Source organism: Rattus norvegicus, chromosome 4 (assembly GCF_036323735.1).
Source record: "Rattus norvegicus strain BN/NHsdMcwi chromosome 4, GRCr8, whole genome shotgun sequence".
In the NCBI taxonomy this organism is placed as follows: Eukaryota; Metazoa; Chordata; class Mammalia; order Rodentia; family Muridae; genus Rattus; species Rattus norvegicus.
Genome location: NC_086022.1, coordinates 165,040,720 through 165,112,808, shown reverse-complemented (window position 1 = coordinate 165,112,808; position 72,089 = coordinate 165,040,720). Strand labels below are relative to the sequence as shown.

At 38.0% G+C, this 72,089-nt stretch overlaps 1 pseudogene; it reads left to right on the top strand.

Annotated features, from left to right (window-relative positions):
- Positions 1–37,345: 37,345 nt before the first annotated feature.
- Klra5-ps3 (killer cell lectin-like receptor, subfamily A, member 5, pseudogene 3) lies at positions 37,346–58,073 on the top strand (annotated as a pseudogene).
- The last annotated feature ends 14,016 nt before the right edge of the window (positions 58,074–72,089 follow it).

Below are 72,089 nucleotides of genomic sequence, written 5' to 3'. Positions count from 1 at the left end.
TTTTTAGTTTTGTTGCTTGGAATTTCTTTCCATCCTTTCATCGTGTGTGATGTACGTGTGTGTCTGTGTGTGTGTGTGTGTGTGTGTGTGTGTGTGTCTGTGTCTGTGTGTCTGTGTATGTGTGTGTGTATGTGTGTGTTCTCCTTCTGCCTGGGTGTCAGAGAAGAGGCCTGTTTGTTACAAAAGTATTCTCCCTTGAGTAGAGATGGGAGTTTCAATATGGTGTTCACACTGTGTAACTATGTAAGTGATGCAGTGAACAAGACTCAAATGATAAAAATATGAATTATTACAGGGAAACTTTCTTACCATTCATGAGGACTGTTTAACTATAATTGGTATGCTTCTCATTCACTATTATTTATTTACTATAATACCATAGGCTCTTACTTGCTCCTTTATCCTTAGATTCCATCTGTAATATTTAGATAATGGAAGTGAATAGTTTGTAAGAGTTAACCCAAGGTGATCTTCACTGATTTTGTCCATAATATGTACTTCATAATATTCTTATGTTAAATAAAGATATTTATATTTAGAAATGAGTATTCAAAAGAATATAAGTGGCCAAAATTCTGACAATGGCTATTTCCAATTGTTCCTGAAGAAATCTCTCCTAATATGTAGGTTGTGTTTTTTCTACAGAAATGGTTGCAGAATCAGCTTGAACCCTTTTCAATTTAGAACATGATGCAGAGTTTATATGCCAATTTAATACATGTTTGAAATACTACAGCATAAAATAAATTTTAATGTCACACAACGGTATAATTTTCCAGTTTCTACAATAACCAAAGTATAAACCTGTATTTTAAAATATATTCAGTAATTTTAATAGATATCATCCCACACTGACTAGACACATTAAACATTTACAAATATCTTCTCTCTTATATTTAAATTCTGGCACTTCCAGTTTAGAATTATAGAAAAGAGGTCACTTAGGATGAATACTACCCACATGCTTTTGTGATCTTCTGAATTTTGTATTTAAATAATTCCATAAAGTGTTAGAACTATTTAATGCAATTTAAATTTAGGATTCTGGAGCTGTGAAAATGTGAGTTCAAGACTCTCCCTGGATTTATATTAAGACTTAACTAGGAAAAACAGTCACAAATTATTTCATGAATCCAGGAACTCTAGCTCCCTGAAGTTTTCATTAAAATAACTTATGTAATTGACATTGGATTTGACATAAACGAGTTAATACGGGTAAATCATTTAAACATGAACTTGGAAGAAGTGAAGGTCTGGCAGACAGGACAGCAGAAAACAAACACAGGAATATATGAGGCCTGCTATGGTTCTTCGTTTCCCACAAAAACACAGCAATTTGATCATGAGATGCATTATATCCTATACAGAAGTTCCATCAGCTCCAATTTCTCCACACTTACTTGATTGCATTATCCCATATTATCAAAGGGGAACGGTAATGCATTGGCTATGGCCAATTCTAACTGTGAGTTTCCTCAATATTTAACACTAGTGCAGAACTTGGGAGGCTTGTGGACAAAGGCTATTTTCTCATTTTACATGGCCTTCCTCATTTTGTATTTGTTTTCTTATTAAATTATTTTATTTATATTCCAAATGTTGCCTCTGTTCCCAGTCCCCCACTCAAAGTTTTTCACCACACCACTCCTACTTGCCTCCAAGAGCATGCCCCCCCTTTACGAAGTCTCTCATGCCCACCTCACACCCCCTGACATTCCTCTTCCCTGGTGCATCAAGTCTTTACATAATTTGACACATATGCTCCCACTGATACTAGACAAGGCAGTCCTCTTATACATATGTTCCCTGGAGTCTATGAACCAGTCCATGTGTGCTCCTTTGTTGGTGACTCAATCTCTGGAAACTCTAAGAAGTCAAGTTACTGATACTGTTGTTCTTCCTATGGGGATGCCATCCCTTTCAGATCCTTCTATCCTTCCCCTAACTCTTCTATAGGGGTTCCCAATCTCAGTCCAATGCTTGGGTACTAATATCTGCATCTATCTTAGCCAGCTATTGGTTGAGCCTCTGAGGAGAGCTAGGCTAGGCTTCTGTGCAAGCATAACAGATTGTCAGAAATAGTGTCAGGGTTTGGTTCCTGCATATAGAATAGATTCAAAGTTGGCCGGTCACTGGATGGCCTTTCCTTCAGTCTCTACTTCATTTTTGTCCATGCATTTCTTTTAGACAGATACAATTCTGGTTCAGAAATTTTAATGGTAGTTTTGTGGCCCATTTCTGGACTGGAGGCATTGTCTATTGATTGGAAATGGTCTCTTCAGGTTCCCTCTCCATATGGTTGGGCATTTCAGCTAAGGTCATCCACATTGAGTCCTGAGAGCCTCTCACATCCCAGGGCTCTAACTCAACACACAGCCAGGGAGCTTCATATTTCCGTTCAATCTCCTGGCCTCTGGCTTTCTCTTCTGTCTCCAGACTATGTGAACTTGCCATCCTTATCCTCAACTCTTCCCTTGCCATCAGTTCCCCACTCACTCCCTCTGCCTCCTACAATTATTTTGCTTCCCATTCTAAATAGAATTCAAGCATCCTTACTTGGGTCTTCCTTCTTGTTTAACTTCCTATGGTCTGTGAGTTATATCAGAGGATTTTTGCATTATTGGCTAATATCCACTTATCAGTGAATACATACCATGCATGTCATTTTTTGTCTTAGTTACCTCACTCAGATGATATTTCTAATAACATCCATTTGCCTGCAAAATTCAAGATGTCCTCTTTTTAATAGCCGAATAGTTTCTATTGTGTAAATGAACCACATATTTTGTATCTATTTGTCAGTTGAGTGACTTCTGGGTTGTTTCCAGCTTCTGGCTATTACAAATAAAGCTGCTATGAATATATTTGAGCATGTGTCTTTATGGTATGTTGGAGAATATTTTGCATATGTCCAGGAGGGCTATAGGTGTTTCTTCAGGTAAAACTATTTCCAATCCTGAAATACTGTCACACTGTTTTTCAGAGTGGTTGTACCTGTTTGTCATACCACTAGCAATGATGGAGTGCTGAACATCCTAGCCAGTATGTGCCAGTATGTCACTTAAGTTTTTGATCTTAGCCATTCTAGTTGGGATAAGGTTGAATCTCGGAGTTGCTTAAATTTGCATTTCTCTGATGAAAAAGGCTTTAAATATTTCTTTAAGCACTTCTAGGCCATTCAAAATTCTTCTGTTGTGAATTCTATGTTTAGCTCTGCACCCTAATTTCTAATTGAGTTTTTGGTTTTCTGGGGTCTAACTTCTTGTGTTCTTTGTAAACTTTGGATATTAGCCCTCTATCAGAAATAGGTTTGGTGAAGATATTTTCCCAATCTCTAGGTTGCCATTTTGTCTTATTGACAGTGTCCTTTGCCTTATAGAAGTGTTTGGTTTCCTGAGGTACCATTTGGCGGTTGTTAATAATAGAGCCTATGCCATTGGTATTCTCTTCAGGAAATTTTCCTATTTCGAGGTGCTTGAGGTTCTTTCCCATTTTATCTTCTATTAGATTCAGTGTATCTAGTTTTATGAGGTGATCCTGATTCACATGGACTAGAGCTTTGTAGAAGCTGATAAATATGGATCAATTTTCATTCTTTTACATACAAAGTGCCAGTTAAACTATCATCATTTGTTGAAGTGATGTCTACTATATGGTTTAGGTTCTTTGTCTAAGGCCAAGTTTCCATAAGTGTGTATTTATTTCTGTGTCTTCAATTCTGTTTCATTGATCTAACTCTCTGTCTCTGTACCAATGCCATGCAATTTCTTTCTTTCTTGCTTTGTAGTAGAGCTTGAGTCCAGGGATGGATATTCCTCCAGAAGTTCTTTTATTATTGATTATTGTTTTCTCTATCTTGTTTTACCATATGAATTTTCCATATATGTGAAGAATTGTGTTGTAATTCTTGGGAATTGTACTGAATTTGTAGATTCAATTTGGTAAGATAGCCATCTTCACTATGTTAATCCTACTGATCCATTTAAATTCATTTATCTATGAACATGAAAAACTTTTTTTTGCCTTTAGAAAATTATTTACATTTTATTCTACTTATTATATATTGATTTATTTTTATTCAAAATTTACATGCAGTATTTTGATTACAGTATTCTTCTTTTGTAATTATTTATTTTTACAATCCTGATTTTATTCCTGTCCTGGTACACCCTCCAACTCTTCCAAATCTTGTTCCTCCTCCCTGCCCAACCCCTTAGTATCCACCCTTAAGTGTTCCCTTCTAGGAATTTTATAATGTGTGTACCTAATTTGGATTAAATTTACTAGTTTCTCCAATTGTGAGTATCCTGTCACATGTCTCTTATGACCATACTTCACATGTTAAGGGTCTCTTTTAAATCAAAGCAATTTTTTAATCTAGTATAATATTCTTCTATGTTTTTCCCCTTCTAAACACAATGGATTTATTTTTTCCTTCTTTATTCTTGATATTTTCTTTTTCTACATTTCAAATGTTATCCTCCTTCCTAGTTTCCCCTCTGGAAAATCCTCATCCATTATCCCCACACTTGCCTCTGTGAGAATGCTCCCCCACCCAACTATTCACTCCCTCCAGGCTTCCATCACTGGCATTCCCTTAGATTAGGGCATCAAGCTTTCACAGAACAAAGAGCCTTTCCTCCCAATGATGCCTGACGAGTCCATCCTCTCTTACATATGCTGGTGGAACCATGGGTCACTCCATGTGTCCACTTTGATTGAAGTTTAGTAATTGAGTGCTCTGGGTGTAGGTTGGTTGATATTTTCATTCTACCTATGTGGTTACAAACAAGTAGGCTTAATCCCAAGGTTGCAGGGATGGTACAATTTAAGTAAATCAATCAACATAATACACCATATAAACAAATTCAAAAAAAATGCGATCATCTCATTCCTTGCTGAGAAAGCTTTTAACAGAATTCAACAACACTTAATGATAAAAGTCTTTGAAAGATCAGGAGTGCAAGTCCCATATCTAAAGATAGTAAAAGCAATGTACAACGAATTGGTAAAAACCATCAAACTAAATGGTGAAAAACTAAGTAATCCCACTAAATTCAGGGACTAGACAAGACTGCCCACTCTCTCCATATAGATTCATAATAATACGTGCAGTCCTAACCAGAACAATTAGACAACAAAAGGAAGTCAAAGGGATACAAATTGGAAAGAAGTCAAAATATCACATTTGCAGATGATAAGATAGTATACTTAATCAACCCCAAATATTCCACCAGAAAACTCCTAAACCTGATAACCCAGCAAAGGGGCTGGATATAAAATTAACTCGTAAAATCAGCAGACTTACTGTACTCAATGGAATAACTTTTCATCTTCTGAGGTTTTATTCCTTCAGAGACTTGAAATTCTTGTCCTATAGATCTTTCATTGGTTTGCTTACAGTTACAGCAAATTATTTTATATTATTTGTGGATAATGGGAAGTATATTGTGTCCCTAATTTCTTTCTCAGCTCACTTATCATTTGAATAATGGAAGGCTACTAATATTTTTGAGTTAATTTTTTATTGAACTCTTGGCTGAAGTTTTTTCTCAACTCCGGAAAACTCTAGTAGAATTTTTGGGGTTCATTTTTATACTATCATATCATCTGCAAATACTGATATTTTGACTACTTCCTTGAAAATTTGTATCTATTTGATCTTTTGTTGTCAAATTGCTATAGCTAGAACTTCAATTATTGTACTTAATAGGGAGAGAGAGAGGGCGGCTTTGTCTTGTCCCTGACTTTAGTTGGATATCATCAAATTTCTCCCCACTTTATTTGATGTTGGTTATAAGTTTGCTATATATTGTTTTTATTGTGTATAGGTATGGGCAATGAATTCTTCATGTCTCCAAGGCTTTTACCATGAAGAGATTTGGGATTTTGTTGAAGTCTTGTTCTGTGTCTAGTGAGATGATCATTTGACTTTTTCTTTGACTTTGTTAGGAGATTATGCTGACTATAAATTGAACCATGTCTGCATCCCTGAAAATGAAGCCTATTTGGCCTTTGTGAATGATCATGTTGATATGTTCTTAGATTCACTTTGTGAGAAATGTATTAATATTTTGCATAGAAATTTAAAAGTGAAACTACTCTGAAGTTCTCTTTCTTTGTTGGGTCTTTGTGTCATTTGACTATCAATATTTGGGCAATTCAACATTTGGGCTAATAGCCAATTACCAATGAGTGCATACCATGTGTGTTTTTCTGTGATTGGGTTACCTCACTCAGGATGATATTTTTCAGTCCCATCCATTTGCCTAAGAATTTCATAAGGTCATTGTTTTGATAGGTGAGTAATATTCCATTGTGTAGATGTACCACATTTAGTGTATCCATTCCTCTGTTGAAGGGCAGGGTTATTTCCACCTTCTAGAAAGTTCAATGTCCAATTTTCTGAGGAATGTCCAGACTGATTTCCAGAAAGGTTTTACAGTCTGCAATCCTGCCAACAATGGAGGAGTGTTCCTCTTTCTCCACATCCTCGCCAGCATTTGCTATCACCTGAGTTTTTGATCTTAGCCATTCTCACTGGTGTGAGGTGAAATCTCAGCGTTGTTTGATTTGCATTTCACTTATGACTAAAGATGTTGAATATTTCCTTAGGTGTTTCTCAGTCATTCGGCATTCCTCAGCTGTGAATTCTTTGTTTAGCTCTGAACTCCATTTTTTAATAGAGTTATTTGTCTCCTTGCGGTCTAACTTCTTGAGTTCTTTGTATATTTTGGATATAAACCCTCTATCTGTTGTAGGATTGGTAAAGATCTTTTCCCAATCTGTTGGTTGTCATTTTGTCCTAACCACAGTGTCCTTTGCCTTACAGAAGCTTTGCATTTTTATGATCCCATTTGTCAATTCTTGATCTTAGAGCATAAGCCATTGGTGTTTTGTTCAGGAAATTTTCTCAAGTGCCCATGTGTTCGAGAGGCTTCCCCACTTTTTCTTCTATTAGTTTGACTGTATCTGGTTTGATGCAGAGGTCCTTGATCAACTTGGACTTAAGCTTTGTACAGGGTAATAAGCATGGATCGATCTGCATTCTTCTACATGTTGACCTCCAGTTGAACCAGCACCATTTGCTGAAAATGCTATCTTTTTTCCATTGGATGGTTTTGGCTCCTTTGTCAAAAATCAAGTGACCATAGGTATGTGGATTCATTCTGGGTCTTCAATTCTATTCCACTGGTCTATCGGTCTATCTCTGTACTAATACCATGCACTTTTTATCACTATTGCTCTGTAATATTGCTTGAGTTCAGGAATAGTGATTCCCCCAGAAGTCCTTTTATTGTTGAAGATAGTTTTAGCTATCCTGGGTTTTTTGTTATTCCAGATGAATTTGCAAATTATTCTCTCTAACTCTTTGAAAAATTGGGTTGCTATTGGTATTTTGATGGGGATTGCATTGAATCTGTAGATCTCTTTTGTTTAAATGGCCATTTTTACTATATTAATCCTGCCGATCCATGAGCATGGGAGATGTTTCCATCTTCTGAGGTCTTCTTCAATTTCTTTCTTCAGAGTCTTGAAGTTCTTATTGTACAGATCTTTTACTTGCTTTATTAAAGTCACAGTGAGGTATTTTATATTATTTGGGACTATTATGAAGGGTGTTGTTCCCCTAATTTCTTTCTTGACTTGTTTCTCTTTTGTGTACAGTAAGGCTACTGATTTATATGAGTTAATTTTATACCCAGCCTCTTTGCTGAAGTTGTTTATCAGCTTTAGTAGTTCTCTGGTGGAACTTTTGGGATCACTAAAATATACTATCATATCATCTGCAAATAGTGATATTTTGACTTCTTCTTTTCCAATCTGTATCCACTTGATCTCCTTTTGTTGTCTGATTGCTCTGGCTAGAACTTCAAGAACTATATTGAATAAGTAGGGAGAGAGTGGGCAACCTTTTCTAGTCCCTGATTTTAGTGGGATTGCTTCCAGTTTCTCTCCATTTAGTTTAATGGTAGTGACTGGTTTGCTATATGTGGCTTTTACTATGTTTAGGTATGGGCCATGAATTCCTATTCTTTCCAGGACTTTTATCATGAAGGGGTGTTGAATTTTGTCAAATGCTTTCTCAGCATCTAATGAAATGATCATGTGGTTTTGTTCTTTCAGTTTGTTTATTTAATGGATCACGTTAATGGTTTTCCATATATTAAACCATCTCTGGATGCCTGGGATGAAACCTACTTGATCATGGTGGCTGATTGTTTTGATGTGCTCTTGGATTCGGTTTCTCAGAATTTTATTGAATATTTTTCCATCGATATTCCTAGGGGAAGCTGGTCTGAAATTCTCTTTCTTTGTTGTGTCTTTGTGTGGTTTATGTATAAGTGTAATTGTGGCTTCATAGAAGGAATTCGGTAGTGCTCCACCTGTTTATATTTTGTGGAATAGTTTGTATAGAATTGTTATGAGGTCTTCTATGAGGGTCTGATAGAATTCTGCACTAAACCTGTCTGTACCTGGGCTCTTTTTGGTTGGGAGACCTTTAATTACTGCTTCTATTTTGTTAGGAGTTATGGAGTTGTTTAAATGGTTTATCTGTTACTGATTAATTTTTGGTACCTGGTATCTGTCTAGGAAATTGTCCATTTCCTGCAGGTTTTCAAGTTTTGTTGAATATAGGCTTTTGTAGTAGGATCTGATGACTTTTTGAATTTCCTCTGATTCCATAGTTATGTCTCCCTTTTCATTTCATATTTTGATAATTTTTTACATACTTTCTGTGTCCTCTCATTAGTCTGACTTAGGGTTTATCTATCTTGTTCATTTTCTAGAAGAACCAACTTTTGGTTCTGTTGATTCTTTCTATACTCCTTTGTGTTTCTACTTGATTGATTTCAGCTCTGAGTTTGAATATTTCCTGCCTTCTAGTCCTCCTCGTTGTATTTGCTTCTTTTTGTTCTAGAACTTTTAGGTGTGCTGTCAAGCTGCTGACATATGCTCTCTGCTGTTTATTTTTGCAGGCACTCAGAGCTATGAGTTTTCATCTTAGCACAGTTTTTATTGTGTTTCATAAGTTTGAGTGTGTTGTACATTCATTTTCATTAAATTCTAAGAAGTCTTTATTTTCTTTCTTTATTTCTTCCTTGACCAGGTTATCATTGAGTAGAGCATTGTTCAACTTCCATATATATGTGGACGTTCTTCTCTTATTGTTATTGGAGACCAGCTTTAGTCCATGGTGGTCTGATAGGATGGATGGGATTATTTCTATATTTCTGTATCTGTTGAGGCCTGTTTTATGACAAATTATATGGTCAGTTTTGGAGAAAGTACCATGAGGTGCGGAGAAGAATGTATATCCTTTTGATTTAGGATAGAAAATTTTATAAATATCTGTTAAGTCCATTTGGTTCATGACTTCTCTTAGTCTGTCTATGTCTCTGTTTAATTTCTGTTTCCATGACTTGTCCAATGATGAGAGCGGGGTGTTGAAATCTCCTACTATTATTGTGTGAGGCACAATGTGTGTTTTGACCTTTAGTAAGGTTTCTTTTATGTGTGTAGGTGCCCTTGTATTTGGAGCATAGATATTTAGGATTGAGAGTTCATCTTGGTGTATTTTTCCTTTGATGAATATGAAATGTTCTTTCTTATATTTTTTGATGACTTTTAGTTTAAAATTGATTTTATTCGATATTAGAATGGCTACTCCAGTTTTCTTCTTCTGACCACTTGCGTGGGAAGTTGCTTTCCAGACTTTCACTATGAGGTACTGTCTGTGTTTGTCTCTGAGGTGTGTTTTATGTAGGCAACAGAATGCAGGGTCCTCATTGCCTATCCAGTTTCTTTATCTATGTCTATTTTGGGGGGAGTTGAGGCCATTGATGTTTAGAGATATTAAGGAATAGTGATTATTGCTTCCTGTTTATTCATATTTGGATGTGAGGTTATGTTTGTGTGCTTTTCTTCTCTTTGTTTTGTTGCCAAGATGATTAGTTTCTTGCTTTTTCTAGGGTGTAGCTTGCCTCCTTATGTTGGGCTTTACAATTTATTATCCTTTGTAGCACTGGATTTGTAGAAAGATATTGTGTAAATTTGGTTTTTTCATGGAATATCTTCGTTTCTCCATCTATGTTATTTGACAGTTTTGCAGTATATAGTAACCTGGGCTGGCATTTGTGTTCTCTTAGGGTCTGTAAGACATCTGTCCAGGATCTTCTGGCTTTCATAGTCTCTGTTGAGAAGTCTGGTGTGATTCTGATAGGTCTGCCTTTATACGTTACTTGACATTTTTCCCTTACTGTTTTAATGTTCTTTCTTTATTTTGTGCATTTGGTGTTTTGACTATTATGTGATGGGAGGAGTTTCTTTTCTTGTCCAATCTATTTGGAGTGCTGTAGGCTTCTTGTATGTTTATGGGCGTCTCTTTCTTTAGGTTAGGGATGTTTTCTTCTATGATTTTGTTGAAGATATTTACTGGTCCTTTGAGCTGGGAGTCTTCACTCTCTTCTATACCTATTATCCTTAGGTTTGATCTTCTCATTAAATCCTGGATTTCCTGTATGTTTTGGACCAGTAGCTTTTTCCGTTTTACATTATCTTTGACAGTTTTTTCGATGATTTCTTGGAATCTTCTGCTCCTGAGATTCTCTCTTCTATCTCTTTTATTCTGTTGGTAATGCTTGTATCTACGGCTCCTTGTCTCTTCCTTTAGTTTTCTATATCCAGGGTTGTTTCCATGTATTGCTTCTATTTCCATTTTTAATTCCTTCAACTGTTTGATTGTGTTTTCCTGGAATTCTTTGACAGATTTTTGTGATTCCTCTCTGTAGGCTTCTACTTATCTATTTATGTTTTCCTGCCTTTCACTAAGGGAGTTCTTCATGTCTTTCTTGAAGTCCTCCAGCATCATGATCAAATATGATTTTAAATCTAGATCTTGCTTTTCTGGTGTGTTTGGATATTCAGTGTCTGCTTTGGTGGGAGAAATGGGCTCCGATGATTCCATGTAGTCTTGGTTTCTGTTGCTTGGGTTCCTGTGCTTGCCTCTTGCCATCAGATTGTCTCTGGTGTTACTTTGTTCTGCTATTTCTGACAGTGGCTAGATCATCCTATAGGCCTGTATGTCAGGGTGCTGTAGACCTGTTTTCCTGTTTTCTTTCAGCCAGTTATGGGAACAGAGTGTTGTGCTTTAGGGCGTGTAGTCTTCCTGTCTACTGGTCTTCCTTCAGCTGTTCCTGTGGGCCTGTGTCCTGAGTCATCCAGGCAGATCGCTTGGAGCAGAAAAGTTAGTCTTTCGTGTGGTCGCGTGGCTGAAGTTGCTCATGGGGGGCTGCTTTTGAGCTCTCTGTGAGGGTGGCAACAAGGAGTGCCTGCGCTGCCTTTTCTGGGAGCCCCTGTGCACCACGGTCCCAGATGGCATTAAGTGTTTTCCTCTGGAGTCAGAAATGTGGGCAGAGTGTAGTCTCTTCTGGCTTCCCAGGCATGTTTGCCCTCTGAAGGTTTATCTCTCCCTCCCACAGGATTTGGGTGCAGAGAACTGTTGTCCAGGTCCCTTCAGGTCCAGGCGGTGTCTGGAGCATGGGGGACCCTCCAGTTTGTGAGAATTTTATTTAATATTTTTACATAGATATTTAAAAGTGAAACTACTCTAAAGTTCTTTTTGTTTGTTGGGTCTTTGTTTCATTTGATTATCAGTATCAATGTAGCTTCATAGAATGAATTAGAAGTGTTCTTTTTGTTTATACTTTGTGGAATAACTTGAGGAGTTTTGATATTACCTCTTCTTTGAATGTCTAGTAGAATTCTCCATTATCACCTTCTTTCCCTGAGCTTTCTTTTTTATTTTTTTTTGTTTTTATTTTTTATTTTTATTTTTTGATTGGGAGTGTTTTAAAGTCTGATTCTATTTTCTGGCTAGTTTGGGGACTGTTGAGATAGTTTAAGTGATCTTGATTTAACTTTGGTGTATGATATCTGTGGAAGTCAGTGTTAAGAAAAATGTGTATAACATACCCAAGGAAAAGAGTGGTTCAGAAGGTATCTAACTGCTAGTAATGAACACAGGTCAAAACTTTGTGTTCTGAATACAAAGAGTTCATACATTCTTTCTGCTTCATCTGCTGTTTTTCTCTGAGTTCTGTGGGTGGTAGGAGGGGAGGGAATTAGTCAAAATATCCCTATAGACTCAAACATATTTTCTCTTCCCCTCAAGATTTTGACAGTTCTGTAGCTTCATACTGTACACTTACTACTGCAAAGAAAATCTTCCCTGGCCAATGTTGACAGCATAAATATGAATATCAACACAAATTTGGCAGCCTGTTCATTTGGCCTTGTAACTATAGAAGGTTCCTTTTAGGGCTTATGACTTCACTAAATCTGCATGTTTGATTGAGATTACAATACCAAACATAATTTTATCTTTTGCTTTTTAAAAAGATTTATTTATTTATGAGTGCATTGTCACTTTCTTCAGACCTACCAGAAGAGGGCCTCGAATCTTGTTACAGATGGTTTGCACCCACTATTTGGAATCTGGGAATTGAACTGAGGACCACCGGAAGGGCAGTTACTGCTCTTATCCTCTGAGCCATCTCACCAGCACAACTAACACATTTTCCCCTGTTATAAAACCTCAACTCTAAAAAGAGGGCAGCTAGGTAGTATTTAGGGTTCTGTGCCCTCTAGTAGAAATGATATCTTTTCTCTCCCAGTAGGCTGCAAGGCACCTTGGAATCTTTTTTAAGCCAAACTAGGAAAAATATTTCTGATTGGTTTGAGACTGATTTCTCTATGTGGTAATGTTAAAGTCTGTAGTATTTCTAGCAAGAGGTTCTTACTATGTAGTTATGGTGGGAAAGTCAGGGTAATGGCAATATACCTTTGCTGTTGTGTAAACCTCTGTGATCTTTCTGACCAGTAATTCCTCTGGTGATAACCCACCTTACACACTGTTTTTATATAATTGCTCATGTTTTTGTGGTTCTATCTCTTTTTCAATGTTATATTTTAATTTTTCAGCTAATATACCTTTTGAAGAATATATTTTGATCAGATTTCCCCACCCCTAACACCTCCCAGAATCTCCACATCTTCCTATCCACTTAACATCCTCATTTTTCTCTATCTCTCCCGAGAAAGAGAAAATCCAATAAACAACAGCTATAAATAAAATCATAGAGAAATATACTTAAAATTCTCAAATTTACACAAAACCCTAATCCACTAAAGTATCACGGTGTCTGTATTGTCTTTCTAACCTATTAACTTAGTAAGAAGTGAGTGTATATACAAAATTTTATGCATCCTTTCATTTTTTTAAATCACTCTTCATCCTTCAAGCACTCTGGTCCCCCATAGTAAAGTTGGATGCACAATAGTTTCTAGTCCTCCTAATTCCCTCCTCTATTTTTTATCCCATTATATATTTTGCCTCCTGCTTAATGATGTATTTAAATACATTAAAGATTGAAATTTCTTCTCTATATTTATGTATTTCTCTGAAAATAAAATTGGTAGTAACATATATTTTAAATCACCTTTTATATCACTTAAAATCACTTTAATATTCATTGCATTTTGTTCTTTTCAGATAAAGATTTATTTACCCAGGCCTGTGTTGTGGTCCTGATCTTGTGTCTCCTTCTCAAAGGTGCGGGAACACAGGAAGATTTGACTCTGTCCTGTTCTCTTTGTCCATGAAGATATCAACCATTCTATTTTATATGCTTTAGATCATCATCCTAGTGTGTAAAGATTTATGCTTCATGAATAATGATTCTGCTGCCTTTAGCTCCTGATGTCACTTTCTTAGGGGTAATCACTGAGTTCCCTTAAGAGGTAGCAGACAGTATCTGAGGCATGGTAAAGTAGTAGCTTTCTCGGGAATCTTTCAGTGCCTGGGAACATGGGAAGTCTCAGTCCATTCTGTTTCAATGTGGCCCTGCCAGTGAGGATAGCTAGGGTACAAATCTGCAGAAAAACATCTTCCTCTCTGACCTCCTTCCACACTCTCAAGCAAGTTGTTGAAGAACTGGCCAGGGAACAGATATGCTTACAAGATATATTCACATGTTTAAATCATAAAAATTAGAATTATTGTTACCAATTGTGTTCTTTAAAAGAAGGGTAATTTCACATAGGATTGCTTTGTCCCCCTTGCCTCTGTCTTCTAAGGAATAAGCTGGCTGCTGTTTCCACCATGACAGTCCAATGAGTTAATGAATTTGCTTATAACCTGCAGCATCAAACAGAGGCAGAGATGGGACTACCATTTCTATTAATGTGCTAGCAGGGGAGAGAATGCCTGCATTCAGATTAAGAGATCTTTGTGGGCCATGACTATACAAAAGAAGTGTTCCCTGATGTTGGTGTGCTTCTTATGACAAGACATGAGGCTCCAGTAGGGATTCTAGTGGTCAGGAAGTTTTTGCTGTCACTACAAGTATTTTCTAAGGTGAGAAAATATAGAAACTGTCCCCCTGCTCACAATGTCAGGTTGTAACAAAACATTGGAGCAACTTTGAGTCTAAACCCTCCTTGTGTAGAGATATAGGTGAGGATCATTTGGGAGGTTAGAGCTCATGATGCAGACTATGCATGTCAAGTGTATATTCAGTATCTTCTGATCCTCTTCCTCTTTGTCTATGTTCAACATAATCCTTTATTGGTTGTACCCATATTAACACCTCATGTCTGGCTAATGTGTATACTCAGTCCTATTGTACCTTACATGTTCTGGATATAATCCAGAGACCGCTTATTTCATTTCTTTTCCTTTAGTGTTACTATAATGAATTCAAATACTCTATTACTATCTGGCTTCAATCCAGGGCTCAGATGTGATATCTTTGGTAGAAGGTTTATCCCTGTCATATCTCAGCCAATGGAGTTTGGTGGATTTCATTTCCTCTTTCATCTTTTTTACCCAATTTCTTACGATGCCTGCTTACTTGCAACTTTTCCTCAAAACATGAGACCTTATTTTGTTTGCTGCATATATTCATTTTTTCTTGTTTTTCAAATGAATTCAATCCAGAAACCATCATGGTTAATCGCCTTTGTGATAATGAAGATAAATTTTACTTGATGAAAAATGACAGACAGTGTTGAGTAAATAGGGAGTTGTGAATTGTGATCTATAGATCATTCCTTATATTTTTTACATTCATATATCTTTGTGTGTTTGCACATGTGTTTTTATGTCACTGCACACGTGTAGTTAGTGGACAGCTGATGGATTCAGTTCTCTCCTGTTATGGTGTAGTATAAGAGTTCCAAATTCAGGTTGTCAGTTTTGTTGACAGTGTCTTCTATCCAGTGAACAATGTTTTTGGGCCACAACATTTAATTTTGAATTGAGAGACATTGAAAAGAACTTACTGATAAACTTAAGACTAATTGTATACTCTGTACTGTTTAGTACATTAATTTGTTTTTAAAATCATGGCCCACACCAATATAAGCTGCAAATTTAAATTACTACTCATTATATGTTTTGGTTTAGAGTGATTTTGCGGCAATAAAATCATCAGAGACTAGTGGAGGTTGTGCTGCTCTCAACTTTATAGGTTTACATTGTGCTGATGGCAGTAGAACACTGTTGTTGTAAAAATAAAAAAGTTACAGTGTCTTGTACCCGCTAGGTCCGCACCTTGGTGCCCCAAGATATCTGCTAGATATCTTGGCAGAAACATATCTCAGCTGCACACTTTCCTATACTCAAACCCTCAATTAAAAGAACACACAACACAATAATCTTTGGCCCAATTGGTAAGATATAATTGCCCACTTAAACATACAAAGCCTGGTACCATCCATCCCTTAGGAACATTGATAACAACCTGTAAATACACATAGCAGAATCTTAATGTCACCTACCATGGCTTCTCCCCTCTCTCTGTCTGTCTCTTCCTTTCTCCTCCTCTTCCTTCAAGCTTCTCTCCCGCCCATCCTTCCTTCTCATTCAATGATAGGCCTCCTTCTATCTTGTGCCTGCCTCACCTGTGACATCTTCCTACAGAACCTCGTCCTATGTCTGCGTCAAAAGAATGGACTGATTTCCTGAATCAGTGTATAATGCAAAGTAAAAATCTAAATTAACTTTTTTGTTGGATTCTTGTGGTGACTGTGACTGCCTAACTACATGACTTAATCAGCTGTACAGAGTAATGAGTTAGAAAGTGAAAAATGTTCTGAAATCTGATTTAACAGAGCAGAAGATATCTTCCTACCTCCTAAACATTGCAGGTTGTGACAGGAGAATGGACACCCATTGTTCCAAGCACCAAGAAATCACTGTTTCTTTCTTCAGTGAAACACAGCACCTGGATAATAGCAAACATACTTTATCATCCTGAGATGGGACACTAGGATATGCCATTTTGATATACTATTGCTTTGACATCACTAGTTAAAACTAGAATGCTGTAACGGGGCTCTGTTTATTCATTTGTTGGTTGCTTAGGGTTCATTTTTTCTCTCATGTAGAAGAATTTGTTTTTAAAACTAATTTAAATTTATTTAAAATATAGTTTTGTATTTGGTGACTAGGTGCTAGGCCAATTCAAGAAATTCATACAAACATCTATATGTCATACATATTATCCCCTCTCATTTGTTGATAATTTGAAACTACATAGATAAAGTGATATTTTCTGAGACCAGCTTGTTGACATTGCTTAGCCTTTAAATCTTACAGGTACATGAGTTTCCATGCAGCCTAATTTACACAGTAAGTTTGAAGTCGCTAGAGACTACAACATGAGACTCTGTCTCATAAAGCACAAGAATAATAGTAATGTCAAGAGAAATAATAAACTGTCCACAAATATTTTCTTCAATATCTGTAAATTAGCTTCTGTCTCATGATTTCTACTGGGTTTGAGTTCCTGTCCTGACTTCCTTCATTGAGTCTGTTAAATGGAAGTGTTTGTAAAACAATCCCTTTAAGTTTCAGGTGGCTTCACAAATCCCTACACCTTTCACTCTTGCCATTATTATCATTATTGGTTTTTACTAACTCAATCTTTTTTCATAGATCATTTGGGGTTTTCTTTATTACAAAGTACTTTTTTATTACACAACTATTTCATAATACTTGTGTCATTCACATGTGAATACATGATGTGTCTATCAGTTTTGACAATCACGAATAAAATTCTCGTGCCAATTTGTGTGTCAATCCTGTGTGAACATATATTTAATACTTCTTTAGTCAACATCTATAACTCTCATATCACAGTCCCTGTATAAAATGCAGTTTTATTTCACAATGACGTTCTAGCAAGTTCTGAATATTTTATATCACCTTATATTCTCTATAGTATGGGTCAATTCCCTTTGATTCTCATTTTTGCCAATATTTGATATTATTGATGTTTTAATCTTTTCAGATTATAACTAATCAAGGAATTTTCATTTCTCTAAGAACTAATATTATAGACCATTTTTCAAGTACTTATTCATCACTCCCATAGGAAGACCCAGCAATCTGAACTCTTCTGACTCCCAAGATCTCTGAGACAATGAGTCACCAACCAGGCAGTATACAAGAACTGATATATGGCCCCTGACACAGAGACAGCATAAGACTGCCTGATCTTGCCTGAATGAGAGAAGATGCACAAAATCCTCAAGAGATTTGTTGCCTAGGGAGAGGGGAAGTTTTGTCGAGTAGGGGTAGACAGGTGGAGCCTTCTGCTTGGAGACTAGGGGTTGAGAGGTATGGAATGAGAAACATCCATAGGGCATACCAGGAGGAGTATAAAGACTGGACTCTAAAAGCAAGTTTAAGGAATAATAATAATAATAATAATAATAACAACAACAACAATAATAATAATAAACCCAAATGACTCCTGTTTCAAAGAGACAAGAATACACGATCATAGTAGCTTTTATGTATCCATTCACACATCTGTCTTCATTTGCTTACTGCTCCAATTAGATCTATCCCAGCATTCATGCAGAGCATAGATGGAAAACTATTATCAATTGAGTCTGCTGTGGTTACTGACAAGGACTCAAAAGAAAACAATGATGATGTGCATTTATCAATAGACAATAGGTTCCAAGTAGTGGCTAATAACCCATTAAACTTTTCCATGCACAAGACTAAGTGTTGACAGAATTAAACTTGTGCAGTCTCAGTACTGACAGGTGAAGAGAGATACCATTTGATGGTTGGTAATGACTATTCAGAAGCAACAAGACATCAAAACATTTACCACAGCCAGACATTGGTCAAAAACATCCCACAGGTCCCAAACCAACATGGAATATTGCTTTGGCTTTTTGTTCTCACCAGATCAATGTTATAAGAGCCTATTACTGAACACCTTGGTGACTGCACATGGAGAAATCAATTTGGAACACACCTAGAAGCTTTCTTCTGCTGACTAATGTACAGAGAGACAGAAGGTAGCATATAGTGTAATGAGGGAGAAATCTCACAACATTCTTTGGCAAGTATGAACAATGAGGTCTAGAATGGCAGCCTCCCAGTCAAGATGGCTTTTGGGAAAGGTGTGTGTGTGTGTGTGTGTGTGTGTGTGTGTGTGTGTGTGTGTGATTTAATAAACTTAATGCAATTTAGGTATTTCTATCTGTTATTTTGGCTAAAATTTTCCTTTAGTTATCTGTGATTTTTCTTAAATTGGTAGTTTGCTATTTTTTAAATGCATTTTAGTTTCTTATGGGTATTTTAATTAAAATCATACACTTTGTGAAAGAAAGAAAAACAGTGTTTATTTGCTTACTATGTAGACCTTACATTTTGTTTTTTCTTTTTGCTTTTGTGAGATCAGGAGTCCCTAGTCCAACCTAGTTTCAAAACTCACACTGCAGATGAGGAGGGGTTTGACTTGATGATACCCCTTCAATGACTTTCTGAATTCCAAGATTACAGGTATGCATGCAAGTTCCAACTAGAGGTCAGATGTGTAGCATTTAGTTCTGGTTCGGACTTGACCATTGCCATTACTTGAACCAGAGGACCTATGCTCACACACAGACGATTCTCATAACATGTTTCACACTAACTTTCCTTGAGGAGAGAGAGAGAGAGGAAGAATTTCCAAGAACACTTATAAGAATGATGAGCCTTGAAGAAATCTTTTGTAGACTGTACTCCAATAATACGTAACATCAGGGTTTAGATACAACTCTTGAGCAATAGTTACCTATGTGTTGCCAGTGGTACAGCTTTTCTGGACTGCTCATTCAGCTTAAATGTACTTATTTATAACCATTTGTTTGTTGTGGTTTTGGAGACAAGGACTCACTACTTAGAAATGGTTTGCTTATTATTTGCTATGCAGAGAATTGTGAATGCATGGGTCATTTGGATCCAGAAGCTTATGGTTGAGTTTTGGAAGCCAGACACTACTGCAAAGCAATGACTGACTTAACTGCCTTTGGGGTTTACTTACAAATAATTTTCCTAGCTCATGCATTTTCATTACTCAATTAATAATGTGTGCACCATACTTTTTATGAAATAACAGCCACAATCAAGAACTCTGAATTTCTAAAATCTGAAGAGTAATTTTCAACTTCACGTGGACAAATCAAAAAAAACCCCATAGGGTACAGGATATCTAAAATTATCCTGTACAATAAATGAACATCTGGAGGTATCACCTGCCTGCCTTCAAGCTGTACGGTAGAGCAATAAAAATGAAAACTGCATAGTATTGGTATAGAAACAGATAGACTGATCAATGGAATGGAATCAAAGACAAAGGAGTAATCCCATAAACATACATATACTTGATTTTTTTGACAAAGAAGCAAAACCATACAATGAAAATGGGAGAGAATCTTCAACAGATTCTGCTGGGTTAACTGGATGTCCGCATGTAGAAGAAGGCAAATATATCCATGTTTATCACACTGAAAAAAACTCAAACTTAAGTGGATCATCATAAAACCAGACAAACAAATTTTAAAAGAAGAAAAAGTTGAGAATAGCCTTGAATTCACTGGTATAATAGAAAACATGCTGAAGAGAACACCCATAGCTCAGGCCCTAAGATCATCAACTAATAAATGGAACCTCATGAAACAGAGTTGTCAGGCAAAGGACACTGTCAATATCACAAATCAATGGCTTACATGTAGGGTAAAAACTTGACCAACCCAACATCTGTCAGAGGGCTAATGTCTAAAATATATAAACAAATAGAGAAGTTAGACATACATAATCCAAATAACCCAGTAAAATTGGAGTACAGAGATAAACAAAGAATTCTAAACAAGAATCTCAAATGACTGAAAAACATTTAAAGAAATGAACAACGGGTTTAGTCATCTGGAAAATGACTTTTTACACACATCAGAATGTGTAAGATCAAAAAGTACAGTGTGACCACATGCTGTCAAAGATATAGAGCATGAGGAACATTGTTCCATTGCTGGTGGGAATGCAGATCTGTAAAACCAGACTTCTAATCAATTGAGTAATTTCTCAAGAAACTGGGAAAAGTTCTATTATAAGATCAAGCTATACCACTTACAGGCCTATACTTAAAAGATGTTCCACCACATCACATACACATCTGCTCAACTATGTTCATAACAGCTTTATTCATGATAGCCAAAAATGTGAAACAACCTAGATACTCCACAGCTTAAGAATGGATGAAGAGGGCCCTAGACACCACAAGAACCTGAAGGGACTGACCAGATAAACAGTTCTCTGCAGCCAAATCCCGTGGGAGGGAGAGATAAACCTTCAGAGAGGCAGACACGCCTGGGAAGCCAGAAGAGACTACATTCTGCCCACATTTCTGACTCCAGAGGAAAACACCAAAAGCCATCTGGGACCCTGGTGCACGTGGGCTCCCGAAAAGGGCGGCGCAGGTCTTCCTGGTTGCTGCCCTCGCTGAGAGCTCATAAGCAACACCCCATGACCAAAGTTGAGCCTCGGGACCGCAGGTAAGACCAATGTTTCTGTGCTAAGCAACCTACCCGGTGAACTCAGGACACAGGCACACAAGAACAGCTGAAGACCAGTACATAGGAAAAACTAAACGTATGAAAACAGAACACTCTGTTCCCATAACTGGCTGAAAGAAAACAGGAAAAGAGGTCTGCAGCACTCCTGACACACAGGCTTATAGGACAGTCTAGCCACAGTCAGAAATAGCAGAACAAAGTAACACCAGAGATAATCTGATGACAAGAGGCAAGCAACAGAAACCAAGACTACATGGCCTCATCGGGGCCGAATTCTCCCACAAAAGCAAACACTAAATATCCAAACACACCAGAAAAGCAAGATCTAGATTCAAAATCATATTTGATCATGATGCTGGAGGACTTCAAGAAAGACATGAAGAACTCCCTTAGAGAATGCAGGAAAACATAAATAAACAAGTAGAAGCCTGTAGAGAGGAATCACAAAAATCCCTCAAAGAATTCCAGGAAAACACAATCAAACAGTTGCAGGATTTAAAAATGGAAATAGAAGCAATAAAGAAAGAAAACAGGGAAAAAAGCCTGGATATAGAAAACCAAAGGAAGAGACAAGGAGCCGTAGATGCAAGCATCACCAACAGAATACAAGAGATAGAAGAGAGAATCTCAGGAGAAGAAAATTCCAAGAAATCATTAACACAACTATCAAAGATAATGGAAAGCAGAAAAAGCTACTGGTCCAAAACATACAGGAAATCCAGGACACAATGAGAAGATCAAACCTAAGGATAATAGGTATAGAAGAGAGTGAAGACTCCCAGCTCAAAGGACCAAGAAATATCTTCAACAAAATCATAGAAGAAAAGTTTCCTAACCTAAAGAAAGAGATGCCCATAAGCATACAAGAAGCCTACAGTACGCCAAATAGATTGGACAAGAAAAGAAACTCCTCCCATCACATAATAGTCAAAACACCAAATTCACAAAATAAAGAAAGAATATTAAAAGCAGTAAGGGAAAAAGGTCAAGTAACATATAAAGGCAGACCTATTAGAATCACACCAGACTTTTCACCAGACACTGTGAAAGCCAGAAGATCCTGGACAGATGTCATACAGACCCTAAGAGAACACAAATGCCAGCCCAGGTTACTGTATCCTGCAAAACTGTCAATTAACATAGATAGAGAGACGAAGATATTCCATGAAAAAACCAAATTTACACAATATCTTTCTACAAATCCAGCGCTACAAAGGATAATAAATGGTAAAGCCCAACATATGGAGGCAAGCTACACCCTAGAAAAAGCAAGAAACTAATCGTCTTGGCAACAAAACAAAGAGAAGAAAAGCACACAAACATAACCTAACATCCAAATGTGAATATAACAAGAAGCAATAATCACTATTCCTTAATATCTCTCAACATCAATGGTCTCAACTCCACAATAAAAAGACATAGATTAACAAACTGGATAGGCAATGAGGACCCTGCATTCTGCTGCCTACAGGAAACACACCTCAGAGACAAAGACAGACACTACCTCAGAGTGAAAGGCTGGAAAACAACTTTCCAAGCAAATGGTCGGAAGAAGCAAGCTGGAGTAGCCATAGTAATATCGAATAAAATAAATTTTCAACTAAAAGTCATCAAAAAAGAAAAGGAAGGACACTTCATATTCATCAAAGGAAAAATCCACCAAGATGAACTCTCAATCCTAAATATCTATGCCCCAAATACAAGGGCACCTAGATAGGTAAAAGAAACCTTACTAAAGCTCAAAATGCACCTTGTAACTCACACAATAATAGTAGGAGATTTCAACACCCCATACTCATCATTGGACAGGTCATGGAAACAGAAATTAAACAGAGACGTAGACAGACTAAGAGAAGGCATGAATCAAATGGACTTAACAGATATTTATAGAACATTCTATCCTAAAGCAAAAGGATATATTCTACTCAGCTCCTCATGGTACTTTCTCCAAAATTGACCATATAATTGGTCAAAAAATGGGCCTCAACAGGTATAGAAAGATAGAAATAATCCCATGCATCCTATCAGACCACCATGGCCTAAAGCTGGTCTTCAATGAAATAAGGGAAGAATGCCCACATATACGTGGAAGTTGAAAAATGCTCTACTCAACGATAACCTGGTCAAGGAAGAAATAAAGAAAGAAATTAAAGACTTCTTACTGCAGAATTCTTTCAGACCTTCATAGAAGACCTCATACCAATACTATCCAAACTATTCCAAAAATTGAAACAGATAGAGCACTACCGAATTCCTTCTACGAAGCCACAATTACTCTTATACCTAAACCACACAAAGACCCAACAAAGAAAGAGAACTTCAGACCAATTTCCCTTATGAATATCGATGCAAAAATACTCAATAAAATTCTGGCAAACCGAATCCAAGAGTACATCAAAACAATCATCCACCATGATCAAGTAGGCTTCATCCCAGTCATGAAAGGATGATTTAATACATGGAAAATCATCAACGTGATCCATTATATTAACAAACTGAAAAAACAAAACCACATGATCATTAAATTAGATGCTGAGAAAGCATTTGACAAAATTCAACACATTCATGATAAAAGTCCTGGAAAGAATAGGAATTCAAGGCACATACTTAAACATAGAAAAAGCCGTATACAGGAAACCAGTTGCTAACATTAAACTAAATGGAGAGAAACTTGAAGCACTCCCACTAAAATCAGGGACTAGACAAGGCTGCCCACTCTCTCCCTACTGATTCAATATAGTTCTTGAAGTTCTAGCCAGTGCAATCAGACAACAAAAGGAGATCAAGCGGATACAGATTGGAAAAGAAGAGGTCAAAATATCACTATTTACAGATGATATGATAGTATATTTAAGTGATCCCAAAAGTTCCACCAGAGAACTACTAAAGCTGATAAACAACTTCAGCAAAGTGGCTGGGTATAAAATTAACTCAAATATATCTGTAGCCTTCCTCTACACAAAAGAGAAACAAGTTGAGAAAGAAATTAGGGAAATGACACCCTTCATAATAGACCCAAATAATATAAAGTACCTTGGTGTGACTTTAAAAAACAAGTAAAAGATCTGTACAATAAGAACTTCAAGACTCTGAAGAAAGAAATTGAAGAAGACTTCAGAAGATGGAAACACCTTTCATGCTCATGGATTGGCAGAATTAATAGAGTAACTAAAGCTATCCTCAACAATGAAAGGACTTCAGGGGGAATCACTATCCCTGAACTCAACCAGTATTACAGAGCAATAGTGATAAAAACTGCATGGTATTGGTACAGAGACAGACAGATAGACCAATGGAATAGAATTGAAGACCCAGAAATGAACCCACACACATATGGTCACTTGATTTTTGACAAAGGAGCCAAAACCATCCAATGGAAAAAAGATAGCATTTTCAGCAAATGGTGCTGGTTCAACTGGAGGTCAACATGTAGAAGAATGCAGATCGATCCATGCTTATCACCCTGTACAAAGCTTAAGTCCAAGTGGATCAAGGACCTCCACATCAAAGCAGACACACTCAAACTAATAGAAGAAAAACTAGGGAAGCATCTGGAACACATGGGCACTGGAAAAAATTTCCTGAACAAAACACCAATGGCTTACGCTCTAAGATCAAGAATTGACAAATGGGATCTCATAAAACTGCAAAGCTTCTGTAAGGCAAAGGACACTGTGGTTAGGACAAAACGGCAACCAACAGATTAGGAAAAGATCTTTACCAATCCTACAACAGATAGAGGCCTTATATCCAAAATATACAAAGAACTCAAGAAGTTAGACGGAAGGGAAACAAATAACCCTATTATAAAATGGGGCTCATAGCTAAGCAAAGAATTCACAGCTGAGGAATGCCGAATGGCGGAGAAACACCTAAAGAAATGTTCAACATCTTTAGTCATAAGGGAAATGCAAATCAAAACAACCCTGAGATTTCACCTCACACCAGTGAGAATGGCTAAGATCAAAAACTCAGGGGACAACAGATGCTGGCGAGGATGTGGAGAAAGAGGAACACTCCTCCATTGTTGGTGGGATTGCAGACTGGTACAACCATTCTGGAAATCAGTCTGGAGGATCCTCAGAAAATTGGACATTGAACTGCCTGAGGATCCAGCTATACCTCTCTTGGGCATATACCCAAAAGATGACCCAACATATAAAAAAGACACGTGCTCCACTATGTTCATTGCAGCCTTATTTATAATAGCCAGAAGCTGGAAAGAACCCAGATGCCCTTCAACAGAGGAATGGATACAGCAAATGTGGTACATCTACACAATGGAATATTACTCAGCTAACAAAAACAACGACTTTATGAAATTCGTAGGCAAATGGCTGGAACTGGAAAATATCATCCTGAGTGAGCTAACCCAAACACAGAAAGACATACATGGTATGCACTCACTGATAAGTGGCTATTAGCCCAAATGCTTGAATTACCCTAAATGCCTAGAACAAATGAAACTCAAGACAGATGATCAAAATGTGAATGGTTCACTCCTTCTTTAAAAGGGGAACAAGAATACCCTTGGCAGGGAAGAGAGAGGCAAAGATTAAAACAGAGACTGAAGGAAAACCCATTCAGAGCCTGCCCCACATGAGGCCCATACATGTACAGCCACCCAATTAGACAAGATTGATGAAGCAAAGAAGTGCAGACCGACAGGAGCCGGATGTAGATCGCTCCTGAGAGACACAGCCAGAATACAGCAAATACAGAGGCGAATACCAGCAGCAAACCACTGAACTGAGAATAGGACCCCCGTTGAAGGAATCAGAGAAAGAACTGGAAGAGCTTGAAGGGGCTCGAGACCCCATATGTACAACAATGCCAAGCAACCAGAGCTTCCAGGGACTAAGCCACTACCTAAAGACTATACATGGACTGACCCTGGACTCTGACCTCATAGGTAGCAATGAATATCCTAGTAAGAGCACCAGTGGAAGGGGAAGCCCTGGGTCCTGCTAAGACTGAACCCCCAGTGAACTAGACTGTTGGGGGGAGGGGGACAATGGGGGGAGGGTGGGGAGGGGAACACCGATAAGAAAGGGGAGGGGGGAGGGGGATGTTTGCCCGGAAACTGGGAAAGGGAATAACACTCGAAATGTATATAAGAAATACTCAAGTTAATAATAAAAAAAAAAAGGCCACTTGACCAAAAGAGATCTATAGATTCAATGCACTCCCCATCAAAATACCAATCAAATTCTTCAAAGAGTTAGACAGAACAATTTGCAAATTCATCTGGAATAACAAAAAACCCAGGATAGCGAAAACTATTCTCAATAATAAAAGGACTTCAGGGGGAATCACTATCCCTGAACTCAAGCAGTATTACCGAGCAATAGGGTTAAAAACTGCACGGTATTGGTACAGATTCAGAAATATAGACCAATGGAATAGAATTGAAGACACAGAAATGAACCCACACACCTATGGTCACTTGATTTTTGACAAAGGAGCCAAAACCATCCAAGGGAAAAAAATAGCATTTTCAGCAAATGGTGCTGGTTCAACTGGAGGTCAACATGTAGAAGAATGCAGATCAATCCATGCTTATCACCCTCTACAAAGCTTAAGTCCAAGTGGATCAAGCACCTCCACATACAACCAGATACAATCAAACTAATAGAAGAAAAAGTGGGGAAGCCTCTCGAACTCATGGGCACTGGAAAAAATTTCCTGAACAAAACGCCAATGGCTTATGCTCTACGATCAAGAATTGACAAATAGGATCTCACAAAACTGTAAAGCTTCTGTAAGGCAAAGACATTGTGGTTAGGACAAAATGGCAACCAACGGATTGGGAAAAGATCTTTACCGATCCTACAACAGGTCGAAGGCTTATATGCAAAATATACAAAGAACTCAAGAAGTTAGACGGAAGGGAAACAAATAACCCTATTACAAAATGGGGTTCAGATCTAAACAAAGAATTCACAGCTGAGGAATGCCAAATGGCTGAGAAACACCTAAAGAAATGTTCAACATCTTTAGTCATAAGGGAAATACAAATCAAAACAACCCTGAGATTTCACCTCACACCAGTGACAATGGCTAAGATCAAAAACTCAGGTGACAGCAAATGCTGGTGAGGATGCGGAGAAAGAGGAACACTCCTCCATTGTTGGTGGTATTACAGACTGGTACAACCATTCTGGAAATCAGTCTGGAGGTTGCTCAGAAAGTTGGACATTGAATTACCTGAGGACCCAGCTATACCTCTCTTGGGCATATACCCAAAAGATGCCCCAGCATATAACAAAGACACGTGCTTCACTATGTTCATAGCAGTCTTATTTATAATAGCCAGAAACTGGAAAGAACCGAGATGCCCTTCAACATAGGAATGGATACAGAAAATGTGGTACATCTACACAATGGAATATTACACACCTATCAAAAACAAAAACTTTATGAAATTCATAGGCAAATGGATGGAACTGGAAAATATCATCCTGAGTGAGGTAACCCAATCACAGAAAAACACATATGGTATGCACTCATTGATAAGTGGGTTTTAGTCCAAATGCTTGAATTACCCTAGATGCACACAACACACGAAACTCAAGACGGATGATCAAAATGTGAATGCTTCACTCCTTCTTTAAAAGTGGAACAAGAATACCCTTGGCAGGGAATAGAGAGGCAAAGATTGAAACAAAGACAGAAGGAACACCTATTCAGAGCCTGCCCCACATGTGGCCCATACATATACAGCCACCCAATTAGACAAGAAGAATGAAGCAAAGAAGTGGAGGCTGACAGGAGCCGGATGTAGATCTCTCCTGAGAGACACAGCCAGAATACAGTAAATACAGAGGCGTATGCCAGCAGCAAACCACTGAACTGAGAACAGGACCCCCATTGAAGGAATCAGAGAAAGGACTGGAAGAGCTTGAAGTGGCTCGAGACCCCATATGAACAACAATGCCAAGCAACCAGAGCTTCCAGGGACTAAGCCACTACCCAAACACTATACACGGACTGACCCTGGACTCTGACCTCATAGGTAGCAATGAATAGACTAGTAAGAGCACCAGTTGAAGGGAAAGCCCTTGGTCCTGCCAAGACTGAACCCCCAGTGAATGTGATTGTTGTGGGTAGGGCGGTAATGGGGGGAGAATGGGGAGGGAAACACCCATAAAGAAGGGGAGTGGGAGGGGATAGGGGCATGTTGGCCTGGAAACCAAGAAAGGGAATAACATTCGAAATGTAAATACAAAATACTCAGGTTAATAAATAAAATAAAATAAAATAAAATAAATGACAGTCTTAAAAATTAATGAAGAAAATGTGGTGCATCTACACAATGGAATGCTATTCAGCTATCAAAAAACAAAGACATCATGAACTTTGCAGTATATTATTGAAACTAGAAATTAACATCCCTAGTGAGGTAACTCAGATCCAGTAAACCACAAATGGTATGTATGTACTCAGTTATAAGTGTACATTAGCCATAAAGTACAGGAAATACATTCTATATTCCACAGATTCAGAAAAACTAAATCACAAGGAGAATAAAATATTCATTAGAAGTGGATAAATGGAGAAAACTAGATGTGAGAGTGAGTGAGGAGGCTAATGGGGATGGGGCTCTGGTGTGGTGAAGGATTATAGAAAGGTACTGAGAAAGAAGAAGGAACTCAGTTGGGAGCATCTCTGGGAATGGCCTGAGACCTGGTATAGGGGAATCATTTGGGTCTTTATGGAGATGATCCTAGTTTAGACACCTATCACCTGGAGATATAAAGACAGAAGTGGCAACATCTAGTACATAGTTGGCATCCAGTGGAGGGAAATGGACATTAGCCTACACACAACATCTTTAACTGAACATTTGCCCAGACTATGAGATTCACTTGAATAAATATGGCAAGAGATTGTAGGAATGGCCAACTGGACCAACTTGATATCCATTCCTTGGGAAAGAGCCAAAATCTGACATGATTAATGATATTCTCTGATGTTTTAGACTAGGGCCTAGCATAACTGCCTCCTGAAAATCTTCATCCATCAGTTGATGGAAACAGGTCTAGTGTCTCCACAGTCAAATATTAGGAAAGGCTCAGGAAGTATTGTGAAAGAGTCGGCGATAGGATAGAGGGAGCCTGAGGCTCAAGTATGCCACAAGAACACCTACATAGTCAACTAAACTGTATGCATGGAGTCTCATAGATACTGAACTACCAACCAAAAATAATGTAAGGGCTGGAACTATGACCACAACACACTTTTAGAGATATATGGCCTAGTGTTCATTTGGATCCACTAAGAATTGGAGTAGAAACTGTTGCTATTCTGTGGCTAATATTTGACTCACCTTCCCCAGTAAGGAATGCCTTGTCTAGCCCTAGAGGCAGAGGATGCACATGCTATAATTGGAGGTGCCACAGGCAGATTCTTAACCATGAAGCATTTCCCCTTCTTTGTGGAAAAGTGTGTTAATAGAGAAGGGGTATGTTAGTGCGGGAGTGTGAGGAGTGGAGAGAGGGGTGAATAAATAAATTATTTAAAAAAGAAAGTCATCAAAATTGGAGATGGAGGGAGTTATCCTGGGAAAAAAAGGAATGTGGAGAGAGAGAGGGAAACATGTTGTGGTATTGGGTGGTAGAAAGGTCTGAAACATGGAAGGCAAGGAGACATAATGGAAACAGGCAACCTCAAGAGGTAGGAGGTTGGGGGGGATCCTACAGAACATACCAGAGACCTGGGAGGTGAGAGACTCTCAAGACTCAAAGGTGGGAACTTTTATGAAATGCCCTACAATGGGGAGAGGGAACTCGTAGAGCTCACCTCCAGCAGAAAGAAGGGCATCAAGTGAGGGAAGGGGTTGCAATCCCTCAGTCAAACTTGGTCCCATAATTCTTCCTGTTTGAAAGAAATGTGGGTATGGAAATGGAGAGAAGTCTGAGGAAAAGGATGTCCAGCGACAATCCCAAAGTTGGATCCAACTCAAGGGGAGGCCCCAAGACCTGTCAATATTACTGAGACTATGGAGTACTCACAAAATAGACCTATCATGAATGCCCTCTGAAAGACCCATCAAGCCCCTGAAAGAGTCAGATGCAGATATTTGCACCCAAATAATTAGCAGAAGATTCTGACCCTGTGGTTGAATTAGGGAAAAGGTAGGAGAAGCTGAGAAGGAGGGTGACCATATAGGAGGACCAGCAGTCTCAATAAACCTGGGTCTCGAAGATCTCTCAGACACTGGTCCACCAACCAGGCAGCATAAACCAGCTTATATGAGGCACCCAACACATATTCAGCTGAGGATGGCCAGGTCTCGTTTCAGACACAGAAGATGCACCTAACCTTCAAGAGACTGGAACACACAGGGAGTTTCAAGTTGTGCTGGGGTACAGGGCTGGGGGTTATAGAAATCATTTTGGAGACAGGAGGGTGAGGAGGAGGTATGGAATGGGAACATTCAGAGGGTGGACTGTGAAAAGAATAAAATCTGGGGTGTAGAAAAACAATTAAATAAAAATTTTAAATTCAAAAACCATAAAATGGAAGAGAAAAGAAAGAGAAGAAAGAAAAAGAGCTAAACTTGAGCCATGAAGCAAGCCTGAAAGAGTTTCTCCGTAATTTCTGCTATGAGCCTTCAGATATATGCTTGTTCTATATTCCTTTAACATCTAGTAGTAACATGTGAAATGAATTAAACCATTCCCTTCAAAGTGCATTTGGTTCAGTATTCAGGATGACACAGAGACTGGGGATAAGAGAAATGTATCCAAGAATCAATGGGTATGACCTTAGCTAGGACTCACTACATTGGGGATAACTAAATAAGACTATGAGTGCCATAGCGTACTGACTGATTTTGTGTGTCACCTTGACACAAGCTGGAATTATTACAAAGGAAGGAGCTTCAGTTGAGGGAATACGTCCATGAGATCCATCTGTAAGGTATTGTCTCAAGTAGTGATCAAGGGGGGAGGGCCCAGCCCACTGTGGGTGGTGCCATCCCTGGGCTTGTTGTCTTCCGTTCTATAAGAAAGCAAGCGGAGCAAGCCAGGGGAAGCAAGCCAGTAAGTAACATCCCTCCATGGCCTCTGAATCAGCTCCTGCTTCCTGACCAGCTTGAGTTCCAGTCCTGACTTCCTTTGGTGATGAACAGCGATGTGGAAGTGTAAGCTGAATAAACCCTTTCCTCCCCAGCTTGCTTCTTGGTCATGATGTTTGTGCAGGAGAAGTGAATGCTGACAGGAGTGTGATAGCTCTATCCTGAGAAGTTCTGCCAGAGCATGACAAATACAAATGCGAATGCTTGCAGCTTTTGAACTGAGAATAGGGTCCCTATTGGAGGAGTTAGAGAAAGGATTGAAGGAGCTGAAGGGTATTGCAACTCCATAAAAACAACAATACCAACCAACCAGAGCTCCCAGGACTAAATCACCATGCAACGAGTACCATGGACAGACCCATGGCTCCTGCTACATGTGTAACATAGGATGGCTTTGATCGGCACCAATGGGAAGAGAAGGCCTTGGTTCAGACAATGCTGGACCCTCGCTCCCAGAGTGGGGCAACATCAGGGCAAGGAGGTAGGAAGAGAGTATTTGAGTGAGGGAACACCCTCATAGAAGAAGGAGGGGGTAGGAATAGGGGATCTCCTGAGTTTCATGGGAAACCATGAAAGGTTTTGAAATGTTTATAAAAATTAGCCAATAAAAAAATAAACCCTAAGACACATAGTAACCCTAAACTAGCATATTTAAATACTTATTAGTTCTGCACATGCTACACAGTTAACAACAGCTGAATACCAATGGAGAGTGGAACACCCACTTATTTGCTTGGTACATCTGGCTGCTGTCTTGACTGCAGGAGCTGAAAATCCAGTGGCTTTTTTCAGTCCACAAACCTGAGTCCCTCAGTAGTCCCAGTGTGTCATGAAATCCTTTAGAATTTTGGAGAGAACAGCTATTTCTTAGTCCAAGATCAAGAATCATCTTCCTCATTTACTCTCAGTGCTTGAGCCCATCTAGGACTACGTGGGTAGACAGAGAAAGTAGAATGTTAAAATACTTGTCTGGAAATGCTGGCTCTAACATCAGCTGATTCTAATGTGTGGTGACTTGAAATGAAACAGACCATAAAAAAAGTCCTTAGACCGAAAGAAAAGCAATGAGATATTAAATGTAGATTCTGGGAGTCAAAAGTGGTTTCTATGGAAGACTAACCATTATCACTATTGCTACTCCATATTGTTGTTAGGATAATGAATGATAGTTGAGGTTATTTGGAATTTTCCTGTTACACTCCTATATAATTACTTAAAAGGAAAGAGAGTTGTTTCTTACAATGGGCTAAGCAATAAGCTGAACCACAAATAGTTTTGCCTGTTTTAATAGTGACATCCCTAGGCTTTTTGGATAATAATTCTCATCAAAATAAGAAAAGTAACTACACAATCAAAAGGAAATGAATTATACAAAAGGCGAATATGGTAGATCACTATGTAAATGCAGATCAAACAAGTTAGAAGGAGTTTCAGAGCTGTGTCACATAAATAGTAATTCTGGGCCATCCTGAACTGTATGAGACCACACGCAATGAAAAAGGAACAAACTTAAAAGAATGAATGGTTTAAAAAGGATGAATTGAGCCTGCAGACTCCACAGAGGATGCAGAAGAACTAGATTAGAGTGTCTACTGTGATGTATGACACAATGAAAAAACAGGGACTGAAGAGCAAATTTCTTATGGATTGTTACCTAACTCTCTTCTCTAAGAGTGAATTGTATACCTCGGGTTTGACGAGCCCAGAAAAATATAATAAACCCTGTATGAGTCCTTTTATCATGCTTAGTACAATTAAGAATCATTTTCCTCATATACTCTTAGTGCTTGAGCCCATCTAGGACTATATGGGTAGGCACAGAATGCAAAGTGTTAATATAACCGTCATTTTAGTGCACAGGTTGTATCCAAAACCCATGAAGAAGAGAGCTGGACTCTTAGAAATGCAGAGAATCCTGAGAGCTCAGGGGAGAACACCACATCTACCCAAATTTCTGATTCAAGAGTAACCCTGCCTACTGACTTCTTTGCCCTATAAGCACAGGGATCTAGGAGCAGTCAGAGGCAGAACCCTTCTGTTTCCTGCCTTCACTGATTTCTGAAAGCCAGTGGCCAGGACCACCTGTACAACTGAGAGAGCAGAGGTAAGAAAACTTCTTCTGCTAAAAGTGGCACACGTGGTGGCTTCAGGTCACACAAAACCAGGAGCAGCTCTCTGTTTTCAGATCTGGCTGGGAAAAACAGGTCTCCAGGAGTGTTGACACACAGGCTTGCAGGAGGGTCAAGCCACTGTCAGAGATAGCAAGACAAGCTTAACACCAGAGACAACCTGATGAAAAGAGGCAAGCACAGGAGCTCAAGCAACAGATACCAAGACTACTTGGCATCATCAGAGCCCAGTTTTCCCACCAAAGCAAATACGGAATAGGCAAACATTCTGGAAAAAGCAAGATTAGGATCTAAAAATTACATCTCATGATGATTATAGGGGACTTTAAGAAGGACATAAATAACCCCCTTAAAGAAATATAGGAAAATACAGGTAAATAAGCAGAAGCCCTTAAAGAGACAACACAAAAATCTCTTAAATAATTGCTGGAAAACACAACCAAACAGGTGAAGGAATTCAACAAAACCATTTAGGATTTAAAAATGTAAACAGAAGCTATAAGAAAATCATGGAGAGAGACAGCCCTAGAGAGAGAAAACATAGAAAAAAGGCCAAAAGTCATAGATGCAAGCATCTCTACCAGAAAAAAAAAAAGAGATAGAAGAGAGAATCTCAGGGGCTGAAGATACCTCAGAAAACATCCAAACAACCATCAAAGATAATGTAAAATTCCTGAAGGTTTTAACACAAAACATCCAGGAAATCTAGGATGCAATGAGAAGAACAAACCTGAGGATAATAGGTATAGAAGAGAGCGAAGACTCCCAACTGAAATATCTTCAACAAAATTATAAAAGAAAATTTCCCTAACCTAAAGAAAGAGATGCCCATAAACACATAAGAAGCCGACAGAACTCCAAATAGATAGGACAAGAAAAGAAATTAATTCCATCACATAATAGTCAAAATACCAAATGCACAAAATAAAGGAAGAATATTAAAAGCATTAAGGGAAAAAGTCAAGTAACATATAAAGGCAGACCTATCAGAATTACAGCAGACATCTTACCAGAGACTATGAAATCCAGAACATCGTGGGCAGATATCATACAGACACTAAGAGAACAGAAATGCCAGCATGGGTTACTATATCCAACAAAAATCTCAATTAACATAGAGGGAGAAACCAGGATACTCCATGAAAAAAAAATTACACAATATCTTTCTACAGATCCTGCCCTACAAAGGATAAGAGATGGAAAACTCCAACATAAGGAGGAAAAACACACACAAGAAAACACAATAACATAATTTCCTTACAACGAAACCAAAAGAAGAGAGATATACAAACATAATTCCACCTCTAACAATAAAAATAACAGGAAACAATAATCACCATTACTTAATATTGCTTAACATCAATGGACTCAATTTCCCAATGAAAAGACATAGACCAACAGACTGGATACATAAAGAGGACACAGGATTTTGCTGCATTAAAGAAACACAACTCAGAGACAAAGGCAGACACTACCTCAGAGTAAAAGACTGGAAAACAAATTCCCAAGCAAATGGCCTGAAAACACAAGCCAGAGTAGCCATTCTAATATCGAAGAAAATCAACTTTCAACCAAAAGTTATCAAAAATGATAAGGAAGAACACTTCATATTTATCAAAGGAAAATTCCACCAAGATGCACTCTCAGTCCTATATATCTGTGCTCCAAATGCAAGGACACCTACTTTTATAAAAATGATCTTCTCATTAGATGCTGAGAAAGCATTTGACAAAATTCAACACCCCTTCATGTCTTAGAAAGATCGGGAATCCAAGGACCATACTTAAACATAGTAAAAGCAATATACAGCAAACAAGTAAAGAACAATAAATTAAATGGAGAAAAATTTGAAGCAATTCCTCTAAAATCAGGAACTAGACAAGGCTACCCACTCTCTCCCTACTTATTCAATAGGACCTGAAGTCCTAGCCAGAACTATCACACAAGAAAAGGAGGTCAAAAGTATATAAATTGGAAAGGAGGAAGTAAAATACCACTATTTGCAAATAATATGATAGTAAACGTAAGTGACCCCAAAAGTTCCACCAGACAACTCCTAAGCCTTATAAACAATGTCAGCAAAATGGCTGAGAATACAATTATCTCAGAGAAATCAGTAGCCTTCCTCTACACAAAAGGATAAACAGGCTGAGAAAGAAATTAGGGAAATGACATCCTTCACAATAGTCACAAGTAACATAAAATATTTCAGCGTGACTCTAACCAAGCAAGTGAAACATCTGAAGGACAAGAACCTCAAGTATCAGAAACAAATTGAAGATCTCAAAAGATAGAAAGACCTCCCATGTTCATGGATTAGCAGTATTAATTTAGTAAAAATGGTCATTTTGCCAAAAGCATACTACAGATACAATGCAATCCCCCATCAAATTTCTAACTCAATTCTTCATAGAGGTACAAAAAGAAATATGAAAATTCTTTCAGGATAAGCAAAACCCAGAATAGTACACACTACTTTCAACAACAAAAAACTTCTGGGGGAATGACCATCCATGAACTCAAGCAGTATTACAGATCAATAGTGATAAAACCTGTATGGTATTGGTACTGAGACAGGCAGATATATCCGGGGAATAGAATTGAAGTTGCACAAATAAACCCACACACCTATAGTCACTTGATCTTTGACAAAGGAGCTAAAACCATCCAACGGAAACAAAGATACCATTTTCAACAAATGGTGCTGGTTCAACTGGAGGTCAGCAAGTAGAAGAATGCAAATTGAATCATTCTTATCACTCTATATACAAAGGTCCAAGTGGATCAAGGACCTCCACATAAAACCAGATCCTTTCAAACTAACAGAAGAAATTGTAGGGAAGAGTTGGAAGATATGGACACAGGGGAAATTTTCCTGAATAGAACACCAATGGCTTATGCTCTAAGACCAAAAATCAACAAATGGGACCTCATAAAACTGCATAGATTGTATAAGGTAAAGGATACAGTCTTTAGGACAAAATAGCAACCAACAGATTTGCAAAAGATCTTTTCTAATCCTACATCTGAGAAAGGGTAATATCAAATATATACAAAGAACTCAAGAAATTAGACTCCAGATAGCCAAATAATCCTATTAAAATGGAGTACAGAGCAAAACAAAGAATTCTCAGTTGAAGGATATCGAATAGCTGAGAAGTACCAAAAGAAATGTTCAACATCCTTTGTCCTCAGGAAAATATATATCAAACCAACCCTGAGATTCCACCTCATGCCAGTCAGAATGGCTAAGATCAAAAACTCAGGTGACAACAGGTTCTGGTGAGAATGTAGAGAAAGAGGAACACTCCTCCATTGGTGGTGGGATTGCAAACTGGTACAACCACTCTGGAAATCAGTCTGGAGTTTCCTCAGAAAATTGGATATTGTACTACCTGCAGACCCAGCTATAACTCTCCTGGGCTTATACCCAAATGTTGCTCCAACATACAATATACAAGGTTGTTCATAGCAGTCTTATTTTTAACTGCCAGAGAACCAAGATGCCTGAAAAAGTGGAATGGATGCAGAAAATGTTGTACATCTATACAATAGAGTTCCACACAGCTATAAAAAACAATGACTTCATGAAATTCATAGGCAAATGAGTTGAACTAGAAAATATCATCCTGAGTGAGGTAACCAAATCACAAAAAACCACACATGGTATGTACTCACTGGTAAGTAGATATTAGCCCAAAATCTTTAGTTATCCAAGATACAATCCACAGACCACATGAATTTCAGAATGGAGGAAGACTAAAGTGTGGATGCTTCAGTCCTTTGTAAAAGGGGAACAAAAGTATTCATAGGAGTGGATATGGAGACAAAGTTTCGAGCAGCATCTAAGGGAATTTCAACTCAGAACCTACACACAGACACACACACACACACACACACACAAAAAAAAAAAAACTAGATAATAACAATGAATCCAAGAAATACATGCTTACAGGAGCCTGATATAGCTGTTTCCTGAGAAGTGCAGCCAGAGCATTTCAAATACAGAGGCAAATTCTAGCAGCAAACCATTGAACTGAGAACGGAGTTTCCATTGGAGGAATTAGAGGAAGGATTGAAGGATCTGAAGGAGGTTAAGGGGCTCACAACCCCACAAGAACAGATATACCAACCAGATATCCCAGGGACTAAACCTCTACTCAGAGACTACACATGGACAAATTCATGGCTCCAGCTTCATATACAGCAGAGGATGGCCTTATTGGACACCAATGGTAAGAGAAGCCCTTGGTTCTACCAAGACTGGAAGCCCCCAGTGCAAGAGGAATATCAGGTGGGGGACAGGAAGAGGGTGTTTTGGGAGGGGAACACCCTTATGGAAGAATGGGAGGGGAATGGGATAGGCAGCTTATTGCCACGAAACCGGAAAGGGAATAACATTTAAATATATGTAAAATATTTTCAATAATTTTTTTAAATGCACAGGGTAGACACAATCACAGGATAGCTCAAAATAGAGCTGTTTGGGGTTTTCTTAAGACCTGTGAAGTTTTCCACATTTCATGGTGGTAACAGATACACCTTGAAATATAGTACTATGTAGGACACTGGACAGGATAAGCCAGTTCTCCCAGTGAAGGAAGTGATCAGCCTATCCTTTCCTCAGGCTGGTTCATACTTCAGGTATCACTCACCTATCCTGGGACAGGAAGAGCATCTTGCAGCTGTAAATTGGTGACACTAAGGTCTGAGGGTCTGAATAAAAGTTTGAATGTAGGATTGTGATTGTGTCTGTTTCAACATAAAGAAGTAGGCAGTTGTGGTTTCACAACTGAAGGCTTTTAAACAAAGCATTCATGAAGGAAACACACACACACAAAACTCTATGTGTGTGTGTATTGTTGTTATTTGTTTTTACAAAAAAGTTTAGAAGACAAAACTACAGGAAACAAGATGATGCCAAAAATTACTTGTTGAGAGGAGCCTGATATGGATGTTTCATGAGAGGGCTTGTCTGTAATGATACAGATGAGAATGCTTGCAGCTAATCATCAAATTGAGCATTGGGAGCCCAGTGGAGAGGCTAGAGAAAGGACTGAAGGAGTTGAAGGGGTTTGTAACCTCATAGGAAAAACAACAATGTCAACCACCTCAGATCATCCAGGGAATAAACCACCAACCAAGAATACCCAGGGCTTTAGCTGCATATGTAGCAGCGAATGGCATTTTCTGGCATCAATAGGAGGAGAAGTCCTTGGTATTGTGAAGGCACATTTCCCCAGAGTAGTGAAATGCCAGTGTATTGAGGTAAGTTCGTGGAAAGGTAGAACAGCATCCACATAGAAGGGGAAGGGTTGGGGGAACCTGGAAAGGGGATAACATTTGAAATGAAAATACATAAAATAGCCTATAAGAATTAAAATTTAAAATGATGTGATAAACCATAAGGAGATTTTTTTGTTTTCTTATTTAGTCAAGTCAATAAAAATTCTGAAAACTTTAAAACTAACAAGCCAGGGTCTCCTAAAAGACTGTTTTCTAGAGAAACAGAATCCTACAAAAATGAAGCTAATGCATTAGAAATAATATTTTCAATCTCAAGGAAAGTGTTTTAATTGTTATAAATATCTCCAACATCTAATGTAACAGGCACCAACAGTTGTCCATCAGAAGATCAATTCTCCAAATGGAAATAAAGTTGCACATGAAGGAAGCGGGGATGAGAGGATTAGGGGGTGTGGGAATAATTACACCCTATTGTCAGTTCCTGAAAATGTCAAAGAATCATTTATTAATGAAAAGACAGAATTATCACCTTTTTTTTCTTCTCTAATTTTTTTTAGTTGTTCTATTCATACTCTCATAGCTCTGTCCCAAGAGGAGATTGTTCTCTTCTTCGACGTAGTAGTAATCAGAAACATAAGTTTCAGATTCCAAATACCTTAAAAACAGAAAAATATTTAGTATTATATAGAGCAAAATCAAGCTTACATGGAAAAAGAAATAGTTTAACTATAGCCCTTTCATGGATGGGGATTTATATAGCTCAAGTCCAGAAAAGCTGTGTTTCTCTACCAGTTCTCAAAAACATCCATCCATCTTCACTCCTCTTTATCTTCAGTTATCTTTCTTGGTGGACCCTATGCTCTAGTTTGTTATCTTGTACTTGCATTGTACCCATGACACCAATGCCTTCTCAAGAATGCACTTTTGTTCCTATAGATGTGAGTGAGGACACATACCTGTCATACAATTAATAATAGTCTGAGATCAGACTATTCACATTACAAGGATAAAGCTGAAATAAGTTAAGAATTTTGGAAAACGTCACACATGTAGGATTTCTTCCGTGGGTGTATTTTAGGTAGAAATCTACAATTTTGAGGGCTCTTTTCAGTCTGTTTGTATAATTTCAGTCTGCCGTGCATAATTTCGCCATGTTTCGCTGCTATACAATATTGTATTAGTATTGAGATGTGCTTTTTAATGGTGTTGAATGTCTTGCTTTGTTTTGTTGATTTAAGGGAGTTCAGTCCCCTGGCAGGTCACTGTGGTAGCTCTTGTAATCCTCTGTTCCCTTTCAGCTGGTAGCTGTTGCAATGTTCCTGACAAACAGTGAGTAATTGAGAGACATCTTATTTGAACTTCTACCTAAAACATAGCTTTGGAAAGGGATGATACAGTTATATACTATGTCCATTTTGTATCCTATAATCAAGAGATAAATAAGAATCTATGGACTTTAATAACTTTTCCTTACCCTCTGCAGTGTTCTGTCCTTATTCATGCTAATCTGTTAGCTCTGGGGCTCTTACGAGTTGACCTGCTCTTTCTCTCTCATGGTCATGCTCCTTTTGAGGACTTGGTGGTAGTTTACATTCTGAGCTCAGGGGACTGTTAATATTACATAAATGTATTGTAAGATACAGTTTTGCAAAGAACTTATGGCATTCTTTTCCTTTTTCTTTAATACATATTGAGGTCATGGTTAAGTAAAAAGACTTCATCAGTACAGAGATATTAAGTTTAAAATTTATTGCATTCCTTCACATTTACAGAAAAAATAACTTCCAGGCTGTGCTAAAACATAAGTTTGTATGTTGATATTATGGATTCCATATGCACTTATAACAGTTGTCCAATTTCCTAAAGTTTTTTTTTTAGTTCAAATTTTCATGTTGGGTTAATAATTAGTACAATATTTTACTTAGATATTTATTTATGACTAATTTAGTTTTCCAGTATGCTCACGAAAAACATGGACTGCATGAAACTCTAAGCGACAAGTATAACTGCACAACCATGCAAAATGACATCGATTTAAAGGAAGAAATGCTAAGAAATAAGTCTATAAATTGTAGTCAAGGCAATGATCTTCTACAATCTCTAAACAGAGAACAGAAAAGATGGTACAGTGATACTAAGACTGTTATACCTTCCTCTCAGCACACAGGTATGTAGCAGGGGAGGACCATGAATACAGAAGTGCATTATCATCTATTATTTCTTTCATGGAAGCTTTCAGGTCTAACCTTCAGCTTAAGATGCTGGTGATGCCTTTGTTAATCATTTGAGGGTTCCTTATTTCATGTAGGGACTGGCAACTCAGAAATCCCTGATTGAGTTAGCAGAATCTTATAGTTTCTAGAAGTCAGTGTATCTTTGACACTTCTACTGCCAGCTGGGCATGGAATTACCAGTCATCAACATAATCATGAGAACAGATTATCAACATCAAAATCTCCCTTGTAAGTTTCTCATTTCACTCAAGATAAGAGAATTTAACAACAACATGGCACAATGCTAAGTTCACAGTACTGTGTGGACCAGTGTGGACACAATACATTACAGCAGATCTAGAATTCCATCAGCAGTTTAAATTCCTCTGAATAGAAAGTTTTTATTTCCTGCCCTCTATCTCCTGGTATTCAGCCTCTGTTTCATAGAACTGGACTGATTTAGAAACCTAATCTGAATAGAATCATAAAGCATGGTCCTAGACCTGGTGTGTTTCTCTTTATTCACCATCTTCAAGTTCATCCATGTTTGTCACATAGATCAGCATCTGTCTCTTGGGTTTCATGTGAGACTATCATTGTGTAGTCCAGGTTGACTTGGAACTCAAAGTGTATCCAAGGTTGGCCTGGAAGTCTTTACTTAGTCGAGGATGACCCCAAACTGATAGTTATCTTCCTGTCTCTCTCTTTGGAGTACTCAGGTTATAGGCATAAGTTATCATGCTCAGCCAATGAATTTTCCTTTAAAGGATAAATAGTATTCTTTTCTCTACTGATTGACACATGATTGACATAGGAAATGTTTCTATGTCTCTAGTGTCATCAATGTGCAAGGGTATCTGGGAATTATAGAATCTCATTTTATGAGACCTGCGAGATTTTACCCCACCCCCTTTCTTTATCTCTTTCAACTCAACCTCAATCAAAACTGTTCTGATAACACAATACCAAAATAATAAATAATAACAATATAACCTTACTTTCACAGGCAAAAATGTTGAAATATACTGGTTCTGCTATGGTTTAAAATTTTATTATTTTATCCTGGACAAAAAAAGCATGGAATGGACATAAACAGACCTGCCAGGATTCCAACTTATCCCTTCTGAAGATCAATGATGAGCACGAACTGGTACTCTAGACACTGGCCCCTTCATTCTGTTCGATTTTGTCTCTACTCCTGAATAATGAGACACTAAATCCATATTTTTTCACGTGTATGTGATTTTCCTGTAATATGGACACAACTGTGGGACAAGGGTTTATTAGGGGGAGACTCATTACTACAGATACCCTTGTGTCTTTTAGTTTACTCCCTTTCTCAGGAGCCTACAAGAGAGTCCCTCAGAAAGCATGCCTTTTCCTGATTAAGTTTAAACCTTTGGTACAGCTCATCCTCTGACTGAGAGTTATTTTTCTCCATAGAGTTCTAAATTAACTCCCTCTGTCTAATGTTTGCTCTTTGGAACTGGAAGGGAGACGTCCAGAGATGAGAAAGCAGATGCCAAAAGGGAAAGTAACTGACCCCTGTTCCTGTCTGTAATATGAGATGATATGAAAAATGTGTAATTAAGTGGTTGACCAGTTAATTCCATTGTGATTTTCACTGAAACTGTCCCTACCTTTATTGCAGACTATTCTTATGTTTTGTAATTCCAATATCTGACATTTCCTGCTTTAATTATTACTAATGACATCTCATTGAAGACTGTATCTTTATGGAGAAATGATTGCAGATTCACCTTGAAAACATTGTTATTTATGACACAATATGATATTTATATAACAATTTTATACATGTTCAAATAACAACATAAAAGAATGTTTAATTACAAATAATAAAGTTAGTATTCATTTGATATATTAAATAGCACCAGTTTTTTAAATTTTTATTATTTTTGGTGTAGTAATAATAGTGTAGCAGCAGCAGCAGCAGGAGCAATAGCATTTTACCCCCTAGTTATTCCAAATTCTGGTACATCGAGACTTCATGTGGGGCAGCTCGCTGTAAAAGGTATCATGATTCCTGATCGAGATAGGTCAAATTCTCAGAGACCCGAAAATGAACAGCAGGCAAATTTCCAGCCTCCCAGATCAAGGTGTCACTAGCTGTACCCCCCTGCCACTGACCCCTCTAGAGAGGCTAGAGAAAAACCACTTACATAGGACAATGCCCCAAACCCCTACAGCACTGGTGAGGATGTGATCATAGGTTACATAGGCTCAAGGCAGATCACAGAGGACAATGCCCCAAATTCCTCCTCCACAGGTAAGGACTTGACCACAGGTCACGGAGTCTCAAACACTGACCCATCCAAAAACTGTATTTAAGAACCATGTTAAAGATTAAAAGTGTGCAGGAATTATTCAATTGTCTGAGAATTTCTGGCATCAGGGTTGTAACACCACTGCTTGAGGAAGAGATCTGTTCTCCAAAAAACTCCACCAGAAGCCCTCCTGCATCTCTCTCCAGCTGGTCTGTCTCCTGCTGGCTCAGCCTGGCCTGACCAACCAAATTGTCAGCAGAAGAGAGGAGAAATACTGGCAGAAGGGATAGCAAAAGCTGTTTCCCCTCCCTTCCTGAGTTCTCTCCCCCTGAACCCATGCACATAACTGCACAAGTAATCTCCATGGGGAGCCCCAGGCGTCCATAGTCCCCCAACTCCATGAGGCTAGGTTTGTCCACTTCCACTGATGAGTTGTTTCAAAAGTTTTGTCAGTTTCTTGATGTTGATATTGGTCCCCTGGGTTTTTCTCCTGGCCACAGGAGGCAGTCTCTCTAGCCTATGTAGTGAAGGACATAGCTAAGGACACCCCTATTGATTATTGTGTGCCTCTCCTAACACTGGTCACCACATATTCCAGGAGATGTTCCCTACCAACCTCTTCAGCAGTTGCAGAATTCCATTAATTCTTATGACCATCAGGCCATCCATCCCTGTACCCTTCCCCACATCTGAATCTGAAACCTGCTTCCCTCATGAGTCCCTCTACTACTCATTTCTCTCTCTCTCTCTCTCTCTCTCTCTCTCTCTCTCTCTCTCTCTCTCTCTCTCTCTCTCTCTCTCCATTTGCTTTTCATAACCATGCCATTACCCCTTCCAAGTGAGACTCAAGAATTCTTGCTTGTTTCCCTTTTTTCTGTCCAAAATACTTGAGTCTGTGGAGTATAGCATCAACATCCTCTATTTTATGATTAATCTCCACTTAAAACTGAAAACATACCATGAATGTCTTTATGGGACTTGGACACCTCACTCAGGATGATATTCTCAAGTTCCATCCATTTGCCTGCAAAATGGATGTCTTTGCATTTCATAGCTGAATACTATTCCACTGTGCAGATGTACCACAGATCTTGTTAATTCTTCAATTGAAGGACATATAGGAAGTTTCCAGTTCTGGATATTATGAATAAATGGCTATGGATATTATTAAGCAAGTATCTTTGTGGAATTAAGGAGCACTTTTTGGATATATGTCCAGGAATGGTATAGCTTGCTCTTGTATTAGAACTATTACCACTTATCTGATAAACCATGTAGTTTATTTCTAAAGACATTGTACATGTTTCCACTCCCACCAGCAATGGAGGAGTGTTGCTCTTACTCCATAACCTTCTTAGCATGTGCTATCACTTGAATTTTAATATTAACCATTCGTATTGGTGTAAGGTGAGTTCTCAGAGTTGTTCTGATTTGCATTTCTCTGGTTGCTAAAGACTTTGAACATACATTTATGTGCTTCATGACCAGTCAAGATTCCTACATAAAGAATTTTCTATTTAGCTCAGGCATAAATGAAACACTAGAAGAAATTGAGAGATCAGTCCAAAAAATGTTAAATCTAAAAAAAATTATAATTAAACCATTGTGAATTCTAGTCCAGTCATGGTTACTTAGTTAGACGTGTTCTAAGACACGTACTCACACAGCATGCCATGATACTAATATCTCAGGATACTATTTTATTTTTATTGAAGTTTTTATTTTAAATAACTTACAGAACTGACATAATTTTGATTTAAATGTACTATTGAAGGAATTCCTTTCCAAAATGAACATAGTGGGACAAATGGGTGAGAGAACAGGACAGCAGAGAATGATACTGGAATGCTGGGAAATTTTCTTGCTTGTTCTTGCATCAAATTCAGAAAATTCATCATACGGTATGTTGTATCATTTACAGAAGTTCCTTCAGCTCCAGGTTCTTTCTGACAATTACTGGATTGGATTTTCATATAATAAAGCAAAAGAGTAATGGTCATGGATGTATAATAACCAATCTGAAATGTGAGTTTCTAAACTCTTAAGACTAACACTGGTGTGGGTACTGGGAGGCTTGTATGCAAAGGCTTTTCTCTCACTTCACATGTCTTTCCTCATTTTCTATGAGCTCATAGTTAACAACAAGTTGCATAAGGCAGTCTCTGAGGAAGGGTTACAGAGGGAAGTTGTATGTTCATGGAACTAACCAAAAGTGACTAAAAACTGCATACATCTCAGGACTGTTTCTTGAACTATAATAACGGGATTAGAAAGTCAATAACTTAAAATGGTGTGGAGTGACCAAATGATCATGACAGATACATTGAGCAGGAGTTATTCATGTGACTTTTTTTGTTTTCAGCTTATATAATTTTTGGCTGTATATGAATATAAGTACATGTTTGTATATACATACATATGTAGGCCTGCAATCAATTTAAAGTGTTTTGAAAATGCCAATGTGTCCCTTTATTTATAATCTGCTAGAAAATTCTTCCATGATTATCTCTATTAATAATATGCATTTTTATTTAATATCATATTTTCATCAAATAATATATGAACATATCAAACCCTACCCCCTTAAAAACTCAAATATGCATCATACTAACTCATGTCTTCAAGTTAACGGTCTATAGGTGCCTGGTTGTATGCAATCCAGTGGAACAAGGAAGCCCACCGATGGCTAAACTCTCAATAAAAATGTATCTCTCTCTTTTCCTGCAGCTGTCACCTAAGAATAGTGATTTCTTAAAAAGAAATAAATTTCCAAAAATTTCATCTTGTTCATCTTGTTCACCTGAATTTCACAGCACTTTTCCCCTTGTCTGGTTCTTAAATTTTTTCTATGTCCTCTTCTCTGCTATCCCCTGAAATTTGCTGGTAGTATGGAGGCAAAGCAGTTGATGCAGATGTCTCCTTTAGGGCTCAGCACATATATACTTCTATGCACTGTGATAAATTCTGCCACTCTGCATGGACTATAGCCCGCTATGTGAAGAAGTTTCTCTGCCTTAGAGAAGCATTTCAACTTTATGAGTTCCCATTTGTTAATTGTTCATCTTACAGCATGAGTCATTTGGCTGACCCCCAGTTGACCCAGCACCATTTGATGAAAATGCTGCCTTTTCCACTGGATGGTTTTAACTTCTTTGCTAAAATTGAAATGGCTGTAGTGATAGAGAGGGGAGGCTGGGATGGGTAAGTAGGTGGAGGAGCAGCCTCATTTGTTGGTGTCAAAGTGTGAAGTATTTTCAGCAATAGGACCTTTCCATGTGGTTATGGTGGATAACCAAGGGGAGGAGCAATAACCTGTATTGTGTAGGAGACCCTTGTCATCTCCCAGACCAGTAAGTAATTCCTCTTGGAATTACTTTGCCTTGCACTTGGGTTCCTTTTTAAAAACTCAGATCTTTTGAATGGGTTCTCTCCCCACAGAATGCTCCTTGTTGTTCCCCACCTTACTCCCCACCCAAAGTCATACTCTTTCTTTCTCCCCAAAACAACAACAAGAAAAAAGGGGGAAATAAAATTAATCAAGCAACTGAAATACACAAAAATCCCAATAAGACTAAAATATTGCCCTTCGCTAAAACAAATAAGCAAACAAACACACAAATATCACCCCTACCAAGGAGTAATGGAGTTTGTTTTGTATTGATCATCTATGAATTTACTATCTAGTGGGTTTTTATAAGAACTTTTAAATATCCTTAGTTTTGGTTAATTCATTCTTTACTCTCATATGCCCTTACTTTTCAGTCCTCGTTCACCTTGGTCCTTGCATCATCAGAATCAACCTACTGCCTTCAAATCAGATATAATATAATATAATATAATATAATATAATATAATATAATATAATATAAAAATAAATTGAATTTTTTATATAATATAAAAATATATTTTTATATAATATAAAATAAATTGAATTTTTATTATTTTGTTGATATTTTGAGATAAGAAATCATCTCAAGGTTCACAAAGTCCGTGAACTTGTGATCTTCATAGCTCCATCTGCCAGGTATTGGGAATACAGGCAGGCATGCCTGACCTGTCTTTTATCTCTTGAAAGACATCAGTTATACTTATTTTACATGTGCTAGAGATAATCCTAGTGTCTCTTGTCTGGTGGGTTTAATGTTCTGTTTCTGTTGTTTTCTGTTCATAATCTAATTTTCTTTGCGGCATTCATCGGGTTTCTTCTTCAATAGATTCAGAAATAGTCTAAGGCATGACAGTCACATTGATAATTTTCTTAGTACTCTCTCATTTTGTCCCTGAGAATATGCCAGGTCTGTCTCACTTCAATTCTAAATTCAGCCCTGTCAGTGTGGACAGCTAGGGTCTAAACTTTTGGAAAATATCTTCCTCTCTTTACTCAAAAGACATTCTGAACCAGGCTGTCAGAGAAGTGGCAGGAGGAGAGACAGCTTTATAAGATGAATTGATATGTTCTAATGACAGATATTATTAGTACTATTATTTATTTTGGTTTGTCCATATGAAGTATCATTTCATATAGTCTAGTCCTAGTCTTCCTGGCTGCATCTCACAAACACTCAGATTTCTGATATTTGATGTTATGATTGGCCATAGAGGTTATAAATTTCTTTATAGCCTCTAGCATCATATAGAATCAGAGATGAGCAGGAGGTAACATTTAGAGTGAGGTACCAGAAGGAGAAAAGAGGCCTGTATTCAGTTGAATAGAGCTTTTTTGACCTTGACTATGCTAAAAAAAATACTGGTCCTCAGTGATGACATATTTACTAGGCCCAGACCTGAAGTTTGTGTAAGGGAGTCCAATAGTCAGAATGTTCCTGCAGCCACCACCAGCATTTTCTCCTGTGGGAAGACACAGAACCTTGCTCATCTGTCACAATGACATCTTCTAATGACCACAGTAAGCAGCTGTGAATTTAAATTGAGTTTCTTGTATACAGGTCTAGGAGTTCATCACGATCAAAGTAAAGATAAGAGCTCATGATGCAGTGTATGTGCTTCATCTGTGTCTGTGATTATCTAGTGATTTTGGATCCTTTTCCTTTTTACCAATATTCAATACACATCCTTCTTTGATTGTACCCAAATGAAATCTCAAGGCTGCCTAATGTGTATTCTCACTTCTACTGTCTGTTATTTATGATCACCTTGGTTTCATTTATCTTCATTTTCTTTTCCTATAGTAAGTCTAAATACTCGGTTTCTCCCTTGATTAAATCCAAGCTTAAAGAAAGGTGATCATTTGTTAACAATTTATCTCTTGGCTATTTTTCCCTAAGAAGTTTGGCAAGTGTTTTTCCCTGATATTGTTTGAAATGGATTATTTTCTTAGGATAGACTCGTTCACATTCACTGTATTTTCCCAACATGCCTTGAACTTCTGAGCTTCATGGAGTCATTATTTAGTATTTAAATGACCATTTCACATAGATCCTCTATTCTTCTTTCCCTGCCATGCTTTGCTGATCCTCTGAAGTGTCAGCTCTGCTGAAGCCTATGCCTCTATAGGGATCTGCTTCTTGACTGCGCATCAAGTGGGATTTTAATTATTAGTTCATATTTGATTAGGACCCTTTTCTTCAACCTTGTCTAACCTTGGTTAAAATCCTAATTCTGCCACACAAATGATGAGGTTAGTGACTTGCCTCACCTTTCACAGTGTTATAACCGAGTTATATATTTTATTCTATATGTTAAAGCATGTTTTCCTAAGAATGTAGTTGTGTCATTTAGTACATCATCCTGCTGAGAGTGCAGTTGTGCTGCTGCAGGGAAGTCAGTGAATCACTATGCTTCAGTGAACTCTCATTGACTGTGGGGGAAGGGAACAAGAACCACAACTGCAGTCACAAACCCTCTTCTGTGACTGTATTCCAACTCTCCCTTTTCCTCTTAAAAATGATGTATATGTGACCCCGTCCTTCCTACGTGCCAGGTAATGTATTTCTTCTTTTCATCAGAAAAGAGTATCAGAGGAATTCAACTTTAATATAAAATTATCCCTTAGAAACATGAAAAATTCAGTTACCTTGACCATGAAAAATTAACAGTGCAGAGTATATGATTACTTGAGTTGTGATCAAAAGACCATTTTATTTTTTATTTTTATTCTTTGCGGGGTCTAAAGTCTAAACTGAGGTTGTCAGGTTGGGTGAACAATGTTACCGGCCCAAAAACTTTTTTGTGAGTTCAGAGAAATTAACAGTTTTACTGCTGTACTTTTGATCAAGTCCATATTCTGTACATTTTGAATAATAAACCTTGTTTTCAAAAACCTTCTTCTAAATCAATATACTTCAAACTTTAATAACCGCCCAATCTATTTTTTTTTTTTTGTTTTATAGTGATTTATCTGTAGTGGAATCATTATCTAAGATAATGTGCATTTTTCAGTTTCACAGATATAGATAATGATGACTGAGGCAAAGCCCACTCCTGCATCTGTGCAAAAAGAGTACATCTATTCCTTGATTTGGTGTGAGAAGTGAAGGAAAGATAAAAGGGGAACACTTTGTTATCTTTGTTGGATTCCTGTAATGATTTGGGACTACTTCGTGACCAAATGTTTTAACCACAGGTCTTAGGCCACCATGCAAATAGGGTGATGAACTTAAAAGGGAAGAAGTACTCTTCTAAAATCTGGCTTGAAAAGGTAAAGGCCATTTTTATTCCTGGTATACAAAGCACCTTTGAAGTTCATTGTTTGGGTGCACATATCTGCATCCAACTCTTTCAGTTGCTTGTTGGGTCTTTTCAAGAGCATCATGATAATTCCTTTTATTTGAACGCCCCATAGCCTTGGTAGTGGTGTCAGGTCTGGGACCTCCCCTTGAGCTGAATCTCACTTAGGGCCTGTTGGTGGACCTTCTTTTCCTCAGGCTCTTCTCCATTTCCATCCCTACAGTTCTTTCAGACAGGGTCAGAGCTTTGACTGTGGGATAGCAAACCCATCCTTCACTTGATGCCATCTTTCTGCTGGAGGTTGGTTCTACAAGTTCCCTCTGCCCATCCTATGGCCCACCTTTTTGTGTCCTGAGACTCTCTCACTTCCCAGGACTGATATATTCTAGAGAGTTCTCATAACATCCTTCCTCCAGAGGGTGCCAGTTTCCAATTTTCTGCTGGTCCCTTTTCTCCCACCCAATACCAGATCACGTTCCCCTCTCCTCCCAACCCTATCCCCTTTGGATCCTCTGTTTCTCCCTCCCTCTCAGCATTGTTGTTGTTTTCTTCCCCGACCCAAGTGGAACTGTGTCATTCCCACTTGGGCCCTTCAGCATATTGACATTTTTGAGTTCTGTGGACTATATCTTGGGTATTTATTTTTTGGCTAATATCTACTTATTAGTGAGAACATACCATGCATGTCCTTTGTGTCTGAGTTACCTCACTCAGGATGATATTTTCTAGTTCCATTCATTTACTGCAAATCTCAGGATATCCTTTTTCTTAATAGCTGAGTAGTGTTCATATTTTCTGTATCCATTCTTCTGTCCTGGGATACAAATAAGGCTGCTATGAACATAGTAGAACATGCGCCTTGTGGCATAGTGGGGCATCTTTTGGGTATAATCTAAAGAGTAGTATTTCTGGGTCTTCGTGTATGTCTATTTTCAAATTTTTGTGATATATGCAAATTGATTTTCAGAGTAGTTGTACTAATTTGCATTCCCACCAGCAATGGAGGAGGGTTCCTCTTTCTCGACATCCTCACCAACATATATTGTCCACTGAGGTTTTGATCTCATTCATTCTGACTGGTGTAAGGTGGAATCTCAGGGTCATTTGGAATTGCATTTCTCTGATCACTAGGGTCTTTGAATATTTCTTTAAGTACTTCTCAGCCATTCTAGATTCACTTGCTGTGAATTCTCAGTATAGTTCTACATTCTAATTTTTGATTGGGTTGTTTTGTTTTTAGGTGATTACTCAGGGTTGTTTTGATTTGTATTTCCCTTATGACTGTCACTAAAAATGGGCACCATTGGGGATGCCAAGAGAGGCATGCTGATAGGAGCTTGATATAGTGTTCTCTTGAGATGCTCTTCCCTACCTTGACAAATACAGAGGCAGTTGCTCAAAATGAACCATTGTCCTGAGAACCTGTTCCCCAGTGGAGGAGTTAAAGAAAGGACTGAAACAGCTGAGGGGATTTACAACCCCATAGAAAGAACAACAATATTAACTAACCAGGCACCCCAGAGCTCCCAGGGTATAACTACCAATTAAAGAAAATACATGGATCGACCCATGGCTTCAGCTGCAAATGTAGCAGAGGATAGCCTTGACAGGCATCAATGGGAGGAGAGGTCCTTGGTCCTGTGAAGGCTCGATGCCCTAGTGTAGGAGAATGCCAGGGCAGTGTGGCTCGAGGGATTGGTAAAGTGGGTGGGGGAGCACCCTTATCGAAGTAGGGTGTGTGGGTTTCCAGAGGGTAAACAAGAAGGGGGATAATATTCGAAATGTAAATAAAGAAAATACCCAATAAAAGAAAAATGGAAAAAATAAAAAAGGAAATTAAAAAAAATGAAGTTTCAGCCCATGTAGTTTGAATGGGTTTCATTCTCTTTCTTCCCTTCTTTGACAGAGACTCCCTAACCCTGACTAAGCTCAAACTCTTTATGTATTAAAGGTTTTCCTTCAAGCTTAAATCTTCATACCTTCATCTCCAAAATACTGGAACTACAATTATTTCCCAGTAGGCCTTGCAGGATTTAATGTTAAGAATCTCAGTTTTGAGGGTTGGGGATTTAGCTCAGTGGTAGAGTGCTTGCCTAGCAAGCGCAAGGCCCTGGGTTCAGTCCCCAGCTCCAAAAGAAAAGAAAAGAAAAAAAAAAGAATTTCAGTTTTGAGTGAGATTTCTTCTTAGGGGAAACACGAGCTTCAGTGCTGCCTTGACCATGGAAGTTTGTCCGAATTCCTGCTAACATTTCAGCCTGAATAGATCTCTGATTTCTGTTGGTTTATACAAGAGGATCTTAATGAATAATTATTTTTTTATTAACTTGAGTGTTTCTTATTTACATTTCGAATGTTATTCTCTTTCCCGGTTTCAGGGCAAACATCCCCCTAATCCCCCCTCCCCTCCTTTATGGGTGTTCCCCTCCCCACCCTCCCGCCATTGCCGCCCTCCCGCCAGCAATCACGTTCACTGGGGGTTCAGTCTTAGCAGGACCAAGAACTTCCCCTTCCAATGGTGATCTTACTAGGATATTCATTGCTACCTAGGAGGTCAGAGTCCAGGGTCAGTCCATGTATAGTCTTTAGGTAGTGGCGTAGTCCCTGGAAACTCTAGTTGCTTGGCATTGTTGTTCATAAGGGGTCACGAGCCCCTTCAAGCTCTTCCAGTTCTTTCTCTGATTCCTTCAACGGGGGTCCTATTCTCAGTTCAGTGGTTTGCTGCTGGCATTTGCCTCTGTATTTGCTGTATTCTGGCTGTGACTATTAGGAGAGATCTACATCCGGCTCCTGTCAGCCTGCACTTCTTTGCTTCATCCATCTTGTCTAATTGGGTGGCTGTATATGTATGGGCCACATGTGGGGCAGGCTCTGAATGGGTGTTCCTTCTGTCTCTGTTTTAATCTTTGCCTCTCTATTCCCTGCCAAGGATATTCTTGTTCCTCCTTTTAAAGAAGGAGTGAAGCATTCACATTTTGATCATCCGTCTTGAGTTTCATGTGTTCTAGGCATCTAGGGTAATTCAAGCATTTGGGCTAATAGCCACTTTTAATGATTAATTATTAAACAACTACTTTCCCCCATCTTTATTAAATTGGGTGTTTCTTATTTACATTTCAAATGTTATTCCCTTTCCCAGTTTCCAGGCCAACATCCCCATAACCCCTCTCTCTCCCTTCTATATGGGTGTTCCCCTCCCATACCTCCGGCAATTACCATCCTCCCCACAACAATCCCGTTCACTGGGGGTCCAGCCATGGCAGGACAAAGTCTTCTGCTTCCACTGGTGCCTCTACTAAGCTATTCATTGTTACCTATTAATTTGGAGCCCAAGGTCAATCCATGTACAGTCTTTGGGTAGTGGCTTAGGCCCTGGAATCTCTGATTGGATTGTATTGTTGTTCATATGGGATCTGAAGCTCTTTCAGCTCTTTGAGTCCTTTCTGATTCCTTCAACGGGGGTCCCGTTATCAGTTCAGTGGTTTGCTGCTGGCATTCGCCTACGTATTTGGCATATTCTGGCTGTGGGTCTCAGGAGAGATCTACATCCAGTTCCTGTCAGTCTGCACTTCTTTGCTCCATCCATTTTATCTAGGTTGGTGGCTGTATATGTATGGTCCAAATGTGGGGCAGGCTCTGAATGGGCGTTCCTTCAGCCTCTATCCTAAACTTTGCCTCCCTATTCCCTCCCAAGGTTATTCTTGTTCCCCTTTTAAAGAAGGAGTGAGCATTCACAGTTTGGTCATCCTTCTTGAGTTTAATGTGGACCATGCATCTTGGGTAATTTGAGCATTGAGCATATGGGCTAATAGCCATTTATCAATAAGTGCATTCTATGTGTGTTTTTCAGTGATTGGATTACCTCACTCAGGATGATATTTTCCAGTTCCATTAATTTGCCTATGAATTTCATGAACTATTATTTTTGATAGCTGAGTAGTAATCCATTGTGTAGATCTACCACATTTTCTGTATCCATTCTTCTGTTGAAGAGAATCTGGGATCTTTCCAACTTCTGGATATTATTAATAAGGCTGCTATGAACATCATGTAGCATGTGTCTTTGTTGTATGTTGGAGCATCATTTGGGTATATGCCAAAAGTGATATAGCTGGGTCATCAGGTAGTACAATGTCCAATTTTCTGAGGAAACTGCAGACTGATTTCCAGAATGGTTGTTGTACCAGTCTGCAATCCCACCAACAATGGAGGAGTGTTCCTCTTTCTCCACATTCTCAACAGCATCTGCTGTCACCGGAGTTTTTGATCTTAGCCATTCTGCCTCGTGTGAGGTAGGTTCTCAGGGTTGTATTGATTTGCATTTATCTTATAACCAAAGCTGTTGAACATTTCTTTAGGTTCTTCTCAGACGTTACTTATTCCTAAGCTGTGAATTCTTTGCCTAGCTCTGAACCCCGTTTTTAACTAGGGTTATTTGTCTCCCTACAGTCTAACTTCACGAGTTCTTTGTATATTTTGGATATAAGCCCTCGATCAGTTGTAGGATTGATAAAGATCATTTCCCAATCTGTTGATTGACGTTTTTCTTAATCAGAGTGTCCTTTCCTTACAGACACTTTGCAGTTTTATGAGTTCCCATTTGTTGATTCTGATCATAGAGCATAAGCCATTGATGTTTTGTTCAGGAAATTTTCTCCATTACCCATGTGTTCGAGATTCTTCCCCACTTTTTCTTCTATTAGTTTGAGTGTATCTGGTTTGATGTGGAAATCCTTGATCCACTTGGACTTAAGCTTTGTACAGGGTGATAAGAAAGGATCAATCTAACTTCTTCTACATGCAGATGTCCAGTTGAACTAGCACCATTTGCTGAAAATGCTATCTTTTTTCCATTGGATGGTTTTGGCTCCTTTGTCAAAAATCAAGTGACCACAGGTATATGGGTTCATTTCTGGGTCATCAATTCTCTTGCACTGGTCGATCTGCCTGTCTCTGTACCAATTCTATACAGTTCTTATCACTATTGCTCTGTAATACTGCTTGTGGTCAGGGATAGTGATTCCCTCATAAGTCCTTTTACTGTTGAGGATAGTTTTAGCTATCCTGGGGTTTTTGATATTATAGATGAATTTGCAAATTGTTTTATCTAACTCTACGTAGAATTGGATTGGAATTTTCATGGGGATTGCATTGAATTTGTATATCGCTTTTGGTAAAATGGCCGTTTTTCCTAAACTAATCCTGCCAATCCATGAGCATGGGAGATCTTTCCATCTTCTGACATCTTCTTCAATTTATTTCTTCAAAAGTTCTTATCATACAGATCTTTCACTTAATTGGTTAAAGTCACACTGAGATATTTTATATTATTTGGGACTATAATGAAGGGTATCATTTCCTTAATTTCTTTCTCAGTTTGTTTATTTTTTGTGTGTGTGTAGAGGAGGGCTACTGACTTATTTGAGTTAATTTTAAACCCAGCCACTTTCCTGAAAGTGTTTTTCAGGTTTAGTAGTTCTCTGGTGGAACTTTTGGGATCACTTAAATATCCTATCACATCATCTGCAAATAGCGATATTTTGACTTTTTCCTTTCCAATCTGTATCCCTTTGATCTCCTTTTCTTTTCTGATTGCTCTGGCTCGGACTTTTAGTACTATGTGGAAAGAGTAGGACATGACAGGGCAGCCTTGTCTAGTCTCCGATTTTAGTGGAATTGTTTCAAGATTCCATTTAGTTTAACTTTAGCTACTGTTTTGCTGTATATGGCTTTTACTATGTTTAGGTATGGAGATTGAATTCCTGTTCTTTCCAGTACTTTTATCATGAAGGGGTGTTGTATTTTGTCAAATGCTTTCTCAGCATCTAATGAATTATCATGTGGTTTTTATCTTTGAATTTGTGTATATAGTAGATTACGTTAATGGTTTTTCATGTATTAAACCATCCCTGCATCCCTGGAATGAAGCCTACTTGATCATGACGGATAATTGTTTTGATGGGCTTTTGGATTCGGTTTTCAAGAATTTTATTGAATATTTTAGCATCAATATTCATAAGGGAAATTGGTCTCTTTCTTTTTTGGGTCTTTGTGTGGTTTAGGTATAAGAGTAATTGTGACTTCATAGTAGGAATTCGGTAGCACTCCGTCTGTTTCAATTTTGTGGAATAGTTTGAATAGTATTGGTATGAGGTCTTCTATGATGGTCTGATAGAATTCTGCACTGAACCCATCTGGACCTGGGCTCTTTTTGTTTGGGAGACTTGTAATGACTGCTTCTATTTTTTTAGGAGTTATGGGGTTGTTTAAGTGGTTTATCTGTTCCTGATTTAACTTTGGGACCTGGTATCTGTCTAGGAAATTGTCCATTTCCTGCAGATTTTCAAGTTTTGTTGAATATAGGCTTTTGTAGTAGGATCTGAGGATTTTTTTTAATTTCCTCTGATTCTGTAGTTATGTCTCCCTTTTCATTTCTGATTTTGTTAATTTGTACAAATACTCTGTGTCCTCTCATTAGTCTGGCTAAGGGTTTGTCTATCTTGTTGATTTTCTCAAAGAACCAGCTTTTGGTTCTGTTGATTCTTTGTATGGTCCTTTTTGTTTCTACTTGATTTCAGCTCTGAATTTAGTTAGTCCTTGTCGTCTACTCCTCCTGTGTATTTGCTTCTTTTTTTTCTAGAGCTTTAAGGTGTGCTGTCATGCTGCTGATAAATGCTCTCTCCTATTTCTTTCTGTAGGCACTCAGAGCTATGACCCTCTTAGCACACCTTTCTTGTATCCTTTAAGTTTGGGTATGTTATACCTTCATTTTCATTATATTCAATGAAGTCTTTAATTTCTTTCTTTATGTTTTCCTTGACCAGGTTATCATGGATTAGAACATTGTTCAACTTTCTTGTATATGTGAGCGTTCTCTCCTTACTATTATTGAAGGCCGGCGTTACCCCATCGTGGTCTGATAGGACACATGGGATTATATCTATTTTTCTGTATCTGTTGAGGCCTGTTTTATAACCAATTACGTGGTCAATTTTGGAGAAAGTATCATAAGGTTGTGAGAAGAAGGTATATTCTTTTGTTTTAGGATAGAATATTATATAAATATCTTCTAAGTCCATTTTGTTCATAACTTCTGTTATTCTGTCTATGTCTCTGTTTAATTTCTGTTTCCTTGATCTGTCCATTGATGAGAGTGGGGTGTTGAAATCTCCTACTATTATTGTGTGAGGTACAATGTGTGCTTTGAGCTTTAGTAATGTTTCTTTTATTTATGTAGGTGCCCTTGTATTTGGAGCATAGATATTTAGACTTGAGAGTTAATCATGGTGGATTTTTCCTTTGATGAATATGAAATGTCCTTCCTTGTCTTATTTGATGACTTTTGGTTGAAAATCGATTTTATTCAATATTAGAATGTACACAGGCTCTCTTCTTCAGACCATTTGATTAGAAAGTGATTTACCAACCCTTTACTCTGAGGTAGTGTCTGTCTTTGTCGCTGAGGTGTGTTTCCTGAAGGCAGCAAAATGCTGTGTACTCACTATTTATCCAGTTTTTTAATCTGTGTTTTTTTATTTGGGAATTGAGTCCATAGAAATTGAGAAATATTAAGGAATAGTGATTGTTTCAAGCTACACCCTAGAAAAAGAAAGAAACTTATCTTTTTGCAACAAAACAAAGAGAAGAGAAGCACACAAACATAATCTCACCACCAAATACTAAGATGACAGGAAGCAACAAACAATTATTTTTGAATTTTTGTGTTGCTACGTAGCCCACGCTTTCCCAGAACTCACAGCCCTTCTGTTTTGGTGGTAATTTGCTCTGTGTTCTAACTTATTTTATTTAGCTGCATTTTTTTTTGCAAACAGAGGCATAGTTGTGGTCTCATATACTATCTTCAGAAATCAAAATTGTGTCACATACGGGCAGTTCACCACGTTTGCAAGAAGTCTCAGCTTCACTAATTGTGATGTGGGCAGGAAGAAAGAAAAACTATCCAAGACATCAGACACAAGCCTTCATATGTGACTCTATGTCAAATCTCTTTCACTTTAAACATAAGTATATAAGATCTTGTTCTTTATGCCAAACACATCCGTTTTACTATTATCCTAGCATTATAATAAACAAAATATAAATGTGAAAGCAAGTTTAGGATAAAATAATTCTTTGGAAATATTGAAAATCCATTTTACCTGCTGACCAAAAACTTGTGGGTGTGATATAGAATAGAAAATTTTGTGTGATCAAAAGACCATTTCCTTTTATGAGCATAGAGAAAAGACATTTCGGTGGTAAACTTATGATTAATAGTTCTATATTCTATATGTTTTGGCAAATAGAATTTTAAAATCATGACTTATTTCAGGGCACGTTCAAAATTAAACATTTGACAATTGTTTTGTTGTTTAGTATCTTGAACATAAAGAAATACAATCTAAAGGATGGATGATGTATGTTCTTATCTAAAAGAAGACTAGAAAATACTATGTGCACAAACCTCTCCCCATGTATTTGTGAGAAGAGACTGGATAAGTTCCCTGATTGAATCTCCAACAAGAGTTAAAGGTAAAAGTGGAATGTGCTGATCCTCATTTGCTTCTTCTAATAATGTTTTACTGCTATCAAACAAGTGTTTTGTTCACAGGACTTAGTCTGTTGTGCAAACAGAGAGATGAGCTGGAAGAGTTTGGGAATGTTCTCTGGAATCTGATATGGCAGAGCAGAGGCTTCTTCCTTCCTGATGAAGATAGGACACATCTCCTCTGGTGCATGGACATGGCTTGCTTCAAAGCCTCCAGGACTCTGTTCTTTCTGATTTCTTAAACTCTTATGGAACTAAAAAAAATCTCAATAAGCAACCTGAGTATTTCATTATGATTAGAATAAATCCTCTTAATTGAAATTGGGCCAGGTGAATCAAGAGTTAAGGGTCACCTTCAGCTACACACTGAATTTGAGGCCAGTTCATATTACATGACACCCTGTTTAAAAACAAAACATAAAACCAATATCGAAAAAAATAAAAAGCTCAAAACCCTCCCCCAAACAAAAAAAAAAAAAAAACAAAAAACTGAAAAGATTCTTGGCATAATTGTTTAAGGAACCTCCATGTGATTTGATGTGTGAGGGGTGAGAGGGTGGTTTGAGAAGGGAAGGAGAGGAGAGAATGGAGGAAAGATCTCTGTGACAGGCTTCTGGGAGGGGAGGAGATGCTGATATTGGAATGTTTAAAGTGAGTAAATTAATTAATTTTTACAAAGTACAATTAAAAATCATATACAGTTGTAGGTTTTTGGTTTCTTATTTGTTAGTTGATACTAATTTGTTTTGATTTGATTTTTCTTTCATGCGGAAGTTTTTCTTGTTGTCAGAAACATTTCTTTTGATCATAAAATATGACTTCATGTCTGGTGAACAATTGCATGCACAGTTCAAGGAACTGCTGAATATCTTTTTTCCAAGGCATCAGTCGTCCCACCCACCCACTTTAATCCATCTCTGATGAGTTGTGGCCCTGTAGATATTATGATAATAATTGAAGTTGGTGAGATGTAGAGGCTTACACTGTGACCTTGACAATTAGGAAGCTATGACATGATTGCTGAAAAATAAATAAAGGGAGAGCCTACATCATAGAACCAAACAAACCAAACAAAATATGCGTGTTCCTCAATATTTTCCAGGGACAACACTTTGTATTATACAAGCACACACAAATGACTAATTTCAGAATTCATAACAGTAATTTGTTCTATTCTAGGATGTTTGTACCTATCCACAGACTGGATAAATGTCACTCTGGGTATTGCCTCCATGTTCATGATCTTGTTCATTTAGTAATGGTATCATTTTAATGTTCCATTGTCTTAAATATTTATTATGTTTTCTGGTGTTTCATTTTTGTTGGTTATTTTCGTTTGTTTGGTTGGTTATTTGGATGGATTTTTTTATTTTTTATTAGATATATTTCTTTACTTACATTTCAAATGTTATTCTCCTTCTCAGTTTCCTGTCCATAAGCCCCCATTCCCTCCCCTCGCCCTCCCCCATGCAGGTATTCCCCCATACATCCCCCTTATTACACCTCGCCCCCATATTCCCCTGCACTGGGGGTCCAACCGTGGCAGGACCAAGGGCTTTCCCTTCCACTGGTGCCCCAACAAAGCTATTCTCTGCTACATATGCAATCAGAGCCCTGGGTCATTCCATGTATAGTCTTTTAGTAGTGGTTTAGTCCTTGGAAGATCTGGTTGGTTGGCATTGTTGTTTTTATGGGGTTGCAAGCTCCTTCAATTCTTTCAATACTTCCTCTAATTTTACACACGGGGGTCCTATTCTCTATCCGGTGGTTTGCTGCTACCATTGACCTCTGTGTTGGGCATGCTCTGGATATGTCTCTCAGGAGAAATTATATCTGGTTCCTTTCAGCATGAATTTTTTAGCTTCATCAATCTTATCTCGTTTTGTTGGCTGTATATATATGGGCCACATGTGGGGCAGGCTCTTAATGGCTTGAGATGCTGCTCTAAACTTTGCTTCCATATCCCCTCTTATGGATATTTTTTTACCCTTTTAAGGAGTGGGAGCATCTGCAGTTTGGTCATCCTTCTACTTGAGCTTCCTGTGATCTGTGGATTGCATCTTGGATAATTCGAGGTTTTTGGCTAATATCCAATGAGTGCCTACCATATGTGTTTTTCTGTGATTGAGTTACCTCACTCAGGATGATATTTCTAGTTCATTCCATTTGCCAATGATTTTCATGAACTCATTGTTTTTGATACCTGAGTAGTAATCCATTGTGTAGATGTACCACATTTTCTGTATCCATTCCTCTGTTGAAGGGCATCTAGGTTCTTTCCAGCTTCTGACTATTATAAAGAAAGTTGCTATGAACATAATGGAACATGTGTCTTTGTTGTATGTTGGAGCATCATTTGGGTATATACCCAAAAGTGGTATAGCTTGGTCCTCATGTAGTGCAATGTCCAATTTTCTGAGGAACCTCCAGACCGATTTCCAGAGTGATTGTACCAGTTTGCAATCCCAGCAACAATGGAGGAGTGTTCCTCTTTCTCCACATTCTCAACAGCATCTGCTGTCGCTGGAGGAGTTTTTAATCTTAGCCATTCTGATTGGTATAAGGTGGAATCTCAGGGTTGTTTTGATTTGCATTTCCCTTATGACTAAGGTTATTGAACACTTCTTTAGGTGTTTTTTGGCCATTCAATAATCCTCTGCTGAGATTGTTTTGTTTAGTTCTGTACCCCATTTTAATAGTGTTATTTGGCTCTCTGGGGACTACCTTCTTGAGTTCTTTTTAAATTTTGGATATTAGCCTTTTCCCAGATGTTGATTAATATCTTCTCCAAATCTCGAGGTTGCCATTTTGTCCTATTGACAGTGTCCTTTGCCTTACATAAGTTTTTGGTGTCAGAGGTGCCCTTTGTCAATTGTCAATCTTAGAGCCTAAGCCATTGGTCTTCTGTTGAGAAGTCTGGTGCAATTCTGATAAGTCTGCTTTTATATGTTCCTTGACCATTTCCCCTTACTTCTTTTAATATTCCTTCTTTGTTTTGTGCACTTGGTGTTTTGACTATTATGGGACAAGAGGAATTTCTTTTCTGGTTCTATATATTTGTAGTTCTGTAGGTTTCTTGTATGTTTATGGGTATCTATTTCTTTAGGTTAGGGATTTTTTTCTATGATTTTGTTGAAGATATTTACTGGTCCTTTAAGACTGTCTTCACTCTCTTCTCTACCTATTATCCTTAGGTTTGATTTCTCATTCTGTCCTGGATCTCCTGTATGTTTTGGGCTAGGAGGTTTTTCCATTTTACATTATCTTTGACAGTTGTGTCTATCTTTTCTATGGTATCTTCTCCTCCTGACATTTGCTGTTCTATCTCTTGTATTCTGTTGGTGATGCTCACATCTATGACTCCTGATCTCTTCTCTAGGTTTTCTATCTCCAGGGTTGTTTCCCTTTGTGCTTTCTTTATTGTTTCTATTTCCGTTTTTAACTCCTGTAGGTTTTGTGCCTGTTTGTTTCTTTTTTCAGTAGTTCTTTAAGGGATTTTTGTGTTTCCCTTTAACGACTTCTACTTGTTTACTTGTGTTTCCTATATTTCCTAAGGGAGTTAATTATGACCTTATTAAAGTACTCCATCATCATGATAAAATGAGATTTTAAATCTAGATCTTGCTTTTCCAGTGTGTTTGGATTTCTGGTGTTTGCTTTGGTGGAAGAACTGGGCCCTGATGATGCCAAGTAGTCTTGGTTTCTGTTTCTTTGTCTCCTGCACTTGCCTCTCACCATTAGGTTGCCTCTGGTGTTAGCTTGTCTGTTTCTGATGGTGCCTTGACTCTCCTGTGGGCCTGTGTGTCAGCACTCCTGTAGACCTGCTTTCCTGTTTTCTTTCAGTCAGTTATGGGAGTAGAATACTCTGCTCTCAGGCATGTAGTCATTCCTGGTGTTGGCTTTCCACTCTCCGTGAACAGGGGGCACAGGTGGCACAAAGCATTTTCCTCTTGAGTAGGCAATGTGGGCAGAGAGTAGTTTCCTCTGGTTTCACAGGAGTGTCCACACTTCTGAGGGTCTGGCCCCTGCCCCACTTGATTTGGGTGCAGGGAGCTGTTTGACCAGTTCAGTTCAGATCCGGGCATAGATCTAGACTGCAGGGCTCCTGAAGGTTGACTGTTCCTTTATTCCTGTGTCCAGATGCACAATGCAGTTTCCTCTTGTGTAAGGGATGTGGGCAAAGGTAGGCATAAATGGCAGTCTGTCCTGTCCTACAGTCTCAGGATTGCCCACACTTCTTGGTGTTCAGTTCTCTCTCCCACGTGATTTGGGAGCAATGAGCTGTGGGCCAGGATCAGAGATGTTCAGGCCACAGACAGAAACCAGAAATGCCTGGTCTGAGAGGATTTCTGCCTTCGTGTGTCCTGAGTCCACCAGGCAGGTCACCAGGAGCAGAAAAGTTTTCCTTACCTCTGCTCTCAGACATGTAGTCTCTACTGGTAGCTGGCTTTCAGCTCTTCATTAGGGAAGCAACCAGAAGAACATCTTTTCAAGTCCTATTCTGCAGACTAGTTTTATGTCAACTTGACAGAAATCATCAGAGAGAATAGAATCTCAATTGAGAAAGTGCCTCATTAGGATATAGTTGTAAGCAAGCCTATAGGGAATTTTCTTAATTAGTAACTGACATAAGAGTGTCTATCTAATTGAGAGTATCACCCTTCCGATTGTAGTGTTATGTATGCTAAAAAAGTAGGCCAAACCTTTTCAGGGAGTGAGAAGGTAAGTTGCATTCTGCTTCAAATGTGCCTTCAAGTTCATGCTCAATGTGATTCTTACCATGAGTTTCTTTTATGATGGACAATGATTTAGAAATTTAAGCAAAATAATTTTTCCTACCAAAATTGCCTTGGTCATGGTGTTTCATCACAGCAATAGAAACCATCAAACTAATACTGAGCTATTTTGTTACCTTCCAAAGTTCATTTCTACACCTTGCATCTGTCCCCAGGTCTCTTAGTATGGGTTTTACTGCTGCTAACAGACACAATGACCAAGGTCACACTATAAGGACAACTTTTAGTTGTGACAGGCTTACAGATTAGATGTTCAGTCAATTATCATCAAGGCAGAAGATGAAAAGATCCAGGCAGGTATGGTATAGGAGGCACTGAAAGCTCTGCATCTTCATCTGAAGGCCACTAATTGAATTCTGTCTTCCAGGGAGCTAGGATGGGAATTTAAAAGTCCATGACCAGGACCTATGCCCCTCTCTGGGCAGTTGTTCCTGAACCAGTGCCATGAGCAGACCTTTGGCACTGTCACTGCACCCACTCCTACAACTCCCAGAGGAAGCCGGACTCCCTAGGGTTCTGAAACACCCAGGATCACAGGAAAGGCCACAACATCTGCCACAATACCCATCCCAAAACCCAGAGTAACTGGGTACCCCAGTATCCAGTGAATCAGGAACTCCTATCCAGGCAGGGACAAACAGGGAAAGGTGATAACATTTCAAATGTAAGTAATGAAAACATTCCATAAAAGAAAAAATAAAAAGAGCTCGTGCTCAGAATTACACACTCCTCTTACAAGGCAACACATCCTACTAGTGCTACTGCTTTGGATTACCATATTCAAACCATCACACAGGGTATGCAGGCATAAATTCTCTTGAAGTATAAATGAGTGTGGTCTCCTGCACAGTGTCATATACTATGTTTGTGATTGGCTCCATATTACTCTGCATTTTTGCCTATTATTGTTGTCATGATGATTTTTTTTCCAATTCAAGCTCTTTTATTAGATCAGTGTTTAATTCTCCTCTTTACAAAGAACTTTTGTGTGGCAAATATTCCACACCTTTTATACATTCACATATGTACATATGCATTTATAAATTTTGATAACTATGAATTCTTTACAATTACAAAAGCTGTCATGTTAGTTTAAGTGCAAGTCACTTTCTCAACACACAGTTTATTTCTTTTTGTTTACTATCATTTGTGAACAGCTGGTGTCTTCTGTGTTCTTTTCTTTCCTATGTTCAACATATAAATATGCTTTTCTGACCATAACCATGAGCATATCTCAGGCTGACTAATGTGCATATTCATTCCTAATGTATGTTCTCTGCTCTGCCTATGCTCTATAAGCCACTTAGTTTCATTTATCTTCCTGGATATTTTTTAACATCCTAATTTTGAAAATTTTAATATTCCATTTCTCCTCTTTCTAAATCTAAAATTCAAAGACTGATTTATTTTGAGAATGTCTGATCCTTTGGAAGTCTCAGTCCCATATAGTTTGGGTGGATTTTATTCTCTTTCTCTCATCCTATAACAGTGTATCATTAACCCAGACCAAGCTCTACCTCCCGAGAGTATTGGTATAAGTTCTTCTATGAATATTTCATAGAACTCTGCACTAAACCCATTTGGTCCTGGATGTTTTTTGGTTGGGAGACTTTTAATAACTGCTTCTATTTCTTTAGGAGTTATGGGACTATTTAGGTGGTTTATCTGACCCAGATTTAATTTTGGTACCTGGTATTTGTCTAGAAAATTGTCCATTTCCTCCAGATTTTCAAGTTTTCTTTTGTAGTAGGGACTGATGATTTTTTGAATTTCCTTGGATTCTGATGTTATATCTTCCTTTTCATTTCTGATTTTGTTAATTTGGTTGCACTCTCTGTGCCCTCTTGTTAGTCTGCCTAAGGCTTTATCTATCTTGTTGATTTCTCAAAGAACCAGCTCCTGTTTGTTGATTCTTTGTATAGTTCTTTTTTTTCTGCTTGGTTGGTTTTTGTCCTAAGTTTGACTATATCCTGCCTTCTGCTCCTCTTGGGTGTATTCGCTTCTTTTTGTTCTAGAGTCTTTAGAAGTGTTGCCACGCTGCTAATGTATGCTCTCTCCAATTTTTTTTTTGAAACACTCAGAGATGTTTTCATTGTATCCCATAATTTCACTATGTTGTGCCTCCATATTTATTAAATTTTAAAATTAATTTCTTTCTTTTTTTCTTCCTTGACAAAATTGTCATTGAGTAGAACATTGTTCAGCTTCCATGTATATATGGGCTTTCTGTTGTTTATGTTTTTATTGAAGACAAACTTTAATTTGTGGTGATCTGCTAGGATACATGGGATTATTGTTATCTTCTTATATCTGTTGAGGCCTATTTTGTGACCAATTATATGGTCATTTTTTGAGAAGGTACCATAAAATGCTGAGAAGAAGGTATATTCTTTTGTTTTAGGATGAAATGGTCTGTAAATATCTGTTAAATCCATTTGGTTCATAACTTCTGTTACTTTCTCTGTGTCTCTGTTTAATTTCTGTTTCCAAGATTTGTCCATTGATGGGAGTGGTGGGTTGAAGTCTCCCACTATTATTGTGTGAGGTGCAATGTGCACTTGGAGCTTAGTAGGTTTTCTTTTATGAATGTAGTTGCCCTTGCATTTGGAACATTTATATTCAGGACTAAGAGTTCATCTTGGTGAATTTTTCCTTTGATGGATATAAAGTGTTCTTCCTTATCATTTTTCATAACTTTGGGTTGAAAGTAGTTTTGTTTGATATTAAAATGACTACTGCAAATAGTTCTTGGTACCATTTGCTTAGAAAATTGTTTCCCAGCCTTTTACTCTGAGACAGTGTCTGTCTTTCTCAACGAGGTGTCTTTCCTGTTTGCAGCAAAATGCTGGGTTCACGTCCATATCCAGTCTGTTAGTCTATGTATTTTTATTGGGGAATTAATTTCACGGATGTTAAACTATATTAAGGAATAGTGATTGTTTTTTCCTGTTATTTTTATTGTTAGAGATCAAATTATGTTTGTGTGTCTCTCTTCTTCGGATTTTGTTGCAAGGAGATTACTTTCTTGCTTCTTTTAGGGTGTAGTTTCCCTCCTTGTGTTGGAGTTTTCCATTTATTTTCCTTTGTATGGCTGGATTTGTAGAAAGATATTGACTAATTTGGTTTTGTTATTGAATGCCTTGGTTTCTTCATCTATGTTAATTGAGAGTTTTGCTGGATTTAGTAGCCTGGGCTGGAATTTGTGTTCTCTTACGGTCTGTTTGACATCTTCCCAGGATCTTCAGGCACTCATGGTCTCTGGTGAGCAATCTAGCATAATTCTGATAGGCCTGCCTTTATATGTTACTTCTTCCCTTACTGATTTTAATATTCTTTCTTTGTTTTGTGTGTTTCATATTTTGTCTATTATGTGATGAGAGGAATTTCTTTCTGGTCCAATCTATTTGGAGTTCTGTAGGCTTCTTATTCATTTATGGGCATCTCTTTCTTTAGGTTAGGGAAGTTTTCTTCTATAATTTTGTTGAAGATATTTAATGGTCTTTTAAGTTCGGAGTCTTCAATGTCTTCTATACCTATTATCCTTAGGTTTGATCTGATCATTGCGTCCTGAATTTTCTGGATGTTTTGTGTTAGTAGCATTTTGCATTTTACATTGTCTTTGATGGTTATGTTGATGTTTTCTGTGGTATGTTCTGCCACTGAGGTTCTCTTTTCTATCTTCTGAATTACATTGGTGATGCTTGCATCCATTACTCCTGGTCTCTTTACTAGGTTTTCTATCTCCAGATTTGTCTCCCTTTGTGATTCCATTATTGTTTTAATTTCAATTTTTTAAACCCTTAATGGTTTCATTCAATACCTTCACCTGTTTTTTGTGGTTTTCCTATAATTCTTTAAGGGATTTTTGTGTTTCCTATTTTAGAGTTTTACTTGTTTACCTGTTTTGTCCTGTATTTCTTTAAGGTAGTTATTTATGTCCTTCTTTCATCATCAGGAAATGTGGTTTTAAATCAGAATCTTGCTTTTCCTGTGTGTTTGGATATCCAGTATTTGCTTTCCTGGGCAAACTGGCTCTGATGATGCCAAGTAGTCTTGGTTTCTTTAGGTTAGGTTCCTGTGCTTGCCTCTTGCCATCAGATTGTCTCTGGTGTTAGCTTGTCTTGCTATCTCTGACTGTGGCTATACCCTCCTGTAAGCCTGTGTGTCAGTACTCCTGTAGACCTGTTTTCTGTCAGCAGGATCTGGGAACAGAGAGCTGTTCCTTGGTTTGTTTGTCCTGAAGCCTCCAGTCAGGTTGCTTGGAGTAGAAGAGTTCATCTTACCTCTGCTCTCAGGTATGTCAGTGCTCTAAGTCACTGACTTTCATCTCTGGGCTCAGGTAGAAACCAGAATTGTCCTGTCACCTCTGGAAGATCAGCCAGTGCTCTTAACCACTGAGCCATCTCTCCAGCCCTCTACACCTCTTCTTAAAGACAACCTCTTCTGTCAGGGACTGAAGCATTTGGATATATGCATATTAACAGAGCTGTGTCCTGGAACCAACCCCCTCAGGTACTAAAGGATTCTTTTCTAACATTCGTTCCAGTTTCCTGGCAACCACACTGGAGTTCTCTAGCTCACTCAAGTCCAAGGACCCAGTCAGCACACTACTGGGATAGTCTGGGATCTGGTGGACTCCCTGATAATGCTGACCATTCCAGCCACCACAACCACAGGACCCTTGGGGGACTTGGCAGCTTGGACAGTATGCTGGTTTGAATGTGCTTGGCCCATGGGAAATGGCAGTATTAGGTGTGGCCTTGTTGGAGGAAGTGTGTCACTGTGGGGGCGGGGCTTTGAGGGCTGCTAGTGCTCAAACTCTGCTCAGTGTGAATGAGAGCTGCCTCCTGGCTTTGGATCAAGATGTAGAACTCTTGGTTTCTTCAGCACCATATCTGCCTGGATGCTGCCATGCCTCCCACCATGATGATAATGGACTGAACCTCTCAAACTGTAAGCCAGCCCCAGTTAAATGTTTGCCTTTATAAGAGTTGCCTTGGTCATGGTTTTCTTCACAGCAATAAAACCCTAACTAAGATAGGCAGTGTCAAAAAAAAAGTGTCCTGTCCCTGACTGCTCCCAGATTCCTGTATCCAGAAGGCACTAGACAGGTTTCACTTGGGTCAGTAATGTGAGCAGAAGTGTAGGTCTCCCCTGAGCTCTCAGAATTATCTGCACTTCTGAGAGTCCAGCTTTCTCCCCCATGGGATTTGTTTACAGAGAAATATGGGACTGGTTCAGTTCTGGGTGCAGGCTAAAACTGGACTGTTTCCTATTTTTTTAACTGGGCTCTTTCATTTTGTAAAGTCTACTTTCTTGAGTTTGCTATATATTTTGAATATTAGACTTCTATTTGATATAGGGACAATAAAGGTATTTCCTGAATCCACAAGTTGCTATTTTGTACTATTGTCCTTTTCCTCATTAAACTTTTAGGTTTCGTGAGATTCCATTTGTTGATCTAGGAGACTGAGCCATTGTTTTTCTCTTGAGGAAATTTCCCCCTGTGCCAATGCATTAGGGGCTCTTTTCCACTTTTTCTTATATTATATTTAGTGTGTCTGGTTTTATGTTAAGGTCCTTGATCCACTTGGACTTGAACTTTGTACAAAGATCATTTTTCATTCCTCTACATACAATCCACCAGTTAGTTTAGCATCATTTTTAGAAGATAATTTATTTTTTCTACTGTATGTTTTTGTCTTCTTTGTCAAAAATCAAGTGTACATAGGTGTGTGGGCTCATTTCTGGGTCTTCAATTCTACTTCATTGATCAAACTGTCCATCTCTCTACCAACATCATGCAGATTTTTATCACTATTACTGTGTAGTACAGTTTGTCGTTAGAGATGGCGATTTCCCTGTAAATTTCTTTATTGTTGAGAATTGTTTGCAATATCCTATTTTCTGCTTTATCATTTGCTCGTTTGTATTATTGTTCTTTTTCGTTTGTTTGTTTTTCCACATGAAATTGACAATTCCTCTTTCCATGTGGTGGAATCTTGATACAGATTGCATTGAATCCCTGGATTGCTTTTGTTAAGATGTGCAGTTTCACTTACCTAATTCTACTTATCCATGATTATGGGAGATCTTTCCATTTTCTGAAGTCTTCTTCACTTTCTGTCTTTAGGGATTTGAAATACTTGTCATACAAATATGTCACTTTTCTGGTTAGAGTTATACCAAGATACTTTAGATTATTTGTGATTATTTTGAAGGGTGTTGTTTCCCTAATTTCTTTCTCAGCCCAATCATCATTTGTGTAGAGGAAGACTTCTGATTTGATTTAATTTTATATCTAGCCACTTTGCTGAAGTTGTTTATCAGCTGTAGGAATTCTCTGGTAGAATTTTTGGGGTTGCTTATGCATACCATCATATTATCTGCAAATAGTGATACCTTGACTTCTTCCTTTCCTTTTCTATCCATTTCATCTCTGTTGTCTAATTGCTCTAGCTAGAACTCCAAGGACTATATTGAATAGATAGCCTTGTTTTGTTCCTGATTTTAGTGGGATTTCTTCAGTTTCTCTCCATTTGTTTTGATGTTTGCTATTTGTTTGATGTATATTACTATTACTATGTTTAGGTACATGCAATGAATTCCTGATTTCTCCAAGAATTTTAACATGAAGACATGTTGTGTTTTTTCTAAGACTTTTTCAACATCTATTGTGATTATCATGTGATTTTTTTCTTTGAGTTTCTTTATATGTTGGTGGATTTTCGTATATATAACCAATCCTGCATCATTGGGATGAAGCCTACTTGATGTTAGTAAATAATATTTTTTATGTGTTGTTGGATTCAGTTTTTGAGAATTTTATTGAGTATTTTTTATAAATATTCATAACCAAAATTCATCTGAAGTTCTCTTTTTTGTTTGGTGTTTGTGTGGTTTGGGTATCAGCATAACTGTAGATTTATAGAATGAATCAGGTAGTGTTTCTTTTATTTCTATAATGTGAAATAGTTTGAGGATTATTGGTATTAGCTTTTCCTTGATTGCATGGTAGAAATCTACACTAAAACCATCTGACCTTGGTCGTTTTTTCCTTTAGGAAGTTTTTAATATGTGTTTCTATTTCCTTGGAGATTTCGAGACTGCTTAGATAGTTTATCTGATCTTGATTTAACTTTAATACTTGTTATCTGTGGAGCTCAGCTGTAAGGAAAATATGGATAAGGCAGTATTTGAGCAAATGTTAGACAAGGAAGAATGGTCAAAAAAGTAACTGCTAGTGGTGGACACAGTTCTGTACTGTGTGTTCTAGCATGCAGAGGGCTCTGACATTCTGTCTTCTTTCTCTTCTGTGATTTTCTTAAAGTCTTGTGGGTCGTCTTGAGGGGAGAGTGTTTATCAAGTTCTCATAGGACCAAATACATTTTCTTTTCTCTTCAGCACTTTGATAAGCTCAACAACTCTGTACTGACACTGTCCACTGCAGAGAGAAACTTTTCTTGCCAAGGTCGACAGCAGCTCAGGTCTAAGGCATAAACATTAATATCAACACTACAATTTGGCCAGCTAATCACTTAGTAAAGTAACTGTAGGTTCCATTTAGGGCTTATGACCTTCCCAGGTATGAGTGTTTGAGTCATGTTATAATACCAAGCATTATTTTCCCCATATGGTAAAAGCTTCAAATCTAAAGGAAAGCAGCTAGTTATCCTATAACAATGGTACTGCTGCCACATATTGCCTAGTACGTCAGCATTGTAGCATTCAGTGTTGAGGGCTGGGTAGGACCATTCATAAAGTTTCTCCCTCTGTAGCCTGCAAAGTACCTTCTAATCTTTTGCAAGCCAACACAGGGGAAGCTGTTTTCTGATTGGTTTGAAACTGATTTATCTATATGGTAATATTAAAATGTGCAGTGTTTCAGCAGTATGACCCTACTTATTGTGGATTTATGGTGGGAAACTAAGTAAAGAGGCAATAACCTGTGCTGTGTTGAAGACACCTATGGTGTCCCTGACTAGTTATTTCTCTTGCGATTACCTCTGCCTTGTACATTAATTTTTAATTACTCATATTTTTTTGGTTCTAACTCATTTTCAAAATTATATTTTGATTTTGTAATTATCATATATTTTGATAGATTATATTCTATCCCACCTCCTAACACCTTCTACAGTCTCCATTCCTCCCTACTCCCCTGACTTCATATTCTTCCTTTTCCTTCCCCCAAAAGTGAAACTAGGACAAAAAACAGCCATAAAATATCCAATCAGAGAAAAAATACTTGCAATAAATAAATACACAGAAAACCCCAATCCACTAAAGAATCATAGTGTCTACAAAGATGAACTCACCTATGAACTTACTAAGTAGTACGTCTATACAGTCTTATATACATCCTTTGTTCTGTTCAATTCACCTGTGATACTTTATAAGTCCTATAAGGACTGCTATCCCTCATCCTAAAGACTTATGCCCATTTGATTCTTTGGTCCTCATTCCTTGCTCTATTTTTATATTACATTATTTCTCATCTCTTCTGTTTATTGATTTTTTTAAATATACTAAACACTGACATTTCTCCTATAGCATTTTGTGGTTTTTCTTTAAATAACATTAGTACCAAAATATATTTAAGTTGCCTTTTATATCACTTAAAATCACTTTAATATGTATTGCTTTTTTAAGAAAAACATTCAGTTACTCTGGTTGCCTTGAATTCCTAATCTGTGTACCCTCATCTCTCAGTTATATAAATACAGGCAGGTTTGACTATGTTCTGTACATTTTCTTCTTGAGTATATCAGCCATTAATTTACTTTAGATTGTAATTCTAGTGTAAGAAGCTTTATGCTTTGGACATACTGTTTCTCTAAATTTTGCTCCTGATGTCACTTTCCTTGAAGGAATCACTGAGTTCCCTATTCAGAGGCAGCAGAAAAGATCTGTGGCATGATAGAGTAGTAACTTTCTCAGGAATCTTTCATTCTGTGCCTGGGAACATGTGAAGTCTCATTCAATTCTGTTTAAATGTGTCCCTACCAGTATGAATAGCTAGACTAAAAATCTTCAGAAAACCAACTTTGTCTCTTTCCTCCTATCACACTCTCAAGCAAGTTGTTATATAGGTAGATAGGAAACAGATGGGCTTACAAGATGTATTTATATATTAAAATCATAAAGACTAACATTATTATTACCAAATTGTTTTCTAAAAGGA